Genomic DNA, 72089 nt, shown 5'->3' with positions numbered 1-72089 from the left:
TTGGCATGGAAATTGTACTCCCATAAAGACACCCATGAATGCAAATAAGAAATTGCTTTTGGCAGATGAAGATGAGTTGGCAGATGAAGATGAGAGGACTTTTAGAAGCATGGTTAGAGCTTTGATATATCTTACTCATTCAAGACCTAATATTATGTTTGCTGTGAGTATTGTTTCTAGGTTCATACATCATCCAAGCAAGCATCATTTTGGAGCAGCAAAGAGGATTTTAAGATACATTCAAGGCACTCTCAATTTTGGAATAAAATATTCCAAAGTCACTAACTTTAAACTAATTTCTTTCACTAACAGTGGTTGGGTAGGTTGTATAGATGACATGAAAAGCACTACAGGCTACGTCTTTAGCCTTGGCCCTGGAGTTATATCATGGGCATCAAAGAAGCAGACTACTACGGCTCTTTCCAACACTAAAGTAGAGTATATTGCTGCCACTGCTACAGCTTGCCATGCAATTTGGCTGTGAAGGATCCTCTGTGATTTAAAGGAGAAACAAAGTAGTCCAATATGTTTGTTTTGTGACAACAAGTCTACTATCGCTATGACAAAGAATCTTGTGCATATCGAAATAGGCAATCACTTCATTAGAGAAATTGTGGCCAAAGAAGAAGTGGAGATAGAACATTGTAATAACGAAGATCAAATGGAAGATGTATTCACAAAAGCTTTGTCAAAGGAAATATTCAAGAAGTTTCGTACCATGATGGGTGCACAACCATGTTTGAATTAAGGGGGCATGTTGAGAATCTAATTCAAACATGTCCAGATTTATTTTAGTGAGTCCATTTTATGTTTGAGTTCAAGTTAGTGGTCTTTGACTTATTCAAATTAGTGGTATGTAGTTTCAGCTTATGTAGGGATTGTGTCAAGTGGTGTCATAGTTTTTAAGGTAGTTGGTTTAGTGGATAGTGTTAGTTGTTGTTCATGGGTCTATTGCTATTTTTCATGTAGTGGAGTTAGTGGATAGTTCTCTATTTAAAGAGCATTGTAGAGTCCAAGTTTGTATGGAAAAATAATTTAAAAAATTCAGTGTTTTCTTCTTCAATCTCTGTGTCTAGCATATATTATTTTTTGTTTCAGAAAACTACAAATCAAACAATGAATAAAAATAATAATGAACAAAATATTTATTGATTAGAAATCATACAGATGCGTGGGTGAAGGTTCTGTAGATCAATAAAAGACACTCCTATCTCAAGATATTCATCCATCCATCTAATCAAAACCAAGTAATGAAAACTAATTTTGGTATTTGATCAATAGTTTCAAGTTTCAAGTTTCAAGAAGTAGAGCTTTGCAACTCATATATACAAGTGCATATAGAAAAACCCCAACTTTACTAGCCTTACTTGGCATATATAGTTGTGAATAAGTACTTCCCCAGAAGAACTAAAAAAATGAAATGAAAAATCTATTTCAAGATTTTTTTGAATGGTTTTTTAAAGTGGTTTGAAAGATAGACCAGCAACGGGGGGCCTGGGAGTTGCCAACGTCGCCCACTTTCGTCGTTCTTCTTTGCCGGTGATGTTGTTCCCTGTATGTGAACAAAAGGAATAAGTGTAATAAGAAATATGCTTAAGGATTTTTGAAAAGGTTTTTCAAAGTGGTGTAATTTGGAGTTTTTAATTTGTTTATTATTTGGGTGTACCATAAATTATGATTTTATCTTGAAGGGAGTTTGTAAAAAAACAATATATTGAGAATAAATTACAACACTAAATAATTTTTAAAAAAATACTAAGAAATTAGGCGTACTGAATAATTTTTTAGATGGAAATAGAATCCCCTACATCATACGCAGGCTTGGAAATGACATAAATAGGGCTCACCAGTGAAGGCTTAGAAAGGTGGGCATGTTCAATGGAACAATGGGGTCCAATGAATTAAAGGGAGAGGAAGAGATTGGATTCAAACAGGGCCTTCGATTAGTAGAGAAGAAGAAAATGAGAGAAGAAAACAAAGATAGAAAAGAGAAAATTTCATTTTTACCCTTATACTTTGCCTCAATTTTCAATTACACTCCTAGACTTTGAATAATTTCGATTTTACTCTTAAAGTTTTTGAAATCGTATCAATTTAGCCTCTACTGCCAAATTTGAAGTGGAAAACATTAAAAAAAATTACATTTTGGTCTCAAATTTCAAAAGAAAGATGCAAACTCATCCTCTCCTACCCAAACTGACCCTTTCTGGCAACTCACCCCAACAACCATTGCAACCCCCACTCTTCGGCGCAACTCTCTCACCCCCACAACACCATATGTTTTCTTTGGGTTTCTTTAAAAATTGTGTTGATTCTAGAAATTAACGGAGCTGCTTTGGAGAGAGATTAATTGTAATTTGTGAGTCATGAAATTCTAGACATTTTCAATTCTGTTTTTTATGCTTTTGGAGATGGGTTTTTTGATTTTACTCTAATAAAATCATATTTTGGGAATCTTATGTTGTTTCTGCTTCTAGGATTCTAGGGTTTTGAGCACTAGGAGTTTTTTTTTTTTTTTTTTTTTTTTTGAAAGGGGTGGATAAACATGGAGATGGAGGTTGTTGAAGAAGCCAACAAATCAACAGTAGCCATTTACGGCGTCGCCCAATGCCACCGTGTCCTCTCCACACTGACTGTCTCCTCTGCTACGCTGTCAGTCGCACCAGGCTCTCTCACTGCCTCCCCGCCGTCTTCACCAGAATTTACCTTAATGGTTGCTTCTTAAGATATGATACATACAATTTTTCAATGAAAGTGTCGACCTAGTTCAAGATAAGGTGAATTATAGCAGTTCTTAATCGATTGTTAAAGCGAAGTGGGTTGAATTCAAGAGCAGTGTGAGTGAATTGGCTGGGAAGTTAACGAGTATTGAAGTAGAGAATAGTGGGTGTGCTATTGGGAAAGTGAAGTGTGTGTTTGGTTTGATGCAATGTTGGAATACTGTGAGTGGAGATGGGTATAGAGAGTGTTTGGAGAAGGCGGCGAACGTGGTTAGAGCCCTGGCTCCAGTTCTAGCATATATGCTCCGACGAGATGATCCAGACCACCGATGATATCAGAGACCGTACGTGACCAATCGCTGGAAAGCCATTGACAGAGCTAGAGTTTCATGAGACATAGATTGGCACAAAGATCAAGTCAGCCCCATTCAGGTCGAGCATTTGAACTGTAAGAATAGTTGCTAGAGAGAGAGAGAGAATAAATTGGGTGTATTGATATATTGAATGTGTGTTTACAGTGTGTATACAATGTTCAGAGAGACTCTCTTTTATAGAGGAGGAGAAAAGAGAGTGTTCAAAGAGGCTTTGGCCGAAAAAACCGAAAGCAGAAGCACAAACCAAACAACATTATTAAAGGTACATTATTAAAGGTTTGACAACTAATATATACAATATACTAATATATACTAGCATCCCCCCGTAAACTCAAAGAGGGTAAGCATCAACCAACTTGAGTTTAGAAACGAGATCACTAAAGCGACCAGGAGGATGAGCCTTGGTGAAAATATCAGCAGGTTGATCTGCAGAAGCAATAGGGAGAAGAAGAACAGTGCCACATGTAATATGCTGGCGAATGAAGTGACAATCAATCTCAATATGCTTGGTGCGATCATGGAAAACATCATTGTGAACAATCTGAATAGCACTTTGATTGTCACAATAGAAAGAGCTAGCATCAGAAGAAAAAACACCCATGTCAGCAAGGAGCCATCGAAGCCAAAGAAGTTCCTGAGTAGTATCAGCAAGAGCTCGGTATTCAGCTTCGGTACTAGAGCGAGCAGTGAGGGATTGTTTCTTGCTGCGCCAAGTAAGAACAGAATCCCCTAAGAGCAGAATCCCCTAATCGGTGGCGAAGCGTTGATCTGTAGGATCCCTAGCCCAATCAGCATCAAAAAAGGCACATGGTTCAAGAGAGGAGGAAGTAGAGTAGTGAAGTCCATGGAACAGAGTGCCTTTGAGGTAACAAAGTATGCGAAGTAGAATAGTATAATGTGGAGTGCGAGGAGCCGACATGTACTGACTAACAAGATGAACATCATAGGCAATGTCAGGACGAGTCACAATGAGATAGACGAGACTACTGACGAGTTGGTGATAAATAGTAGCATCAGAGAGAAGATCCCCATCGAGCGGAGTGAGACGAATCTAAGGATCAACTGGAGTAGAGGTAGTTTTGCAATCGGTAAGACCAATACGTGCAAGAAGATCAGATGCATATTTGGCTTGGGACAAATAGTAACCAGTGGAATCATGGGAGATTTCAAGCCCTAAAAAGTAGTTAAGAGTACCAAGGTCCTTCATCTCAAACTGACGATGGAGAAACCTTTCGAGGCAAAGAATACCCGCTGCATCATCACCAGTGATAATCATATCATCTACATAAAGAAGAAGAAGAGTGGTCCCATGAGTAATAGTCCGAACAAATAAAGCAGAGTCATAGGAGCTAGAGGTGAATCCGAAGTCATGAATGGTGAAACTGAACTTAGCAAACCAAGCGCGGGGGGCTTGCTTGAGACCACAGAGGGCACGTTGTAGTTTGCAAACCTTATAAGTTGGATAGGTTAACCCAGGGGGAGGTTGCATGTAGACCTCCTCAAGAAGATTACCATTAAGGAAAGCATTTTTGACATCCATCTGAAAGAGTTCCCAGTGGCGAGCAGTAACAATAGCAAGCAAACTGCGAATAGAGGTAAGCCGAGCAACAGGGGAGAAGGTCTTCTCATAATTAATGCCATATTCCTGGTTGAAACCCTTTGCAACAAGACGAGCTTTGTAGCGTTCAATAGAGCCATCAGAGTGAGTCTTGATTTTGTAAACCCATTTACAGCCAATCGTAGTCTTGCCAAGAGGAAGATCAACAACATCTCAAGTACGAGTTTTGTCCAAAGCCTGCAGTTCATCAGTCTTAGCTTGCTGCCAAAGAGGATTAGTACAAGCCTCACGATAGAAGGTAAGTCCATAAGTAGATAAGGTAGCAGACCCAACAATATAATCACGAAGATGAATAAGTGGTTGAGTTACCCAGTGTGGTCGACCCGCGGGAGGATTTGTAGGAGGAAGAGCTGGTGTAGAAGGAGGAGACAAACTAGGTGGCGCAATGAGAGGTGGACCATCAGGGAGAGCAATCGGGATGAGATCAGGGGTCAACAAGGGCATCTCGATGAAAGAGGAACCTATATCAAAGTCATTAGAGAAGAGATCTATGGAAGGATTAGTAAACAGGACGGTAGTGGAGTGTGCGAGTAAATGAAAGGAGGATAGGGAGGAAAACATTTTGTGCTCCCAGAAAACTACATGTTCGGAGATACGAAGACGCTTAGAGAGAGAATCCCAACAACGAAAGCCTTTATGTTCAATCCCATAACTAAGAAAGTAGTAAAGACGAGAACGAGGTTCAAGCTTAGTGTGTTCATGGGATTGAAGCAGAACAAAGCAAGCATAGCCAAAAACCCGAAGATTGGTGTATGGAGGGGGAGTACCATGCAGACGTTCAAAGGGAGTTTGATTATTGATTATAGGGGTAGGAACACAATTGATAGTGTATACAGCAGTAAGGGCAGCTTCCCCCCAAAAGTTTTCAAGGCAAGAAGAAGAGAGAAGGAGAGTACGAGTAGTGTCAAGAATATGCCGATGTTTCCGTTCAGCACGGCCATTTTGTTGGGACGTGCCAGCATAGGAACGATGAGGCTATGTACCATGACTCTGAAGAAAGGAAAGGAAAGGAAATCGGAATCCCGATATTCCATAGCATTGTCAAAGTGAAAAATTTTAATGGTCTTTGAAAAATGGGTGTGGACCATTTTGGCAAATCTTTAATAAAGGTGTTTAAGTTTCAGACCAAGTTTTCATGAGAAAAAGCCAAGTAAACCGAGAAAAATTATCATAAAAACAACAAAATAACAAGATCCCCCCATGGTAGTAGTAGGGGATGGGCCCCAAATATCCGAATGTATAAGATCAAAAGGTGCATTGGAAACAAAAGTACTTTTATTGAATGATAAAGCAGGTTGTTTTGCAAGTTGACAGGGTATACAATCAAAAGTATCTGGAAGTACATGACCCAATTGACCACTAGAAACCAAAAACTTTAAGCGACTAACAAAAATATGCCCTAAGCGACAATGCCAAAGATGAAAAGGAGACAATGAGGAAGCAAATGCAGGAGCAGCGATCTGTGGGGAGTCAGGAACATGAAGATGAATGAGTTCATAGAGACGTCTATGCTTACGGCCGATCCCACTAGTTGCCCCGTCTGAGGGTCCTACACCAAACAATCATTAGCAGAAAATGTGACAATTAGACCAAGCTCACATAATTGACCAATAGAAATAAGCTTTAAGGTTAGAGCAGGGATATGATAAACTTGAGGTAAATATAAAGGAGATGTGGAAACAGTACCAATATGACTGATTGACATGAGAGAACTATCAGCAGTATGAATGGAGGGAATATTAGTAGAGAAAGAGATGGAAGAAAATATAGTAAAACTGGAAGTCATATGATTACAACAGGCGGAGTCAAAATACCAAGAAGAGTTACCTAGAGTCACAAGCAAAGTAGTAGGAGGAGGTGTACCGGAGGGAAAGAAGCTGTTTGAACATGGTCTCTATATCAGTTTGAGAAAAAAGAGGGGTAGACGGAGCAGGAGACTTAGAGAAATCCTCAGAGGCAGCAGCAGCAGTGCGATGAGTAGGAAAAGACTGATTCCTGGGACGATAAGAGCTCCCCCTAGAAGAACCACCGCGAGAGGAGTGGCTAGTAGAAGATGACCGGGATGGATTGCAAAAACAAGCCTACTGTAGATGACCAGGACCAAGTTTGTTGCAGTATCGGCAGGATCTGACAGGGTAATGAACCAGGAGATGAGTTTAAGGAAGGCCCCGATTCTGACAATAGATGCAGGTAGTAGGGCCATGACTGAAGAATGACAAGAACAGAGTCCACATGATGAGTTTGGAGAGTACCAAAACGAGTCTCCTTAGATATTAGCTCAGAAATAGCCTGTTCAAGAGTGGGCAACGGAAGGCAATGAAGAAGAGAGGCACACATGGGCTCAAAATAAGGAGTGAGAGCCATGAGAAATTGAACCAACCGCTGTTGATTACGATATGTAGTGAATAAAATAGCATCTTCAAGGTGAGGCCATGCCGGTTTTGAGAGAGCAAGTTGGTCCCAAACAGAATACATCTGAGAAAGAAAATCATTAATTGATATAGACGTCCCCGAACGCCCCGGGAGGATGAGTCCCCCGTTCTGTTCATTTTTGCCCACTACGATTCAGGACTCTCAAATTGTCACGGTTCTTAATCTGAACCAAAGAGTCTAAATCCGGCAAATCGTTTTGAGAAAAAAAAATAGATTTTTTTTAGAAAAGAAGTGCCAAACATGGACTGCTTTGCCAGATACAGAGTCGCCACCTAAATATTTTATTTTTGGGGAAATTTAGGAAACCCTGACTCATTGCCTAAGGTCACGTGTCCGTCATCACCAAAGTTGCCTCGCTCGGGAACTTGGGTACGATTGGGGAAGGTCAGCTATGAGCACCCCCGCTCGCCCGATCAAAGATCGGCCTCTACTAACCATGATATCTTGTTTCGAAAATATTACATGCTCTTATTCCGGTTATTAGCCTAGATTTACTATGTTATGCGCACAGCATACAAGTATAGACTAGGTTGCCTGAATTGGAACAAAACATTTCATGTTTGTTTGTTTGAGAATGGTTTGATGGTGCTACCTGCAAGTAGGCTAAGACATGAATTTTGCCACCCTCAAGTGGGCTTTAGAAAATATGGTTTTGCCACTTCCAAGTGGGCTTAAAACTCGCATTTAATGCATTGTTCCAATTCAAATAACCCAACCTCCACCCATAGGCATTCAGGCAGTTATATCACATAAGCAGCTAGCCTCATGGTAATTATGCTATCATGGCAACATTCACACACATGTGGCATGCTAAAGCATAAAAAGCTTACCTAGTACTCCAAGCCAAAATAGAAACTAGTTAGTAATCATATGCATGATCCTAGTTCATGTTAAAAATGGCTTAATGCAACACATGTAAAGATGCAATCTAGACAGGCTCGACTATTCTAAACATGGTCTGTGAAATGCAACAGATAACATGTATTCAATTTGGGATTGAAATACAATGTAATTAGCATGATGCGCCGAGCCCGGTGCATGCAAGACAAATGTATGAATGCACGCATGCATAGCATAAGGTATGCTAATTTAAATATGCCCTAAATTAAAAGCAGGTAAATAAAAGGGAAGAAAGACGCGGGGTTGGAAGACATACGCACACTCACGCACACTTATAACACAATTGCCCTCATTCGGAGGGTCCGAATAAATATTACACAACCAAATGAATACTACTAAATTAATTATTACAGACCTTCTAATTAATTAACAAATGAAATGCAGAAGAAAGGTGGCCACAGCCCTGCCTCGGGATGCGTGAATGAAGCATGCTCGATCCGCCTTGCCCGGAAACCCGTACCATGCCACTGTTGCCTCTGTTTACACTGCCTCATCCCTCTGAAAGTTCTGAAAGTCTCCAGACCCCTTTTGAATCATCCTCTGAGTGCTCTGGGATGTCACCGGCCAGAATTAAAGTTCACCGGCCATAGTAATGGGCTTATTGGCCAACTGTTGTACCACCGGCCAGCCGCTGGTGGCCGACCGACCATTGCTTCCTGCAGAATCCTGCAGTTGACAACAGCGGAGGGCAAACAGTGTATGGCATGGAATTTTCAAGCAAATGTGAGCATGACCACACTCCCTATCATGCGATGGACTCAAGGAAGTATGGCCCTCGACCCTTGGGCCATCAACTACGCAATTCGATGCATGATGGCCTAAGAAGCCAAGTTAGCAACTTAATGTAGATGCATGCAACAAACAAATGAGTGCTAACACCCTATCATGTTGAGATCAAGGGTATTGGCGACCGAGGGTTGAGACGTGTTTCGTCATTTCGGGTGCGAACACACCTCTCCCCTCATGCTTGGTTTGACACCACAAACTAAGCGATGCAATGCATGTATGCCATATACGATGCAATGCATGTATGCAAAGTGATGCAACTCATGCAAGGCTACACTAATGCAATATGAACATGTCAAGCATACAACAAGACTATATAATGCAACTTAGCTAAGTAACATGCAAACATGATGCAATATAAGCATGCAACCAATGCAATGCAACATGTCAAACATGCAAAGTATGCAAGGATGGACTTATACTGAAATGAGAAGGCCTCAGCCCACCCCAAAACAGTGGCCAAAAGTGCCAAAAATGGTAGACAAGTATTCATGCAAACATGCACACCAATAAGCCAAAAACCCAAGCATGGAAGGCCACTCTCAAGGACACTCAAAGATGGTAAGCATGGACATTAAACACTCATGTTAACTCCTAAAAAAAAACATGTGAATGATGATGCCAAATCATGCTAGGGAATAGATGCAAAATGAAAGGCATTCAAGGCCACAAATAAGAGTATTACTCAACACCTACCCCAAGCAAGCATGGCATGAGCTATACAACCAAAAACAGAGTTTTAATGCACCAAAATAAGTCCCAAAACCCCCTGATATTGCAGCTAAGAGACACAAAACAAGAGGCATGCACAAAAGGCCATACATGGAGCATAGGATCATGTCTCTCCAAAGCATTGAAAGGATAACGAAATGCAAACATGCAAGCATAAAACGTGGACTGAAATGGCATAATAAGTGATTCCAAATCACTAAAATGGCCAAGATAGTGCATGCTAATGACTCACACACCCGATGCCAACATGCTAGAATGCAAAGGGGTTATACAAAACATGAAATGCATGACCAAATCAACACCCAACAGACCTCAAGCATGGCGAAATAATGCTAAAACCTTCATGAAGTTAAGCTAGAACATGCAAGCATCGTGGCCTAAATGCAAGGCACATTTCTAGGCAAAATGGGAGAATGCAAGGCAAGTACAATATGCATGTAAAGGGCCATAAATCCGACCAAAGATAGAGGCAACATATGACCAAATAATATCCAAGAACCTCTGAAATGGGGCCAAAAACAACCAAGCACATATGCTACCCTTATGGGCCAAAAACATGGACAAATGAGACACAAAGGGGAGAGGGGTGTCCCTCCCCTATGCAAGACTAGAAACCCCCTTCTTCACCACTGAAAATCCACTGGATTTCAGTGGTGAGAAGGCCAATACACCAGAGTAACCAAAGCTTAACAATGGAAGCACAAAAAGGGTCAAACAAGGCCTTAGAGGGGGAGGTCGACCCCCAACATCAAAACAACCTTAATGAAGTGTCTTAAGCATGCAAATACAAGACTTTTTTTAGTTATACACAAAGTCTAAATTAGTAAGCAAGATAGGTTAAAGACTAGTGCAAGATTGGAGAAAATAAAGCAAAAAGTGTTACCCTTGAAGGACATTTCAAGAACAGCAAGCTCAGCCTCTTCCTTATGATCAAAACCACCTCAAAACTTCAAGAACCAACCCTCAAGACCTCCCAAGTTGAAGTATGGTGTAATGGTGTGTGTTTTAGTGCAAAAGTAAGAACAAATCAACCTTTTAGGCCCTCAAACACACACAAATGAAGAGAGAGAGGGAGATATATAGAGAGAAGGTGTGTATATCAGAATATATATGTATTTTGCTCTGGTTTTGCTGAACCAAAACAAAGGAGAGGGTGGGGCTCTTATATAGACAATCAAAGGTGCTAAGCTTCCAAGAGAAGCCAATTAAAAGGATCAAGGCTTCTTCAAGAAGCCAAGGCAAAGGGGCCAAGGCTTCCTGAGGAAGCTGGGACAGGGTTCAAGCTTCTTGAGGAAGCTAAGAGAAAGGTCCAAGCTTCCTCAATAAAGTAGACCAAAAGGGTGCAAAAAGGACAAAACAGCCACAGATGTGCACGGGGGCAGGGTTTGTGCATTCCAGCTGGCACAACTGGCATACACCATGCCTGAAAAAGGCAAAAAGGTGCTACCGACCAGAAAAGGAGGCCATCGGCCAAACAGATGGTCAGTCGACCACACCAAATGCCGACCGGCCAATGGTATATTTCACCAATGGCCGGTAGCAAGAAGACACGGCCAGTGGCCTCAAGCCCGGGCCGGTGGGTGTCAGGGGTAGCTAACAAGCTACTCTCTACCCTCAGGTGAAAAAACAAACAAGTCCTTGGTGCAAAACCAAGCACAGAATAAGCAAGTTAAGAGATCCTGAGGCAAGGCACGTAGTCGAGACCTCCGAGAACTCAAAACAAACACGGACATGGATGATCACCGAGTGTTCAAGCGGTAATGTCCAAGCCTTGAGGACGGTAAAAAATGGGGTGTCAACAACTGATTGGTTGGATTCTTGGCGCATGCTGTAAAGTTGACTCTGAAGTTAATACTGATGGGCAAGACCGGTAGTCTGGTATCATTCTTTTAAAAAATCCCAAATGTCTTTAGCAGGAGTGGTAACAGAGTCAAGCTAAAAATGACCAAACTGAAGACTGATAGAGGAAACAAAGGTATTTCGAAACCAGGTAATGATCTAGTAATTCTTACTATCCCAATCTTCGAGTCGGTCTTCATATGTAGCAGCAGTTTCATCGATTTCTTTCACCAGTTGGGTCACATCCCCAGTGATAATGGGCCAGAGCTTCTTACCTTTGAGGAAGAAAGACATGGCTTGGGCCCACAGAACATAGTTGGAACCATTAAGAAGAACAGAAATCAGATGAGAGGTATCATGACGATCCATAATAATAGTTGAATAGGGCTAAATAAATAGGAACAGACCTGTAGGAGCAAAATTAGGTAAAACAGAGTGTACAAGTGAGTCCGGAGGGTCGAAAATAGCTAGGAAAGGGGTGTTGTGCAGAGATGATGTCCGCAGAGGCTAAAATGATGTCAGTAGCGCACAATAGCAGGTTGTAATGAGGAGCACAATAGCATGAAGGGTGTACGGCACACCGCAGCAGAACGACGCACGCGCGGCGTACGGGAGCAGACTGGTGCAAGCTGGTGAACAATAGCAGAACGGCGCACAGTAACAGGTGCGGCGCACGTAAGAGCAGGGCTGACATCAAATACTGACGTGAGCAGCCAACGGAGGGGCGCGTGAGGACTTGTGTGCGAGTGACTGCAGAAACTGAGACGCGCTGAACACAAAGGTGGCGCATAAAGGCGCGTGACGACGTTTCTGGTGATGGGAGTGGTGTCGTTGGAATCGTGAGGTGATTCCGAGCAGGTTGGTGTAGTGCCACTGCGTACGGGACTAAGCACCAAAAACAGAAAATGCCAGAAGTGTACAACTGCACTCTGATACCATGTAAGAATAATTGGTAGGGAGAGAGAGAGAGAGAATAAATTGAGTGTATTGATATGTTGAATGCGTGTTTACAGTGTGTATACAATGTTCAGAGAGACTCTCTTTTATGGAGGATGAGAGAGTGTTCAAAGAGGCTTTTGGCCGAAAAAACCAAAAGCAGAAGCACAAACCAAACAACATTATTAAAGGTTTGATAGCTAATATATACAATATACTAATATATACTAACATGAACATCGCTATTCAACAGAGCTCTGTGTATAGCTACCTCGGAAGCGAAAATGTGGTTGCTACACCACTTATTCGAAAGCCAATCAGTATTGTATTTCAATGGCAAATCGTATATATAGACTTTCAAATCCTTCAATAAACCCAAAGCTTGATGGGTTTTCAATTTTTGGATATGGGTTTTGTTGAGGGACTCAAACAGGGCACGAGAGGGTAAGGTGGTTTAAGAGAGAGAAACGATGGTGGTTTAAGAACGAAAGGCAGTGGGAGATTAATGGGTAATGAAGGAGGAGCTAAGGAAGTAGGAGGAGAAAGAAAACCAGAGGACCCATTTGAGGTATTTGTAGCAATGGGTCTTCTTTTTTGTTTGTTTTCCATGCTTGGTGGTGGTGTGTAATAGTTTCATTCTTACATAGAATCCTCTATTTTTGGTGCTATGGGGAGAGAGTGGGGGTCACGGTGGTCATGGTGGTGTGATATAGCGACCCCGGTCTTTTCTCTTTAAATTATTGTATCCGGACTTAGGTTCCGTGGATCCTGTCATTACTTATTGGTTGTTGTTGTCCTTTAATCTCTTTGTATTTGAAGTATAGGTTGTGTTGGACGGGTCTGGTACAGGTTGGTTGATTTTAGATGCCGATAGGTGATGCCCAGATTTTGGCCTTCACGCTCGAGCGGAAGTTTTAACGCTCGAGCGGTCCCTTCGTTGTTGCTTCTCCGCTCGAGCGGGAATTTTGACGCTCGAGCGGGATTTTCCATCTCCCAGTATTTTGCTCTGCAGTTCTTCCGCTCGAGCGGTAGTTTTTACGCTCGAGCGTGATCCCTTGTTTTTGCTCCTCCGCTCGAGCGGGGAGTTTGACGCTCGAGCGGGTGCAGCGCCTGCAAAACTTCTGGAAGGGTGCAATCGACGCTCGAGCGGCTTTCTTCACGCTCGAGCATGATTCTGTGTCTTACGCTCGAGCGGGGCTTTCTACGCTCGAGCGTAGAGTCGATTATATCAGTCCGTGATTTCACTTTTTGGATCACTTTTTGACCTACTTTTCCTTCATAACTTTTTAAAAACCGCCCCTGGAGTGTTTTTTTATCTCTTTCTCTCCCTCTACACACCTTCTCTCTTTCGATTGATCTACTTAGAGTGAGTTTCTACCTTAGATCGTTTATTAAAAAGTTAGAGTGAGTTGAGGGCTTCGTTTTAATCTGAGAAACTTGGGATTTGGAGCACGTTGGTCTTTGGTCTTCATCTCCATCTTCTCCATACGGGTTATTTTCTTCGAGGTAGGGATTTTCCTACTCCATTTTATATGCTTTGTTCTAAGTTTGGTATTTTGATAGGTTGGGGACACTTTGAAAATCTTGGGAAAAGAAAACCCTAGTTGAATTGCTAAATTGATTTGAGTAATTAATTTAAGGTAATTGGGGAATTTGGTTAAATCCATGAAATTGGGGAATTTGGTTAAATCCATGAAATTGGGGAATTTATTGATTAAATGGTGTAGTTGGATAATATAAATCACTCGCCTAATGAATTGATAGTGTATTTATTTTTCAAGTCTAGAAATAATTGTTTTGGGCTATCGGTGGAGGATAGTCGTGCTTGTTGTAGACATTGCATGCGGATTAGGGAAAATTGAAACTAATCAATTTGTTTAAGTCATAAATTTAGACTATTGAATTAATACAGAAATTACATGTATTGATTGAGCATTGCATATGCATATTGTTTGGGAGGAGATAGGGGATGTACTCCACGGTTTAGGGGAAGATAGGGGATGGACCTCTAAACCGGATTTTTGTTTGGGAGGAGATAGGGGATGGACTCCATTAGCACCATTTTTATGTGTGCTTATTATATTGAAGTGTTTTTACATGATTATTGATACAGCACTAAAATGTGTATCAAATGGGAAGTATGAAGTGTTTTGATATGAGCATGAGTCTCATTTGTTTTGTTGATATTGGAAGTAATGTGAATATGATATATAATTCACTGTTGTAAGTTTGGCCAGGTTCTGAGCCATGTTGATAATAATGGAAGGTGAAATGTGTCTTAGACATTAGTGTCATGAGACTGTTTAATGATAAAATTGATTATCTTGGTTAACCATCTATTGAATGCTATAGCTTTATTCAATGCTTATATTTGGTTTAGTATTTTTCTACTGGGCTGTGGCTCACCCTTTATGGGAACATCATTTTCAGGTTCAGGTGATAAGCTACCTCCACGGACTTAGCCTGGAAGGATTTGATGTTTGGGATTTTGAAGACTTGTCTTTAGTTATATGTTTTATTTTGTTATTTTTGAGATTTCATGTAAACATTCAAGCCTAGGGCTTAACTTGTAAATGAGTTAGTACTCATCCTTTTGTGTCCAAGTGTTAGCTTGGAAAGATGTAAGCCCTTAGGGCATTTATTTTGATGTTGCAGGATGTTACACGTGATGTCTTTCAATAAGAATACTCTGATGAATAACTCAAATGATTCGTTTTCTTTTATAAATGCATGTTAATGTTACGGTTATTATGGGTTTATTTTGAGGGCGTTACAACTTGGTATCAGAGCGTACCGGGTTTGAATACTTTGGGTACGTGGGAAGTGATTAGTATCACAATGGGTTCGTCTCGTTTGATAGAGACTTAGTGTAACGTTATATGCTTATGTGATAACATGTTTATGTGATTATGTGGGTATGGAATGTAGTTTCTAGGATGTTGATTGGACCCTTGAGTTCTAGTAGTCTTGTTGGAAAGGCACTTGATCACTGCTGCTTCCAACCGGAACTATAGTAACGCATTGGGACTATCATTATCCGGGAATGAAATTCGTAGGTGCTTATGTGATTATGTGCTTACGTGGAATGAATTATTTTTGTCCAATGCATTAGGACGCGAGTGTTTAGTTTCGGCACATTTATTAATGTGCTAACGTCTTTGTTTGTTTCCTTTATTAGGATGTCAGGGCGAGGACGAGGACGCGGTAGGCGTGGTAGGCCGGGTAGGCAGGAGGTACCGGTGCCAGAGGAGATTCCGGCAGTTCATGAGGGAATTGGCCAGGCCAATGTGGCCGAGCCAGTAGGCCAGCAGGCTATGGGCGCTTTAGCCCGAGAGATAGCAGGGGCATTCAGGGAGTCAGTAGGCATTCTTAGGGCTGAGAATCAAGCCCAGGTTGTTGTTGCGGATGCAGGACCTTCCTTTCTGAAGAGGGAGTTCTTCCGGTCTAATCCGGATGAATTTGTGGGTGATCCTAAAGAGCCGCTTAAGGCAGACGAATGGCTCGAACAGACAACGAAGACGTTTGAGATGCTTGGCATCGAAGACGAGGGGTTGAAGGTGACCTTGGCATCATTCCAGTTGAAGGGGGATGCGGGTCAGTGGTGGAAGTTCACTAAGGGGCGTATAGGAGGTACATGGGAGGCTTTTGTGAATGCTTTCCAGGAGAAGTTCTTATCTCCAGCAGTTAGGGAGAAGCTGAGAGACCAGTTCTGCCAGCTTAAGCAGTCGAGTTCTTCAGTGGCCGAGTTTGAGGCTGCATTTACTAGTTTATCCAGGTTTGCACCTGAATTGGTGGCGTCTGAGGAACGCCGCTGTATTGAGTTTGAGAGGAAGTTGAGGCGTGGCCTCAAGCTGAGAGTTGGGGGAACTATGATTCGGGATTATGGGCGTTTGGTTGATGCTGCAGCCCACATGGAAATCATGATGCAGGAGGAGGAGGAAGGACAGAAGGGCTCCAAGAGGAGTCAGGATGGTCAGAGTGATGGTAGGAGACAGAAGGGTTTTAATCCCCAACAGTCTCAGAGTAGCTTTTCTAGATCGACTTTTCCTGTGCCGAGTGCTAGTTCGGGGAAAGGCAGTCAAGGAGGCATTACCTGCTTCAAGTGTGGCCAGCTGGGCCACAAGTCTCCAGTTTGTCCTCAGAGGGGAGGAGTGCAGAGAGCAGCATCATCTTCGGCTCGATCTCAGAGCCAGAGTCAGGGTAGAGGCCAGCCACTCTCGTGTTATCAGTGTGGTCAGCCAGGGCATATGAAGAGGTATTGCCCGCAGTTGGGTGGCACACCTGGTGCATCTGGTTTGAGGCAGATTCAGGGTCAACAGCCAGCTCAGTCGGGTCAGGCCTCGAGGGCCAATCAGGGGGCTTCATCGTCTCAGTCGGTGCAACAATCTTATGCTCCTAGGGGTGAGCAGGTTGATCAGAGGTCATCTGGGCGCGTGTATGCTGTTACCGCGCAGGATCTTGTACCGGCTCCATCTGTTGTGAGAGGTACTTTCTTGTTTTGCAACTCGGTTGCTAATGTTTTGATTGATACGGGTGCATCTCATTCCTTTGTGTCCGCTGCATTTGCATCTGTTTTGGAGTTGGAGTTAGCACAGTTAGCATCTCCTATTTGTGTAGTGTCGCCTCTTGGGGGTGAATTGATTTTGAAACACGGTGTTAGGGGTTGTGATATAGAGGTTGATTACCATAGAATCCCATTTTCCTTTGTAGTTATGCCTATGAGAGGTTTCGATGTTATTTTGGGTATGGACTGGTTATCGTCATACCGGGCAGTTATTGATTGCTACCGCCAGAGAGTCACTTGTCGTACCGTGAATGGTGAGTGTTTTCATTTTCTGGGGGACCGTGTTGGTAGTGTTTTGCCACCGGGGTATGTTCCGCGAGGACGGAGTGAGCTTAGTGGTCTACTTGCTAACCTTTCGATTAGTGAGGACGGTGAGACTCAGATTGTGTTGCCAAGGGTGGTGTGTGAGTACTCGGAGGTTTTTCCCGAGGATCTTGTTGGTTTGCCACCGCATCGAGAGATTGAATTCTCTATTGACTTAGTGCCCGGCACGGCGCCGATTTCTATGGCACCCTATCGTTTTGCCCCAGCTGAGTTAGTTGAGTTGAAAATCCAACTCCAGGAGTTGCTAGATAAAGGCTTTATACGTCCTAGTGTTTCGCCTTGGGGAGCACCGGCCCTCTTTGTTAAAAAGAAAGGTGGTGCTTTGAGACTTTGTATAGATTACCGGAAATTGAATCGGGCTACGGTTAAGAATAAGTACCCTATGCCCCGTATAGATGATCTGTTCGATCAGTTGAAAGGTTCCCGTTGTTTCTCGAAGATAGACTTGAGATCAGGTTATCATCAGTTGAGAGTCAGGGAGGAGGATATTCCAAAGACGGCATTCCGTACGCGGTATGGCCACTATGAGTTTTTGGTGATGCCATTTGGGCTCACCAACGCACCGGCAGTATTTATGGATTTGATGAACCGGATATTCCGAGAATTTCTAGATCGTTTTGTAGTCGTCTTCGTGGACGACATCCTTATCTATTCACCTTCAGAGGAAGAGCACGAGGAACACTTGAGGGTGGTGCTTGATTTACTTAGAGCCCATCAGCTTTATGCTAAGTTTGGGAAGTGTGAGTTCTGGCTAGAGGAGGTGAAGTTCTTAGGCCATGTAGTTTCTTGGGAAGGGGTGTCTGTTGATACATCCAAGACAGAGGCAGTGCAAGATTGGGTACAGCCTAAGAGTGTGTTTGAGATCCGCAGTTTTCTGGGATTAGCTGGGTATTATCGCCGGTTTGTAAGAGATTTCTCCAGATTAGCTTCGCCTTTGACTAGATTGACTCGGAAGGGAGTCAAATTTGCTTGGAGTGAGACTTGTGAAAAGTCGTTCCAGGAGTTGAAAGTTAGACTGACCACTGCTCCAGTCTTGATTATTCCGGAGAGAGGGTTGGGTTATGCAGTCTATTGTGACGCCTCACGAGAGGGTCTTGGTTGTGTGTTGATGCAAGAGGGGAAAGTGGTTGCCTATGGCTCACGTCAGTTGAAAGTTCACGAGAAGAATTACCCTACGCATGATTTAGAGTTAGCAGCTGTGATATTTGCCTTGAAGATTTGGAGGCATTATCTTTACGGTGAGAGGTTCGAGGTATTCTCGGATCATAAGAGTCTGAAATATCTGTTCACACAGAAAGACTTGAACTTAAGGCAGAGGAGGTGGATGGAATTTATTGAGGATTATGACTTTGAATTGCATTATCATCCGGGAAAGGCCAATGTGGTGGCCGACGCCCTTAGCAGGAAACCTGTTGGTGACATAGCTAGTATAGCCATCCGAGAGTGGGAGATGTTAGGTGCACTTGGAGAGTTTGATTTGCTTCTGGGCGAATCCGTTGAGGCTGCGGCCTTGTTTTCTGTTGTTGCGCAACCTACACTTGTGACTCGAGTGTTAGAGGCTCAGAGGGGCGACCTTGAGGTAGAATCCCTCTGTGAGAAGATTTCTGGTGGGAAGGTTGAGAAAGGTTTGACGGTGTATCCCGACCTGAGTGTGAGATACCGAGACCGTCTGTTTGTGCCGGAGTCTCATCGAGAAGAGGTACTCCGAGATTTTTCATCATTCACGCCTTGCGGTGCATCCGGGAGGCACTAAGATGTATCGGGATTTGGGTCGCCAGTTCTGGTGGCGGGGTATGAAGAGGGATGTGGCAGCTTTCGTATCTAAGTGCCTTACTTGTCAGCAAGTGAAGGCTGAACATCAGAGGCCAGCGGGTTTGTTGCAACCCTTGCCTATTGCTGAGTGGAAGTGGGAGCACGTCACTATGGACTTCGTTGTGGGTCTTCCGAGGACTCAGCGGGGTAGTGATGCTATTTGGGTGGTTGTAGACCGGTTAACTAAGTCGGCGCATTTTATTCCTATGCGCGTGAGAGATACGGTAGATCATCTTGCCGACTTGTATATTCGGGACATAGTGAGATTGCACGGGGTTCCAGTGACGATCGTCTCGGATAGAGATCCTCGTTTTACTGCCAGATTATGGCAGAGCTTGCAGAGCGCCTTAGGTACTAAGTTGACCTTTAGCACAGCCTATCATCCTCAGACTGATGGGCAGTCCGAGCGTACTATTCAGATCCTTGAAGATATGCTTCGGGGTTGTGTTCTTGACTTTAGCGGGTCATGGGAGAGGCACTTGACATTAGTGGAGTTTGCCTACAACAACAGCTTCCAATCTAGTATCGGTATGGCACCGTTTGAGGCCTTATACGGCCGACCGTGTAGGTCTCCTGTTTGTTGGGCCGAGGTGGGTGATGCACCTCTGTTGGGTCCAGAGTTAGTGAGGGAAACGACGGAGAAGGTTGAGCTTATCCGTAAGAGGCTTGTTACAGCCCAGAGTCGTCAGAAATCTTATGCCGACCGTAGGAGGAGACCTTTGGTGTTTGAGGTGAGTGATCATGTCTTTTTGAAGATATCACCAAGACGGGGATTGATGAGGTTTGGGAAGAGCGGGAAGTTGTCCCCTCGATTCATTGGTCCTTTTGAGATCCTTGAGAGGATTGGCGAGACTGCTTATCGTTTAGCTTTGCCGCCGCAGTTGTCCGGAGTACATGACGTGTTTCATGTGAGTATGCTTCGGAAGTATGAGCCGGATCCATCACATGTATTGGATTGGACCGATTTAGTAGTTGATAAGGATGTCTCGTATGAGGAGAGACCGGTTCGAGTCTTGGATAAACGGGATCAAGTCTTGCGAGGCAAGACCATTCCTTTGGTGAAAGTTTTGTGGAAACATCACGGGGTGGAGGAAGCCACATGGGAACGTGAGTTGGAAGTCCGCGAGAAATATCCGGACATGTTTATTGATTTGTAATCTTGTAGTTAGATTTTGTAATATTGTCAAACTTTAAAGCTTTTTATATATGTCTTAAGCTGTAAAACATTTAGAATGTTTTGGTTAATGGAAATATTTTGGAACTTGCCTCGAAATGGAAGTTTAATGGAACATTGTATATATTGAATATATTGAAAATTGTTGAAATTGAAAGAAAATTGCATAGTGTTAATGCAGGTTGAAATATATGGTTGTTTTGCATATTGTGGCATATCTCTTTGTTAAGAGATGGAATGGCCGGTGTTGGGTCAAGTTGTTTATTAGTGAGTTATCATATTGTTGGAATTTGAGAAAAACTTGTTTTCGAAACCTTGTGCTAAATTTCGGGGACGAAATTCTTTTAAGGAGGGGAGGTTATAGCGACCCCGGTCTTTTCTCTTTAAATTATTGTATCCGGACTTAGGTTCCGTGGATCCTGTCATTACTTATTGGTTGTTGTTGTCCTTTAATCTCTTTGTATTTGAAGTATAGGTTGTGTTGGACGGGTCTGGTACAGGTTGGTTGATTTTAGATGCCGATAGGTGATGCCCAGATTTTGGCCTTCACGCTCGAGCGGAAGTTTTAACGCTCGAGCGGTCCCTTCGTTGTTGCTTCTCCGCTCGAGCGGGAATTTTGACGCTCGAGCGGGATTTTCCATCTCCCAGTATTTTGCTCTGCAGTTCTTCCGCTCGAGCGGTAGTTTTTACGCTCGAGCGTGATCCCTTGTTTTTGCTCCTCCGCTCGAGCGGGGAGTTTGACGCTCGAGCGGGTGCAGCGCCTGCAAAACTTCTGGAAGGGTGCAATCGACGCTCGAGCGGCTTTCTTCACGCTCGAGCATGATTCTGTGTCTTACGCTCGAGCGGGGCTTTCTACGCTCGAGCGTAGAGTCGATTATATCAGTCCGTGATTTCACTTTTTGGATCACTTTTTGACCTACTTTTCCTTCATAACTTTTTAAAAACCGCCCCTGGAGTGTTTTTTTATCTCTTTCTCTCCCTCTACACACCTTCTCTCTTTCGATTGATCTACTTAGAGTGAGTTTCTACCTTAGATCGTTTATTAAAAAGTTAGAGTGAGTTGAGGGCTTCGTTTTAATCTGAGAAACTTGGGATTTGGAGCACGTTGGTCTTTGGTCTTCATCTCCATCTTCTCCATACGGGTTATTTTCTTCGAGGTAGGGATTTTCCTACTCCATTTTATATGCTTTGTTCTAAGTTTGGTATTTTGATAGGTTGGGGACACTTTGAAAATCTTGGGAAAAGAAAACCCTAGTTGAATTGCTAAATTGATTTGAGTAATTAATTTAAGGTAATTGGGGAATTTGGTTAAATCCATGAAATTGGGGAATTTGGTTAAATCCATGAAATTGGGGAATTTATTGATTAAATGGTGTAGTTGGATAATATAAATCACTCGCCTAATGAATTGATAGTGTATTTATTTTTCAAGTCTAGAAATAATTGTTTTGGGCTATCGGTGGAGGATAGTCGTGCTTGTTGTAGACATTGCATGCGGATTAGGGAAAATTGAAACTAATCAATTTGTTTAAGTCATAAATTTAGACTATTGAATTAATACAGAAATTACATGTATTGATTGAGCATTGCATATGCATATTGTTTGGGAGGAGATAGGGGATGTACTCCACGGTTTAGGGGAAGATAGGGGATGGACCTCTAAACCGGATTTTTGTTTGGGAGGAGATAGGGGATGGACTCCATTAGCACCATTTTTATGTGTGCTTATTATATTGAAGTGTTTTTACATGATTATTGATACAGCACTAAAATGTGTATCAAATGGGAAGTATGAAGTGTTTTGATATGAGCATGAGTCTCATTTGTTTTGTTGATATTGGAAGTAATGTGAATATGATATATAATTCACTGTTGTAAGTTTGGCCAGGTTCTGAGCCATGTTGATAATAATGGAAGGTGAAATGTGTCTTAGACATTAGTGTCATGAGACTGTTTAATGATAAAATTGATTATCTTGGTTAACCATCTATTGAATGCTATAGCTTTATTCAATGCTTATATTTGGTTTAGTATTTTTCTACTGGGCTGTGGCTCACCCTTTATGGGAACATCATTTTCAGGTTCAGGTGATAAGCTACCTCCACGGACTTAGCTTGGAAGGATTTGATGTTTGGGATTTTGAAGACTTGTCTTTAGTTATATGTTTTATTTTGTTATTTTTGAGATTTCATGTAAACATTCAAGCCTAGGGCTTAACTTGTAAATGAGTTAGTACTCATCCTTTTGTGTCCAAGTGTTAGCTTGGAAAGATGTAAGCCCTTAGGGCATTTATTTTGATGTTGCAGGATGTTACACGTGATGTCTTTCAATAAGAATACTCTGATGAATAACTCAAATGATTCGTTTTCTTTTATAAATGCATGTTAATGTTACGGTTATTATGGGTTTATTTTGAGGGCGTTACATGTGAGTTGCTGGAGAGTGTGCCGAAGAGGGTGAGTTTGGGTAGGAGATGATGAGTTTGTATCTTTCTTTTGAAATTTGGGGCAAAATGTAATTTTTTTTCAACTTTTTCCATTTCAATTTTGATGGTAGGGGCTAAATTGATATGATTTCAAAAACTTTAGGGATAAAATTGAAATTATTCAAAATCTAAGGGTGTAATTAAAAATCGAGGCAAAGTATAGGGGTAAAAATGAAATTTTGTCAATAGAAAATGAGAAAGGAGGACTATACTGAAATATATAGTTAAATTACTGAATAGATTATATAATTAGATTTTGAAAATCTATACTTAAAAGTTCCTGAATAACCAAATATAAATTTCTGAAGAACTTACTGCTCTCTAAATTTTGTATTCAAAATATTACTCTTTGCTTTTTCTTCATTTTTATAACACCTTCTTGTTTTTTCTTTTTCCTTTTTTCCAATGGGTAAGAAATAATTTGCACCAAAAATATAAGTACTCAAAAATTATGTCTAGAATTTTAACTCTTATATGATTAGATTTACATTAATAATGAATTGGATCACACTTTAATTTTTGTAAATAAAAATTTAGAATATCTATTATTGTTGAATAAATATCAATATTATGACAAACTAGACTAAACTGAAATTTAATTATGTAAAAAAGTTTAACAATATATATCCAATTTATGTATGCAACAAATTTGGCAATAAAGTCATGGCTTCAACAAGTGAAATAGTATATTGTGGAAAAGGGGGTTTGCGGAGACCACAACAAGATATAAGAATTCTAAACGTGTAATTTTATTGTTGTTGAAGACTTTCATGTCAAGATCACAAGACTGACTTAAAGTTTCTAATCATGAATATTATAGGAAAGACTATCTATGCCAGCTTTATTAAAACTAGTGACAAAATCAAAGGCATGTAAAGTATGTTTTTAAATACTGAAAAGTTCATTTCACAAAAGAAAAATGATTGACTCACACAATTTTTACCCTCACAATCTCCTAAATAACGTGACAATCAAAATTTAAAAAGTTAGCCTACATTTAAATATTTCTTTAAATTCTCTTTACATGCATTTTGTCTTGCCACCTTATTAAAGGGATCGTAGAAAGAAAATTTGTGTGAATATAATACTATTGCTCACAAAAATTCCAATTTCTAAGCTTCCAATTAAATTCAAATTTTTATAACTCAGTCATGCTTTTGTGTTTCCACATATTGGAATTTCGTCTGCAAAACCCCCTCTAATTCGCATGAAGCTAAAAGACTTGTAAATAGGTCTAAAGACTCCGATTTGGAAAATATTTTTTTTAGTTTTTTTTTTCTTTTAAGTCAAAAAAAACAATTTTATAACTTTTTTAGGATAAATTACAAATAAACGCCCTGAAATTTGTTTAAAATATGAATTATTCCTTATAATTTCAAAAATCACAAATACCTTCTCTGTCATAATTCCTTATTGGATAAACTACACTTTGCCTATTTTATATTTGGTCATTTTCTCAATTTGACTCTTAAAGTTTTTCTTTTCTTTTCCTTTTGACCCTTCGTGTTTCAAGTTTTTTCCAATTTATTCGTAAAGCTAACTTCTATTCAAAATTAGACAAAAAATGCCACGATAACTGTTACATAATATAAAAAAAAATATTATTATATTAGGATTTAAGTTTGTATTTGAGGTGTGAATTATGTAATAAAATATTTTATACTATGTGACTGTCAATATATTATTTTCTGTCTAATTTTATACAAAAATTTGTTTTAGGAATAAACTAGGCAAAACTTGAAACATGAAGGGCCAAAATAGAAAAAAAATAAATTTTAAGGGCCAAAGTGAGAAAGTGATCAAACATAAAAAGGAGCAAAGTGGAATTTATCGTTCGTCATTTAAAAGAGTTAACAAAAAAATAAAATTTTGAACTTTCTTGCTTTACAACAATAAAATTATCATAATTATTAATTAAAATATATTTGTGATATCATTAAAAAATTTTAATTTTCTTAATAGTTAATTAATGAGATGAATCATTTTTTATACAATTAAAAAATTTAAAGAACATGATATAATTTTTATAATCACAAGAGAAAATTTGTATTTCAGTAAATTTTAGAAATGTATTTACAATTTATTCTTTTTTTTATAAACACCCAAAAAAAAAAAAAAAAAAACCCAATAACGGGCATTTTTTTATTTATTTATTTAGTTATGAAAAGAACTGTTTGGCAAGGGTCTCCCCCCCTAAAAGTCGAACAATAAAAAGAATAATAATAATTACCAAACCTCATCAATTTATCACCATTTAAGACTTGAGTCCATAATCTCATAGGATTTGAATCTGCAATCTCATAGAATTTATCAACAATAATTTTTTTTTTCATCGACTTAAATCCACAACCTCATAACATAGTCATGCTACACAACTATTAGGCCAAGGGGCCTGTTAACTGTTAGTAAAGTTTACCAAAAGCGTAATAAGAGTTCTAGTTAATTTTATCATCATCATATTAGAGAGAGAAAGAGAGGTGAGAGAAATTACCTCTGAAAAAAATGGTGGAGAGAGAGAAAGGGGAAGTATAAATCACCAAATAATCCTCTGGAGATGGAGACCTGAGGGGAAGTACATATTTTTTCAATTACCCCTTTAAAATTATGAAAAATATTATTTTAAAAATTATTTTTCCATTATTGATTTTTATCTTCATAGTTATATAATTTTGATTGAAGAAAATCAAACTAATAACTTATGAGGTGCACAAGAAGGGCCTACTGATTAGTCAGTTGAACATCTATACAATAATACACTAATAATTGGAGAAATAAAAGCTAGACTAGGTCATTACGAACAATATTCGTGGACCAAATCATCCACAAAAGCTCCCACGTGGATCCTTTATTTAAGCTATATGTCAGGAAATTTCCAAGAACCAAGCATCATTAGTTGAAAATTCTAAGATTAATACATTGACAAGAGTTTCAATTTTTCTTTTGGTTGCTTTTTCATTTGGCTAATAGTTATGTAGTGATTTAAGGTTATGGATTCAAATCTTATAGAAAAAAAATTAACATATTTTATTTTTCTCTCATTATAAGAGTTGTATTATGTGATTGTTGAGTTAGGTGTTGTTACTATGTAGTGGTTACAAGAGCTTTCAATTTTCTTTTGGTAACTTTTCATTTGGCCTATGTATTTTGTAACGTGACACTTTTCTTTATTTACAAAAAGCCTAGGTTACAGAATAATGTTTATAACTTAAAAAAAATAATAATTCCAAATAATTTAAGTAATTATTTGCTAAATAGTAGTTTACTTGAAAAATTATGCTTTTATAAACATTACATTATGCGCCATTTAAAAAAAATAAATCTTGTAATCAAGATCACAAAAGACTTATCAAATAGTTTTAGTGGAGGGTTAATTATTGATGTAGAACAAGTAATTAAAGAATTTTTGGAACAATTTGACGAGTAAAAAGTAAATAAAAAGTTAAATTGAGAGTAAAAACGTAATTTTTGTGATGAGTTTGGAATCCTCCCAAATTTTGTATCTTGCTTGTGGATTTAAAGTGTTTTTTGTTACTAAAACAATATGTAGCCTTATGTAATATTTTTCGGTGTGTACATAATACATTTGCACTTAGTTCATTCACTTTAAATTGTAACAAGCAAATTCTTAAATTTTAATTTAAGTTTCAATGTTACTCTTCCACCCACTGACATTAATAAAATTGACAAAAAATTGACATATGAGCCACACAAGATATTTTTCTTGTCAAACGTCTACACTTTCACCAAAAACTTATTTTGAACATTTCACTTTTAATTGTGTCCTAATGTTACATGTAAGTTAATTATAATATGTCTCATCAATGGATGGAAAAATATATAGAAACCTAATGAGGTTGAATGCATAAAAAAATGCATGAAAAACGTAATTTGTAATTTCAATTCATTCCCCTACAATATAAAAATTGAATTTAAATTACAAATTTAAAAAAAATATATAAAAATTCCAAATGCATTATTTATTGTCATTGAGAATTTCAAGTCAAAATTACAGAAGATTTGCTTAAAACTCCTAATCAATATTTGAGAAGACTTTCTATGCAAACTTTTATGAAAGTTGGTGACAAATCTAAGCATGTGGGGATGATTTTTTAAATATTGAAAGACATATGTCACAAAAAGGGAAATTTAGCTATAAATCCCCTTTACCTTCCTTTCATTGTTAAAAGGACTAAGAAAAAAATTATACTTTCTAAACCCTCTCATAATTATAAAGTCTTGCATAAAGGACAAAATTTATTATTTAAATATTTTATATGACTATTATTCCCTCAACTAATTCTTCCCATTCTTTTCCTTTCTAAATCCACTGTCACACCCCAAATCCAGGCATGACCGGCCGTGGCCCACAGGGACTTAGCCCAAGGCACACGTAAGCCTAAACACGAATCCAATCACATTGAACAACTGAACAATAGTCCAATAATAAATAACCAAAACTCAATCCAGACACATGTCACAATTATAAACGGCAAAATCAACCGTTATCAAAAACCATCCAAACTTAGGGGATATAAACAACCCACATATCAAAAATAATCCTAAATGAACTTCGATAAGAATAAATATAAGTATGCACAAACTTGACATAACACTCTAAACTAAAGGAATGCCCTAGAGGTCCATGCAATTGAGTCCCCGCTACGCCATGAGTCCACTCTAAATCCTTCTAACACCTGGAAATGGTAAACAACTAAGTCAGCTGATAGCTTAGTGAGTAGCAACATGGATAGTAAATACAGTTTTGAAAACAGGGTTCAATTCCAAAATAAGATATATATCACAGAAATTAGATTGGCATACAGTTTGGTAAATACAATCTGTTTCAAAAAGAAGGTTGCACAATTCAACACCTAAAATACTCATGTCTCGCAAGAACATGATAAACGACATTTTTCACTTAAAACAGATTACAACATGAACATCAATAATTTTCTGGGTACCAATAAAAACAAATAATCTGCCACACAGTTCTCAAGGCTATAAGCCCCGTTGGATCCAAAATCGAACTAAGAGTCATCCTTAGGGTGGCACCTGGGCCTTTTCTCAAAGACGATCCGATTGAAGGTCACCTAGTTGTTTTTAAAGGTCTGTTCCTTACAATCGTTGAGCACTGGAGTCATCACGGCCCAACCCGGATCTATTCCTTAGTGGCCAGAGTCACCACACACAGTGGAATAATTTCCCTGGACTAAATACACACATGGTCCCAATAATCAATACACATCAGTTTCGCAAAACATGGTAGTTCATCATTATAAACATGAGACCAAAACAAATAGTTTACAGTATGCCAAGTTCACACATGTTTCAGAAATAATTTGATTCAATTGATAATATAATAATTTATCAAAACAGTTTAATCATGAAACAACAATTTAATTTTTCCAACAGTTCAGGGTAGGGGAACATTTATAAAAATACGTAGCATGAAACTACTCACCTGAAACGCAATAATATAATCCTCGAATAGAGTGTAAAAGTCCAACTAGTGCCCTGAACGAAGTATATAAAAAAAAAAACTACACGTCACAACTAATTTAAAATACTACAAAATAGGAACTAAGTAACCTCAACTAAAGCGCACTAACACGGCTCAACCCAACTCACCGTTATTCTTAAATATTACCTAAGTTCATATTCTTCAAGGTCTAAAATCACCCAAGACATAGATTCCAATCGAAACTTAACTAAAAATAACTTTAAGATGAAACAGTGTTTTAAACAAGTTTTCCCAATCTATTCGCTAACTTTGAAAATTACAAAACCCACTCCACGCTATTCGAAAAATTCCAATAACCTCCAGATATAATATAATATATCCTAAGTTTCAAACCCAATTGGTTTCACTTGATTTGCTTATCAAAATAATTTTCTACAATTTATTATATCCAAACAGGTTGTTTTCTGCAGCACTTTAAAGAAATTGACTGTTCTCTTAATATACACGAACAATCAATGCAAGGCCAAAAACGTACGAAACTAGACTCGTAACCGGTTCTAATGACTCTAATTTGATAATTTTTGGATTTATACCCAAAGAGAACAACACTCCCGAATTTACTGTTTCGGACTGGTTTCCTGGACAGATTTGAATACCTCAATTTATATGGATTTCGACTCCCAAAAATTATGAAAAAAATCAGATATGCAATTCAATATGTAATTGATCTACTGTAAAAATTTCAGTTCAAAATTCCTCCGTTTGATATGATTCCTCAAAATTTAAAGTTTATGTTTTTAGGATCAAGAATTTCCATCCACCATTGCAACCCAAAACTTCCCAGCAACCCATTTACACAAGAAAATTCATTATTAAATACTAATACCTCTCTCTTTAACTCCTTCACAGCATAACCAAACCACCAATTAAATATAAAGAAATAATAAAACACACACCTGCATACCCAACAATTTCTTTGCCACAGATGACCACTCTTACGCACAAACCAACCGAGATACCCATGTGATATATTTGACTACCCAATTAACTCTATTGTTACATTAGTATAAGTATGTATGTAGGTATATCTATATAGAATAATCCCAAAACAAACCAGCCACACAACCCTCACAACGGCACAAGGAATTAAATAAAGAGAATAAGAACAAAAAGGAAGATAGTGAGGAAGATTACCTTGCTAAAGACACCACCAAACTGAAACAAGCTGTCTCTTTCCCTCTCCCTTTTCTCTATAACTCACGGCTGCTACTAGGGTAGTTAAGAAAAGGATTGATATCTCACCATTAGGGTTTTATCCACCTATAATAAATTTTCAAAATGACCCCTTACTAACTAGTTTATTATTATTATTATCATTGTTATTATCATTAAGATTATTATCAATAGTCTTAAAAATTGTGGACTTCCATAAAAAAAATTATTTATAGTTTAAAAATTAATTAAAGATCCCCCAAATATTTAATTTGCACTTTAGGATTTACCATCAAAATATTTGAAATTGTAAAATTATTATTATTATTTAATTATTTACTTTTTTTTTTTTTTTTTTTATATTCGGGTTCTCACATTCTCCCCCACTTAAAAAAAGTTTCGTCCTCGAAACTAACCTGAGTAAATCATGAGAATAGATGTGGGTACTTCTCGCGCATCTCGTCCTCGCATTCCCAAGTCGCCTCTTCAACTAGATGATTACGCCACAGTACCTTAACCAATTTAATGACTTTTGTACGCAACCTTTTCTCTTTCGAATCCAAAATCTGAACAGGTATCTCCTCGTACGAAAAATCTTCTCTAATCTGAAGCGGCTCATAATCTATCACATGCGACGGACTGTGCACATATTTCCTCAGCATAGACACGTGAAACACATTATGCACTCCTGCCAACCTAGGGGGTAGAGCAACACGATACGCAACCTCACCAACCTTCTCCAATACCTCAAATGGACCAATGTATCTAGGACTCAACTTTCCTTTCTTTCCAAACCTGATCACTCCTTTCCATGGTGATACTTTCAAGAATACCATATCCCCCTCATGAAACTCTAAGTCTCTCCTACGATGATCAGCATAACTTTTTTGTCTACTCTGGGCAGTCAATAATCTCTCTCTGATGGTGATAATTTTTTGTGTAGCATCCTCCACCAAATCAGGTCCCAACATTTGCCTTTCACCAACCTCATACCAACACAAAGGAGACCTACACTTCCTTCCATACAAAGCCTCATAAGGGGCTACTCCCAAACTAGAATGACAACTATTATTATGTGCAAACTCCATAAGCGGCAAATAATCATCCCAATTACCTCTCCACTCCAAAGCATAAGCCCTCAACATATCCTCAAGGGTTTGAATAGTCCTCTTTGATTGCCCATCTGTCTGAGGGTGAAATTTAACCGAGTACCTATAGCTGACTGTAACGCACCCCAAAACTTAGACACAAACGAGGGTACCAATCTGACACTATTGACACTGGTGCACCATGCAATCTAATAATCTCCTTCACATACAACTGTGCAAATCAAGCTAGAGAATAGGTCATCCGTACTGCAATAAAATGTGCTGACTTGGTTAATCTATCAACATCTACCCAAACTGCATCGTGATTACTACTAGTACGAGGTAATCTGCACACGAAGTTCATGGTAACATGATCCCACTTCCACTCTAGTATAGTTAAGGTTTGTAGTTTCTCCGCAGGTTTCTAATGTTCTACTTTAACCTGTTCACACACCAAATACTGAGCCACAAATTTTGCAATATCTCCCTTCATACCATTCCACCAAAAGTGTTCATAAAGATCCCGATACATCTTAGTACTTCCAAGATGAATGCTATAACTATAACTAGAACTATGTGCCTCCATCATAATCTCCTTCCGCAAATCACCACTAGCAGGAACACAAATTCGGCTATGGAATCTAAGTAACCCATCATCACTAACCACAAAGTCTACATGCTTACCCTCTGTCATCTCTCTTTTAATACGCTCACACTGGGGGTCAATCTCCTGAGCTAAATGAATCCGTTCTCTCAAGGTCAGCTGAACTTTCAATTGACTACAATAAGCCCTATCACCAGGCGTAACAACCCCAAGCCTCAAACGTCTCATGTCTTCCACCAAACAACTCTCAATAGACAAAGCAGCTACATTTCCAACTATAACCTTCCTACTCAAGGCATCTGCAACCACATTTGCCTTCCCCGGATGACATAATATATTCACATCGTAATCTTTTAACAACTCATGCCATATATATATATATATATATTTTTTTTTTTTTGCCTCAAATTTAATTCCTTCTGTGTGAAAATATACTTCAAACTCTTATGATCAATGTAAATCTCACATGACTCTCCATACAAATAATGTCGCCAGATCTTAAGAGCGAAAATCACTATTGCTAACTCCAAGTCGTGCGTAGGATAATTTCTCTCATGTACTTTCAACTTTCATGACGCATAAGCAATCACCTTCCTATGCTGTATGAGCACACATCCTAAACCCTATCATGAAACATCACTATAAATCACAAAACCACCACCATCAATAGATAAGGCAAGGATTGGAGTTGATGTTAACCTCTGTTTAAGCTCTTTGAAGTTACACTCACAATCATCATTCCACTCAAACTTTACCCCTTTCCTAGTGAGATTGGTAAGTAGCAAGCAATACAAAAGAATCCTTCCACAAACTGTTTGTAATATCCAGCAAACCCTAGAAAGCTACGTACCTCTATCACAGAAGTAGGTCGTGGCCAATCAACGATTTTCTACCACCTTTGTGCTATCCACAAATACCCCATCTTTACTTACCACATGACCCAAAATTGATACAATGCTCAACCAAAATTCACACTTCTTAAATTTTGCATACAGTCTCTTCTCCCTAAGGATCTGCAGTACTACCCTCAAATGCTGCTCATGCTCCTCCTTACTCCTCGAATAAATTAGGATGTCATCAATAATCACTACCACAAATTTATGCAGTTGGGTCTTAAATACTCTATTCATTAAATCCATGAATGCGGCGGTACATTTGTGAGACCAAAAGGCATCACCAAGAACTCATAATGCCCATAACGGAATCTAAAAGCTGTCTTAGGAACATCCTCATCCTTTACTTTCAACTGGTGATAGCCTAACCTCAAGTCAATCTTAGAGAATACTTGAACTCCCTACAATTGGTCAAATAGGTCAACAATACGTGGCAAAGGATACATATTCTTCGCTGTGACTTTGTTCGGTTCTCAATTATCAATACACAACCTCATAGACCCATCATTCTTCTTCACAAACAACACATGTGCTCCCCAAGTTGAAACACTAGGCTTAATAAAACATTTCTCTAACAACTTCTATAACTAAGTTTGAAACTCCCTCAACTCCAATGGTGCCATTATATAGGGGACTTTAGAAATAAGTGTTGTGTTGGGACCAAGTTAATGAAAAATTCTACCTCGCGATCTAGAGGAAGTCCAGGTAGATCCTTTGGAAAAACATCAACACAATCACTCACTACAGGCAACTCCTCTAACTTCTATTCCGACAGTTCAATACTCACCACACAAGCTAAATAATCATTACACCCTTTACTTAACATTCGATTAGCCTAAAAGGAAGAAGTAAAACAGATAGAAGACCCTTTCCTATCCCCCTGGAAGAAAAACTCAAGTTGTCCCAGCATAGCAAAAACTACTCCCATTCTAAAACAATCAATAGAAGCATGATGCTTCGTCAACAAATCCATCTCCAAAATCACATCAAAATCCTTCATCTCTAAAGAAATCAAATCCACTAGAAAAATCCTACCATCCATCTTTATCTGACAAGATCTACAGACATCTCCCAATATTACTATTTCTCCAAATGGATTACACACAATAATACAAACATCAAAGGCTCTTAAAGAATAGACAATCCGTGTAAATATCTAGGTGTCAACTATTAACCATCAAAACGAAATCAAGAACGATTCAACACAAGTTTAAATAAAACTAACTTAACCAAACACTACTAAGTACTATAGGGACTCGGACCTCGTCTAAATGATGAAATGTAAGGTATGTAACTTGATAAATCTATAGCTCTGATACCACAATTGTCACACCCCAAATCCGGGCATGACCGGCCGTGGCCCACAGGGACTTAGCCCAAGGCACACGTAAGCCTAAACACGAATCCAATCACATTGAACAACTGAACAATAGTCCAATAATAAATAACCAAAACTCAATCCAGACACATGTCACAATTATAAACGGCAAAATCAACCGTAATCAAAAACCATCCAAACTTAGGGGATATAAACAACCCACATATCAAAAATAATCCTAAATGAACTTCGATAAGAATAAATATAAGTATGCACAAACTTGACATAACACTCTAAACTAAAGGAATGCCCTAGAGGTCCATGCAATTGAGTCCCCGCTACGCCATGAGTCCACTCTAAGTCCTTCTAACACCTGGAAATGGTAAACAACTAAGTCAGCTGATAGCTTAGTGAGTAGCAACATGGATAGTAAATACAGTTTTGAAAACAGGGTTCAATTCCAAAATAAGATATATATCACAGAAATTAGATTGGCATACAATTTGGTAAATACAATCTGTTTCAAAAAGAAGGTTCCACAATTCAACACCTAAAATACTCATGTCTCGCAAGAACATGATAAACGACATTTTTCACTTAAAACAGATTACAACATGAACATCAATAATTTTCTGGGTACCAATAAAAACAAATAATCTGCCACACAGTTCTCAAGGCTATAAGCCCCGTTGGATCCAAAATCGAACTAAGAGTCATCCTCAGGGTGGCACCTGGGCCTTTTCTCAAAGACGATCCGATTGAAGGTCACCTAGTTGTTTTTAAAGGTCTGTTCCTTACAATCGTTGAGCACTGGAGTCATCACGGCCCAACCCGGATCTGTTCCTTAGTGGCCAGAGTCACCACACACAGTGGAATAATTTCCCTGGACTAAATACACACATGGTCCCAATAATCAATACACATCAGTTTCGCAAAACATGGTAGTTCATCATTATAAACATGAGACCAAAACAAATAGTTTACAGTATGCCAAGTTCACACATGTTTCAGAAATAATTTGATTCAATTGATAATATAATAATTTATCAAAACAGTTTAATCATGAAACAACAATTTAATTTTTCCAACAGTTCAGGGTAGGGGAACATTTATAAAAATACGTAGCATGAAACTACTCACCTGAAACGCAATAATATAATCCTCGAATAGAGTGTAAAAGTCCAACTAGTGCCCTGAACGAAGTATATAAAAAAAAAAACTACACGTCACAACTAATTTAAAATACTACAAAATAGGAACTAAGTAACCTCAACTAAAGCGCACTAACACGGCTCAACCCAACTCACCGTTATTCTTAAATATTACCTAAGTTCATATTCTTCAAGGTCTAAAATCACCCAAGACATAGATTCCAATCGAAACTTAACTAAAAATAACTTTAAGATGAAACAGTGTTTTAAACAAGTTTTCCCAATCTATTCGCTAACTTTGAAAATTACAAAACCCACTCCACGCTATTCGAAAAATTCCAATAACCTCCAGATATAATATAATATATCCTAAGTTTCAAACCCAATTGGTTTCACTTGATTTGCTTATCAAAATAATTTTCTACAATTTATTATATCCAAACAGGTTGTTTTCTGCAGCACTTTAAAGAAATTGACTGTTCTCTTAATATACACGAACAATCAATGCAAGGCCAAAAACGTACGAAACTAGACTCGTAACCGGTTCTAATGACTCTAATTTGATAATTTTTGGATTTATACCCAAAGAGAACAACACTCCCGAATTTACTGTTTCGGACTGGTTTCCTGGACAGATTTGAATACCTCAATTTATATGGATTTCGACTCCCAAAAATTATGAAAAAAATCAGATATGCAATTCAATATGTAATTGATCTACTGTAAAAATTTCAGTTCAAAATTCCTCCGTTTGATATGATTCCTCAAAATTTAAAGTTTATGTTTTTAGGATCAAGAATTTCCATCCACCATTGCAACCCAAAACTTCCCAGCAACCCATTTACACAAGAAAATTCATTATTAAATACTAATACCTCTCTCTTTAACTCCTTCACAGCATAACCAAACCACCAATTAAATATAAAGAAATAATAAAACACACACCTGCATACCCAACAATTTCTTTGCCACAGATGACCACTCTTACGCACAAACCAACCGAGATACACATGTGATATATTTGACTACCCAATTAACTCTATTGTTACATTAGTATAAGTATGTATGTAGGTATATCTATATAGAATAATCCCAAAACAAACCAGCCACACAACCCTCACAACGGCACAAGGAATTAAATAAAGAGAATAAGAACAAAAAGGAAGATAGTGAGGAAGATTACCTTGCTAAAGACACCACCAAACTGAAACAAGCTGTCTCTTTCCCTCTCCCTTTTCTCTATAACTCACGGCTGCTACTAGGGTAGTTAAGAAAAGGATTGATATCTCACCATTAGGGTTTTATCCACCTATAATAAATTTTCAAAATGACCCCTTACTAACTAGTTTATTATTATTATTATCATTGTTATTATCATTAAGATTATTATCAATAGTCTTAAAAATTGTGGACTTCCATAAAAAAAATTATTTATAGTTTAAAAATTAATTAAAGATCCCCCAAATATTTAATTTGCACTTTAGGATTTACCATCAAAATATTTGAAATTGTAAAATTATTATTATTATTTAATTATTTACTTTTTTTTTTTTTTTTTTATATTCGGGTTCTCACATCCACAGACAGCTTCTGCATATATAATCAAGGAGTGTCAGATTTTTGATCAATTTGCAATCAATTTTTTGTTGGTAAAGGTTAAGAGATTCGGATTAGAGAGATGATCAAAACTGGTGCTGTTTCGCGGCGAAAGAGATCGTCGGAGATGATCGGAGAAAGCTTCGACGACGACGACGTATCGCCTTCCGATTCTCTGGTGCTGTTTCGTGGCGGAAGAGATCGTCAGAGATGATCGGAGAAAGCTTCGACGACGACGACGTATCGCCTTCCAATTCTCATGAAGTTCATGTTCTTGCCGTTGATGATAGCCTCGTCGATCGAAAAGTCATTGAATGATTGCTCAAAATCACCTCCTGCAAAGTTACAAATCAATTCTCTCTCTCTCTCTCTCTTTCCCCCCTCTCTCCCTTCTAAGAGGCGACAAAGGTATGTTTGGTGGAGTTGTTTGGTTATACATATTTTTTTAAACACAGATTTGAGTTTTGAATATATATATATATATTTGTTTGTATGAATGTTGTTGAACACATGTATTCTTTTCATTCAGATTTGTGATTGTTGATCGACTTTTAGAAGTTTTTCTTCTCAATTAGATACGTTGATTTGTTGATTAATTTGTTTTTTTTTTTTGATTTATTTTTGTTGTTTTTTTATCTAATTTCATTTGACAGAACCAGAGTAAAATTTTACTCTGGTTCTATTGTTCTGTTTTTTTATTCAGATAATGAGAGTAAAATTTTACTCTGATTTTATTGCTATGTTTTCTGTTTCAGATAATGAGAGTAAAATTTTACTCTGGTTCTATTGCTCTGTTTTTCGTTTGAGAGAATTAGAGTAAAATTTTACTCTGGTGTTAGAATGACAGTAAAATTTTACTGTCAAGAGGTGGTCATTGCCAAACACTTCAGCAACCACAAACACTGCTTTTGCTTTTTTACTTTTGTGCAGAGTAACATTTTACTTTTAGCTTCAGAGTCTAACATTTTACTCATTTTTCAGAGTAAAATTTTACTTTTGTGTAGAGTCTAACATTTTACGAGTTTTTGAATTGATCTGTTCATGCTCAGCTTGTTCAATGGATGATCTATTCAATTTCTCTCTCTTTCTCTCTCTCTAATAAGAATCTCACACAGAAATTTTACTCTGAATTAGAGTAAAATTTTACTCTGGTTAAAAACATGTTGATTTGCTTGAAAATATAAAATTTTTCTTTAAATCATAGTAAACTTTACTCTGAAATTTTACTTTGGTTAAAAATATGTTAATTTGCTTAACAATATAAAATTTTATTTTAAATCATAGTAAACTTTACTCTGATTCAGAATAAAATTTTACTCTGAATTAGAATAAAGTTTACTATGATTCAAAGTAAAACTTTACTCTGAAATTTTACTTTGGTTAAAAACATGTTGATTTGCTTAACAATATAAAATTTTACTTTAAATCATAATAAACTTTGCTCTGATTCAGAGTAAAATTTTACTCTGAATCAGAGTAAAGTTTACTGTGATTCAAAATAAAATTTTACTCTAAAATACACTGTGAAGATGGCTTAATAAGAGAGCTGATTGATATGCGGGTAATATAGTAAAAGAAACAAGTTTTAAAATATTAAGAAATTTTGAAAGTACTTATATAATTCTTGTTATTTTGAAAGACAAATTAGATAGTGAGGGGTCTATCACCAAATCCCCCTCACAAAAATTCTAATTTTTAGATGCTTCCAACTAAATTCCAAAATTTCTATCACTCTAAAAGTCATGCATTTCTTTTTCCACATAATTTAATTTTGTTTACAAAAATCCCTCTAAAGACTTTTCAACAATCCATTTTTTTCCACATAAAAGACTTTTTAGGGTCACAAAATATTCTTATTTGGCGCAATGAAAAAAATATAATAATAATAATAATAATAATAATAGTGTTGCTTGGTACAATATATTATAAATTAAAAGCTGATAATTTAAAAATAGAAGTCAAAAGAATGATGTCACCAAGTTTTTAAAAAATTACTTTTTAAACTTATTTAAGTTATTTTTACCTAATAAAAAAAACAGAAATTGAACCAAACATAAGCAAAAGCTGTACCAACAATATGTGCCTACAAAAATTATAAGCGACTTAGATAGGCTGCACCAAATAGGCAAAAAAGAAATTTACCCAAAGCATCTTCAGCAAAAAAAAAGAAAAAAAGAAAAAAAAAAACAACAACAGCAATAATAACAACAAAAATAAAACATTTACCAAACCTCATCAATTTATAACCATTCAAAGCTAATAGTCCAGTTTAATAATAGTGTAACAAAAGGATTATTAAAGACTTACGTAAGCATTATAGTAAACTTCTAAATTAATTTTACTGAAAAATCAAACTTATAAGAAAAACAAAAGGGCAAATTATATTGATAGTCCTTGTATTTTGATCCTTACGTCATTTTAGTCTCCGTAATTTTAATTGATTAGATTTTGACTATGAATTTATGATTTTGTCTCAATTTAGTCCAATTGATACAATTATTAGCATATTTTTAATAAAAAATGAACACATGAGTGGCATGTGTCATGATTTAAAGGGAAAATTTTTAAGTTTACTTAACTTAGTGAGTTAACATCAATTAATTCGGTGATAATATTTTGTCAAAAGCACTAACGGTATTATTAATTTGACCAAATTGATATAAAATCTAAAATTGAGCCAATTAAAAGTATAGGGACCAAAATGACACAACTGACAAAACATAAAAACTACCAGTGTAATTTATCCAAAACATAATTTTATAGTTATCCAATCAGAATTATTAAAGATTTACTTAAACAAGCTTATTATGAAATTTATTAATAAAATCAAGCTAGTGACATTGAAGAAAGACTTGCATGCCATATGTTCTAATACTTAAAGATTTATGACAAAAATTTTAATTTGTGAAGCTTCCAATTAAATTCCAATATATTTCCACTAATTTGTGGAGTGAAAGCTAGATCAATACAAACAATATTCGAGGACTAAACCATTCACTAGTATGTGAAGAAATTTCAAAGGACCAAGCGTTAGTTGAAAATTATAAGATTAATACAGTGACAAGAGGTTTCAATTTTTCTTTGGATTTCTTTTCAATTATTAATTTACGGCTAGTTTGAATTTTCTTAGGTTAGTCATCTAACTTGATAGAACAATTTGGGTTTGGGGGATCCGTTTTGGGATCGATCTTGATAATTCAAACTATTCACTTTTTAAGATTCACTACAAGAATTAACACTTTTGGCAACAAAAAAATTGGTCGCTAAAAGTCAATTTTTGGTCGGCAAAAGTTATCCGCGACCAATTTTTTTGGTCGCTACTTTGGTCGCCAATTGATGGTCGGCAAAAGTAATTCGCGACCAAAATTGTGGTTGGTCGGCAAAAGTTGGATTTCGCGACTAAATTTTTAGTCGCTAAATGTTTAATTACCGCGACTAATTTATTTTGTCGCCAAAATACTTTGGTCGCGAAAAGTAATATTTTCCCGACCAAAAAGTTTGGTCGCTAATCGTGACATTCTGCGACCAAAAAATTTGGTCGCCAATTGTGACATTCCGCGACCAAAATTTGTTTGGTCGCCAATTGTGACATTTTGCGACCAAAAAATTTGGTCGCCAATTGTGACATTCTGCGACCAATCTTTTTTTGGTCGCCAATTGTGACATTCTGCGACCAATATTTTTTTGGTCACCAATTGTGACATTTCGCGACTAATCAATTGGTCGCCAATTGTAACATTCTGCGACGAAAATTTGTTTGGTCGCCAATTGGAACATTTCGCGACCAAAAAATTATGGTCGCCAATTGTGACATTCTGCGACCAAAATTTTTTTGGTCACCAATTGTGACATTTTGCGACCAATCAATTGGTCGCCAAAACTATAAAAACAAAACCAAATTTTGGTCGCCAATACCCAACAAAATAAACCTGTAATTTATAATAATTCATCCAATTTATTCAATATAATCTGTAAAAATAAGAAATCATTCAAACCAACAAATAAATTGAATCATCAACATTCAACAAAATACATATATCAACAATTTCTGAACCTGTTTAATTAAAATCAGCAACTACTATAAATTTACATCCGCAAATAATTCGAAACTACATATTTCATCTAGCATAAAAATTAAACACATAACAAGTACTTGTTATTATGTTTTAAATTTTTATCCATGTACATCAACCCAAAAATATAACTAGTAGTCTACCAAATATTTTCTATACACACCCATCCAAAAATATAACTAGTAGTGTATCCAAAAATATAACTACTAGTCTACCCTAATATTTTCCATATACATCTATACAAAAATATATAATCCTTCCAAAAATACAAAAAGTGCCAATTTGTCCTGTACAATTTAGCTTTGTGCACGAGTTCATCCATCTGTACCAAAGAAAAAGAGAAATAATGTCAGTTAAAATTGGACAAATAATGAAAAATGTCCATGAAAAGCAAAGGTCACATTAGCAAATTAAAATGACTACCATTATCAAATTGTAAATAAAACAATAGCATTCTTATGTCTATAGAATAAATTGGATGAGCCACAATTCCAGATCCAATATGGTGCCACACAGCAGAAACCAAACATGGCAACTGAAATTGATCCATCTTGTCATAACAAAATATACTTGAGAGAATTATATTTCTCATCCGGCGCTCGAAAATCAAAATTGATTCTTGCACTTCTCATCAGAAGGCAAAGCTCGACAATTAAATGTCTCACAGGATCAAACTTGCTTGATCCCCCATGCAAAGATGTAATCTCTCTCGCTGGATGAATTACATTTTTTTTTGAGCTGGTTTTCCCTTAACAGAGATACAAGCAACTTTCATTACCAAATGCATTATTGTCCTAGAAGCAACTCAATCAATAACTAATCCTGTGGCAAGGAAGGATTTTCAACCATACAGAACAATAGCCCACACTTATTCAGGTTTGATGCTTGAGTGACAATAATTGCCAAGCATGCTGAAGTATTTCTTCTCTATTTCTATGTTACAACCATATCAATGAACTGCTGTGTTAGACTTCCTGCTTATGTAGAAACTTTGTTCTACCTTAGAATATAAATAAGAGAAAATATGAATGTCTTTACCAAACATTGCCTCAAATTATGGGACATCTTGATTCAAATCCATACCTGAAATGCATGCCAAAGTCCAAATATAAAATTGGTGGTCAACCTCAAACAACCCAGTCTGCTGCACTAGTTTAGAGTATTTAATCCACATAAGCTTAGTTTGAGAGCCCAAGACGAAGTGCACGATAAGCCCTAAAGAATGAGGAGAGGGGGTATTTCTATAGAAGGTAGGTGAGTAAACACCTGTCTTGCACTCATTGCAAAACAGTTCCAAGGCCCAATGTCAAGAACACTAAATGTTTATCTTCACATGCTACTAATGATATTCCACATCAACCAAGCACTCATTGCAAAACATTTTTTGGTCTATTATTTATAAATTATGATTGTTCAATTTAATATAATTATCTTCATAAATATAAAAAATCACCTGCCAATTGAAAAAAAAAAAGAAAAAAACCACCATCAAAGTTGCTACCCTATATGGAAAAATGCACACACTAGTGTAAAAGGAGAGATTGTGAAATGATCAACTTCTCATGATTGAAAATTTTGTAAAATAATCAACTGGTACATGACAACTGAATGAATAAAAAGTGTTGGAGCTAATTCAGATCTTTGATATCCATAAGACACTAAGTAAAAATTAGGAATTTTAGAACTTGCTAACAATTTCATGCTATTTTAAGGCAATTAGGTACGTTTATCATCGACTAGAGAAACAATTTCTTCACACATGACTGCAAATTTGGTACAACTGAGTTATGGTTGATGGGGAGGCCCCTACCAGAGTGTAATGCTGTTCGAGATAAGTCTGCCAAATGAAAATGGAGTCAGATTTTGTACTAGATTTGTACTAGACAGTTCATCCTCAGAGAGTATGTCTTGGTTTGATGACTAAGAAAATGATACATGAATATTTACCCCCCTTTCTTTTTACCTCCTACGTATGAACCATATGTATAAATATAGGACCTATCATATCTATAAAATAATAAGATCCACTATTATTTTTCAACGGATCATGCTAATGACAACTTCTGGTCTGTCTTTAAGGGGAGGTAATACCAAAATAGTTAGAATACTAAGCACTTTTTACATATTTTGATACATATTTAGCACGTATATCAATACTAATACTAATCATTGGGTGATCATTAGCATACATTTTTTTAAATATGGTGTGTACATGGTGTTTGTTGTGCCGATCCGCATAATAGGCAAAAAAATAAAAAAATTATCCAGTGATAAATCAAATCTAGGTCGAGATAACATGTGTAGCATATTATAGGAAATATTAGTGTGTAATAAGCAAGGAAGCTTGGAACTTCCATGCATCTTCTGGTGACTTTAAGTATTATGATTTTTTGATAGTATCTTCTGTTGGTAATGGTATTGGGGTCTGTAGGGGCCTGGGAAGGTTAGGTTTTGTGTGGGAAAGAGGCTTAGAGGAACGGTAGGGAAGTGGACATAGAGATGGCAGTTTGAATGGGGGAAACACTAAAAAAAATGTAACGCCCTCAAAAAAAGTAACAATAAACCCATCTAATAAGACTTATAAACTAACCACATTCTTTCATTCATTAGAGTTCCATTACATAAGTATTACATGTTAACCTCATAACAAAATTCCCTACGGGCTTACAGCTTTCCAAGTTAACACTTGGTTACAACAAAGAGTTCTAACTCGTTTACACATTAAGCCCTTGGCTTGAAATTACATGTAATACATCAAAAGTAAAACAACAAAACTATGCCCGCCACTAGCCTCCCAGCTATGTCCTTGGAGGTGGCATGCTTCCTGCACCTGAAAATGATATTCCCATATAGGGTGAGCCACAGCCCAGTAGAAATACACTAAACCAACCATGGATAATGACTAAAACATTAGCAATTGATAGTTGGTCAACACTGATTCAATCACATAAATTACATATTTATGTCAACGACTTACAAGTCCCAATTACTTTTCATTTTCCCTTTTTCAACAGATAAGCATGCTAGCTCTATCATCATTTCCACAGATATGTATAAAAACTATATCTCACATTCAGATAAGCATAAAAGCTATATCCACATTCTACAACAGATATGTATATCAACAATATCCACAGATAAGCATACAAGCTGTATCCACACTTCACAACAGATATGTATATCAACAATATCCACAGATAAGCATACAAGCTGTATCCACACTTCACAAAGATAAGCATATGAGCTCTATCTTCACTTCTCTAGACAAGCATATGAGCTCTGTCTACGGAGTACATCCCCTATCTCCTCCAAATACCTATCCGGTTTAGAGGTCCATCCCCTATCTTCCCCTAAACCGCGGAGTACATCCCCTATCTCCTCCTCTACACATAACGTATATAAACACATTGGTTCTATATACAATCACACAATACAAACAATTAATGTATTCTAGCAACTGTCAAGTTTCATAACACATTCCATTGATTAGTTTCAGTTTGCCTAATCAACATACATTGTCTACAACAATCACGACTATCCTCCACCGATAGCCCAAAGCAGTTATTTCTAAAACAGAAAATAAATGCACAAATGGATATTCAATCAACATTTCATTTCCTCATTTCTCATCAATTAATTATCCCAATTAATTAAACAATGTAATTAGGCCATTTTCCATAATTACCATTTCAACCCTTAGGTCCCATTTTCATCAATGATTCAACAATCATTCCATTTTTCTATGCCAAACATGCATTTAGGTTTATTATGAATAAAACCCCAACTTTTGTATAATTGCACAAAAGTCCCAAACTTTCACAAAATTACCAAACCAAGCCCAACATCTCAAAATACCAAAATTTAAAGACAAAACCCATAGAGAGGAGTAGGTTATCCCTACCTCAAATTCGGAGTCCCAAAGGAGAAGACGACAAAACCCAACGTGCTCCAAAACCCGAGATTTTCAGATTAAAATGAAGCCCTCGACGATCAACAACTTTTTTGTAAAGGCCAAAGGTGAGTAAATCACTCCTACTAGATCAAAACCTAGAGAGAAGGTAGTATCTAGAGTGAGAGGCTCAACAATGGTGATTTTGGAAAAGTAAGAGAGAGAAGAGAAAGCAAAAAGTGATTTAAAGAGTCACAAATTCGGGACTTTAACCCAGGTCTCCGCTCGAGCGTAAAACACCCCGCTCGAGCGGCCACTCACAGACTTACGCTCGAGCGGCCAACCTCCCGCTCGAGCGCAGAATGCACTCGCTCAGCACTTTTGCAGAACCAGGCCTCCGCTCGAGCTTTCAACCCTACGCTCGAGCTCACAACACTGCACAACAAGATACTGGATGGATGTATCCCCCGCTCGAGCGCCAACACCTCCGCTCGAGCGTATAGGCCAAAATCTGGGCAACTAGTTTTGGCTTCTAAACTCAACCAACCTGAAACAAGACCGCCCAACACATCCTATAACTCAAATATGTAGTAAAAAGGATGTAAACAAGATAATAATCAACTACCAACATCCACAGACACATGTTCGGATCACTATACAACAAGGGTAAACCCGGGATCGCTATAAAAAAAGTCTAACCTATCAACTAGATTGACTTTGGAGTCTTAGATCCCAGCACTGGGACAACCCTAAATGATGCTCTCTCTCTCTCTCTCTCTCTCTCTCTCTCTCTGTGTAATATTTTTTAATATGAGATAACTTTTTTGTGCCAAACAACCTACTATTGTGGAAATCATTACCCCATTTGATTTTGTTTTTCGAGCACTTGATGAGCACCCATTTGAATTCAGCAGCTAAATTTGAAAATTACATCATCACAGCAAAAATAGCTTCGAACAGTAGGCCAAACAGAACAACTTCAAAGCAGAACAGAAACAACTTCAGCAACACAAAACAACCAAACAGTCCATGTTCAACTAAATTTAATATGGTCAGCTGTATAACTATGGGCCAACACAATGAAAATAAATTAATTACTAGTTCTTTCATTTCAGCAAATAGTCATAGACATGCTCATACTCACTTATGCACGTGTCATGTTCTCGCATGTATAATAAATTGCTGCCGCAGCGGCACTCATAACTACCCCAGGTATTCTTGCATTTGCACTGCGGGCATTGGCAGGCTGACCTTTCTTTGCATTCGTCAATATCTGGAAGACAGAATGGTCAATAGAAAGAGACTGAAATCTACAGGGTATCAGCCTACAAACCTACTAAATGTTTAAAGACAGTATGCTTGAAAAGAGTCATCGCCTAATTTGATATAGCCATAGCAAAATAATGGGCCCAACAAGCCTTGTAAATCCCAGTCATCTTTGTAATGTTCCACGACATTAATCAGTAAAACCAAGAAGTGGAAATACATTACCTTCACAAGTGTGCACTCCATCACCCTCAAATCCTGGTGGACACTTGCAGCCTTTTGTATGGTTATCCTAAAAGTTCGTCAAGAACCGCTCAATAGTCTGTGGGCAGTTAAAAAGAACTGAGAAAGTGTCATAATAATCAACTCTAACAGATGAGTTGAGTTTGAACCACTTACAATGCAAGCAGAATAGGTCCTGCCTTCCTGGGTCTTCTTCCAACTGCCTCCATTATTTAATTCACACCTTAAAGCACCTGAAGCTGTTAAACCAAATATGCCAAAATATGATGTAAATATAAATTTCTGAATACTGTGTGTATAAGTTCAACAGCTTGTTCAAAGTGTAAGATGCCCGCTTGATCAGAGTTAACATCATCTTTCTAAGCTAATGGCACTTTGTGTGCGGCTGCAGGATATTAGTTAAACATGTCTATTGGAAGAGACCATTAGGTTGTGTTAGGATCATGGAATGGGTAAGAATTTGGAAAGGGAAAGGAAAAGGAAAAAGCGGGGGAAATGGAGAACAAATTTAGCTTATATTTCCATTCACATTTCCTTCACCTTCTTCCTTTCCCTTTCCAAATCCCTATTCAAATCCATAATCCAAACACAGCCTTAAGGTTCCAATACAATAAAGGAAGATGAACACCTAGTTACAATATTTCAAAGTAAGACTATGAATCATGCTGGAGACGGTATCTTATCTATTTTATACTTATTTTAGATATAAAAATAGAAAAACTACGCATTTAAAGAATTCGACCAAGTCCTTGTATCTTATGATTTCAATATCCTATGGGTACACCCCTGCAGCCAGCATACTATTTACTGGCTGTAAGTGTAAGTTGAGATTTCAATTTAATCAAAAAAGGAAAAAAAAAAAAAGAAGGTTGCCACAAAAATTTAAGAGTTACATTGTTATTAATGACATCACAACCACAATGAATCAAACTGATGTTACGAGATCTGTTTGTAACAGCACAATCACAAAAATCAGCAACTTAACAATCAAATCTATTTTGCTAGAAATTTTCAGCCAAATATTCTCTTGTTTCATCAAAAGTGAGAAGACATGAAAATCAAAATTCCTTAATGGAGTATCTTGTGAGATATCAGGCATGGTGATAATTTTTTTATGCTGATGGCACTGAAAAAAAAAAGGGTGAAACTAAAAAGGGGGCATTTTTACTTGATTTAACTAAAAAAAGGGGGAAACTACTGCCACAACTTTTCAAGAAATGATTTTCCTAGCTAGATTTGTTGGTCTATTGTCTCTTGAGCAATATACCAAAAGGAGCAAAACTTACACTCATAATTTGAATAAACACATACCTTCACAATGAGTATAACCATCACCAACAAAGTTTAAACCTTGCACAATAGGACATTCACACACTCTTCCGCGAAAAGTATCCTACAAGAAGTCTCTTAAAATCAGAGAAAAAAACTAGAAGAGATCCAACCATATTCAACTCTGAAATAAAGGCTGATGGACTTCCATTAATTTATTTTGCAGAAAATTTTAATGAGTTTCGATCATATGTAAGTCAACATTTTAAAAATAGAATGCATTACATAACCACGTGTGAGAAGCTTAAGCATGCATGTGGAACACTGTAAAATACCTAGTATGCAAAATTACCCAAAGGTAAAAGAAGCCAAGACTGCAAAAACTGCCCAATTAATAGATTTCAATGCAATTAGATAATGAGGCAGAAAAAAAATTAATGTGTAGTCTAGATTTTTTTTCTGTGTTTTGGTATATAACTAGTCAATAGTCTTTCTACACCAAGAGTGATCGATGGGGCGGCCCCTACCGCCTTGCAACCAAGTTTCTATTTTGTCTTGGGTACTTGATGTTCTTGCTATTTTAAGGCAATTAGGTACGTTTATCATCGACTAGAGAAACAATTTCTTCACACATGACTGCAAATTTGGTACAACTGAGTTATGGTTGATGGGGAGGCCCCTACCAGAGTGTAATGCTGTTCGAGCTAAGGCTGCCAAATGAAAATGGAGTCAGATTTTGTACTAGACAGTTCATCCTCAGAGAGTATGTCTTGGTTTGATGACTAAGAAAACGATACATGAATATTTACCCCCCTTTCTTTTTACCTCCTACGTACGAACCATATGTATAAATATAGGACCTATCATATCTATAAAATAATAAGATCCACTATTATTTTTCAACGGATCATGCTAATGACAACTTATGGTCTGTCTTTAAGGGGAGGTAATACCAAAATAGTTAGAATACTATGCACTTTTTACATATTTTGATACATATTTAGCACGTATATCAATCCTAATACTAATCATTGGGTGATCATTAGCATATATTTTTTTAAATATGGTGTGTACATGGTGTTTGTTGTGCCGATCTGCATAATAGGCAAAAAAAAAAATTATCCAGTGATAAATCAAATCTAGGTGGAGGTAACATGTGTAGCATATTATAGGAAATATTAGTGTGTAATAAGCAAGGAAGCTTGGAACTTCCATGCATCTTCTGGTGACTTTAAGTATTATGATTGCTGTAAGTCGAGATATGGACAAATAACAACACATCAACTGAGATCAGCCAATGTAACTTGGAAAAGCTGCAGTTAATTGCTGTAAGTCAAAAGGTCGTTTGGATCATAATCAAAGATAAATGCATTAACACATGGCATTTCACCACTTTAAGAAATGTGAAAAAGATGATCATTATGATGATTTGATGATGATGATGATGATGACGATGACGACAAAAATGAAAGGAGAAATGAGGGAACAGGATGCTAAACAAACATGGGTTATGGCTGTGAGAAAGGAAGACAACAGATGAGAGCACTTCAATTAGAGTTGACTGTATAATTTGTTTTATGACCATTATACCAATTAGTGTGAATTCAATTAATATAGAGCTAACTAGGAGGAGAGAGCAAATTGAATGGAGGCAGTAAGAAGCTGTCAGTTATGCTGTTTAACCCAGAGCCTCCCATCAAACCATCAATAAAATCGTTTGGCCTCCAACTCAATCAACCTTGTTGCTAGATCTTATATATTTCAATTCTCCAGTCTGAAACTAGGGAAAGTGGGGCCGGTTTAAGTTGGGAAAACCACCTGTAATATTGCTCATACTCTGAACCTAGTCTAAAGCCCTTCAATAAATGGATCACCGCGGCCAAAACCCATACGGGAAAGGCTACCATGTGCACCCCAGAAAGGGTGCATATGGTATGCGCCTGATGTAAAAAGTGCAACTTTTATCATAAAATGTATAACTTTTATCACAAAAAGTATAACTTTTTTCTCCACAAAAATTGTAACTTTTTGCTTCTCACAAAAAGTAGAACTTAAATCACAAAAACATAACTTTAACTTTTAGGGTGCACATCATAACTTCACCATTTATAGCTTTCATTACAAAAATCATAACTTCCATCACAAAAATTCATGACTTCTATCACAAAATCGTAATTTTTCTTACAATGTGCAAGTGCACATTGTAGCATTTCCTGCCTACTTAGAAATGAGTTGGAATGGGCTTAATCAAACAAACCCATTTATAACATGAAAAAGAAACCCAACCAAACTCAAACCCTTAAAATCACTGTCTGATCAAAACAACCATTAAAATCAATGGAAGATTCCACAGGCCAGGTCAATAAATTGCGAACTCTATCCGTTACATTAGTGTGTCAGATCTCAATGCTCAATACTTTTTTAGCAATGTAACATAAATCATGGCCTAGGTAAGTACAAACTACAAAGGATGAACTAGTCACAATGAAATGAGCTAATGCTAAGTAAGAAGGCCAGTGGAGCACGAAAAGTCTGCCCAGGGTTTTCAAGATGAAGCATTGTTTAGCAATTACAGTTTAAAGAACAATTACGAAGAATAATCTCCACATCTGATGATAAAACACAACAGTCAACAATTTATGTATCTAGTGATTGGTAGGTTGAGCAAGCTATTGATGGGAGAGCCACTTTAGCATGATTCTCTAACCAGAAGGAACCTCTCACATTAATGATCAACTTGAAGGAGACAAAGATGTTAAGGCAGTGCTTTGTTTTTTTTTTTTTTTTTCCGTTACCATATTACTAAATGCAGTGATATTCAAAAGCAAGATTTTGAGTAACAAAATAGAATTACAGAGAAATCAATAATTCCTAACAAGAATGCAAACAAACCGTATCACAGCATGAAAATGATTACTTTTTAGTGAGCAAAAATACTCATTTGTTGGATATATTTCTATGTGGATCATTCTATCAAAATACAGCCATAAGCATGCATACATAGTACATAAAAAATATTCAATCAAAGATATCATCCAAACTTTTCAAAAAAAATTACCCAAAAGCATCTTGAGCAAGAAGAAGCCCATAAGCAGCAATTGCTGCAACCAACTTTTCCTGATATTTCCCAACTGACTTATCAATGCATCGATTCAGAACACAACATCCATGCTGATGAGTTGCAATATCAACACAGAACTTTGCAGCAGCATCAAATATAAACTGCCAAAGATTAAAAAACAGAGAAGACAAAGCAGGTAATGAGAATCAAATTAAAGGAATAATTACGTAATCACAGTACAGACTAAAATTAAACCATTTAGGAATGAAGACATATCTGGTCGAAGGCTTTCCACAGGCTCACGCAAATTACAGTTTAAAGGTTAGAGCATGTGAAAGAAACCATGTTGTTAACACAAATTACCTAGAATGAAATATTCTGTTTTGCTGGATTACTATCAAACTTATATGTTCTCAATTAATATTCCAACTCAGACATAGTAATCCAGTTTATACCACACAACTTTGGCACTGGGGGGCAATTCAATAATAAAAATTAAAAAATTAAAAAAGACAGCAGTCCTTACCTGAAAAATCTTGAGAGTAACAGAAAAAATGGTTGTATGAGTAGAGACGACAACAGAATGAGTCAATTGTTTCATCCTCCAGCCCTTGGGATATGTTTGAGCCTTACATAACCAGGTGCAAGTTTATTTTATCCTCATTTATTTGCCTGATATTAATTATATATGTTTGTCTCCATATTAGGTACAGAACAATACTTATTTCATTATCTCATCCAATCCCACCCCATGCCAATGCATCATTTTGGGGAAATATTTAAACCTAAATTGGTATTGGATTGGAACAAAAGGGGAAAACCAGCGGGTTTGGCCTGTATTGTTCCAAATCTCTACATTGCCATTACTGAATATAACTAACTATATGCTATAGACGAGATGCAATATCTAAGAGTTCATGCTTCGGTCAAGCATCATTATCCATTCAAGCATCAGATTGCAAATACATTCAAGTTCTTCTCTGATTTTCTTTAATTTTCTTTAATTTTCTTCAAATAGTGAGCAAAATGAAGAAAATAATTAGCCCCAAATCGAAGGAGACATAGAGAGGAAGACAGAGACACACACCCACACACACAGAGAGAAAGAGAGAGAGGGTGAAATAAAGGACATACCTACCCGAGACAAAGCGATGGTAGTGCTAACCCTTACGGTGTGCTCGTCTAACCCTTGCGGTGATGCTCCAGTAACAGAGAGGAGGGCAGCGTGAGGCGTGAGAGAGAAGAGACACAGAGGCGTGAGGCGTGAGAGAAGAGAAAGGGGGAGGTGATCACCATGTAGATCCAAGAGAGACTCCGAATGATTGATTCAATGTGCCTAGGGTTCGAATCGAACGCAAAGACACGAGAGAGAGAGTGGTTCGGTGTTGTTTGTTCGCTTGTCTCGCACCTATTTCAAAGAGAGATGAAAGAGGAGAAAATGAGAAAGTGTGACCAAAATACCCGCCCCACGTTTCAAAATTCCCTCCCAAATTTTTGGCGACCAAAATATCAGATTAGTCGCAGAAAATGTACCCTTTGCCGACAAATTTTTTTAGTTGCCAAATCTCAATCAACGGCGACTAAAATATTAGTCGCTAAAAGTACTAATTTGGCGACTAATTTTTTTTGGTTGCTGAAAATAAGTTTTTGGCGACCAAAATTTTGGTCGCCAAAAAAAATGTGACCTTTCGCGACCAAATTTATAGTTGGTCGGCAAAAGCATACCACTTTCTACGACCAACTTATTTTTTGGTCGCCAAAATATATTCTTTTGCGACCAATAATATTTGGTCGCCAAAAATAATGATCATTCGTGACTAATTAATATTTGGTCGCTAAATGCCATTTTTTTGCAACCAAAATTTTTTTGGTCGGCAAAAGTGGTCGCCAAATGTGTAAATCCTTGTAGTGATTCATTGAACAGAAAATTCATATAAAATATTAAGGTGATTGTAAATCAATAATTATATGTTTGAATAACATTTATATTACAAAAAAAGTAGATGTTATTCTTGAATATATATTTATCGTTCATTTTTTTTTTAAAACAAATGTGATTAAAACATATAGTTACCGATATTCAATGATCTTGATTTTTTACATTAATATTCTACTTAACAAATTCTAAAAAGTGAACAGTTTAGATTACTGAGGTTGACTCCAAAATGAGCTTACTAAGCCTAATTATATATTCTCTTAAGTTGAATGACCAACTTGAGAGAATCCAATCCAATTAATTTATTTATTATATTGATTGAGAAGGGAGGGTTTGCACCAATGAAACATCTTATAAGAAACTTCCTTCTTAAATTCTCTCATTACTCATCTGTCCGTCCCTTTCTTCAATAATGATGTACAATATTTTGAAAGATTTTCACAAAGAATAATGTTATATATATATATATATATTTATATAATTTTTGTAGAAAGAATTCATACGAAATGATGATGTCATTTTGTAGTCCTTTTGCTTCAAGCAAAAACACCTAATGGTGGTTTACAATTAGAAAAAAATATCATATTATATTATTTTTTAGTTTTATCTATAAAAATTAAGTTTTTATATCATTTTTGTTTTTAATAATATAGTTAAAGCTTATATAGTTTATTATTTTTTTGTCTGAAGAAGGCCCAATCTGTTAAGAAATCTGATCCAAAGTATCATTTTGCCAATGTGTTATTATGGGTAATAATATTAAATCTACTAATTTTAGAAAATCAAAAAATCCTATACAAAATAAATGGAAAATGAGGAATCACTCATGATGAGTAAGAATGATTTACTAGGACTTGAAATATTTAAAACCCTTAATAGTATATTAAACTATTAAGTATTTTTTATGCATTAGATTATTTCTTCATTTCACAATTTTTCAAAATAAAAATAATTTTATAACATTTTCTTACTACTAATCTAATCCTACCTTTCATCGCTAAAGGCAAACAAGACATTATATATGTTAATCAAATAGGGCCTTAGTTAGTCATTTCACTCTCTAATGTTAGTATACTGACATAATTAATGAAAGAAAAAAAAAATGTAGGGATATAAATAGGACAATCTAATAATTTTAAGTTCAAAGTACCGGTTTTGGATCACCTGTACTCATTTCCTATACCCATCTTCAATCCCATTTATTGACGACATGGCAACCTGAGACGAATGAGACAGAAGATGGGTACAAAAAAATAGATACAAGAGATCCGAAGCCCATAGTACCAAAGAATCAACACCAATTTTTTTATTTAGTCAAGCTTGCTATTGACATAAAGCACCAAATAAGAATAATATTGTGGGTCCTTTATTCAGGCATTGTTTGGAAAATGGTCAAATCATTTATAAATTTTTTTTTAAAAAAATATCTTTTTAAATCATATTTGATTATGAATTTATATAGTGATTTGAAAAAGAAAACGAAAATGTGAGAAAGTGGATAAAAAATTTAGCTTATATTTTATTTATATTTGTCTTTCTTTTTCAAATTCCTTTACCAATTCATGATTCAAATACAATTTTATTCATAATATAATGATAATTACATTTATTTACTAAAAATTCTACATCACCTCAAATGTTAGCATTATATTATTAGTAATAAAAATGAGCCAATGTTGGGACTCATTACTTTTAATAATACTTTGCTAAATACTAATTAGATTTATTTACTAAAAGTAATTTATCATCTTATATATTATCTTTATATTAGTAATAAAATTGACCAAGTGATGGAGTCCATTAAATTAATACAATGATAATATCTGAGACTATCGTTCTCAAAAAAAAAAAAAATCAATGTGTTTGGTTTGAGTTTTTTGGATTAAATTTTTTGAAAACTGAGTTTTTTGATTTTCGTGTTTTTTTTGTTTTTAGTGAATATTTTTAAAATTTTAAACATTTTTTTTTACTTTTTTAGATGCACCTTACTTAAATATATCTAAAAAGTAAAAAAATTGTGAAAAAAAATTTTTAAAAAAATTAAAAATGCATAAAAATACAAAAAATGTACTGAATTCTCGTTTTTTTTTTTTGTTTGTATTTTTGGTATTTAGTGAATTTTTAAAAGGTTTTTTTTTTTTTATAAATTTTTTACTTTTTAGGTATATTTATGTTAGCTATGTCTAAAAAGTAAAAAAAAATTGCTTAAAATATTAAAAAAAATTAGTAAAAACAAAAAAACACAAAAAACAGAAAGTAGAATTTTCTGAAAAGTATTTTTTGAGAATATACAATGACAATTTTCAGTTTATATTTTTTGATTATTGAATTATTTATTAAGTTATAAATAGGAGAGTGCATATAGAAGAAGCATCATATCCAATTCCCTCTCTACCACCCCACCCAATACTGGTGTAAGAATGGGTTTCTTACTATCCAATTATCAACTCACAATATGTATCCTGTATTCCCTAATTTTCTGCTTCTCTTCTTCTTCTGCACATCTTTGCCATAATGACGAGAGCACTGCTTTGCTCCAATTTAAGCAATCCTTTTCCTTCAATTGCTCTGTTTCTGTTGGTTGCTACAGAACTTCTGGTTCACATAATACTGATAGTTGGAAAGAGGGTACAGATTGTTGTGCATGGGATGGGGTCACATGTGATAACACCACTTCTCATGTCATTGGCCTCGACCTCCATTGTAACTGCCTATATGGTACCATCCATCCAAACAGCAGCCTCTTCAATCTTGTTCACCTTCAAGACCTCGACCTTTCTGGAAACAACTTCAATCACTCTCAAATTTTACCTTCATTTGGCCGTTTCACAAATTTGACCCATCTTCACCTCTATTGCTCCCGTCTTTCTGGCCCAATACAATCATCAGAAGAACAAGTCTGGCAAGGGAATAACTCCAATAGCATTTTCCACTTACAGAAATTGCAGGACCTGTAGTTAGGCGGTAACACAGAACTCACAGGTAAACTTCCAAGTTTTATTAATGGAACTGTCCGGCATCTTAGGCACCTTAGGTCGTTGGGTCTCTCTGAAATAGATTTCACCGGAGAGCTACCTAATTCCATCGGCCAACTTGAGTACTTGGAGGAGCTATTCCTCTTTGACTGCAATATCTTTGGTACCATTCCGAGATCGCTTACAAACCTCACGCGATTAATTTCGCTTGATCTTAGCTGGAATAAATTGATCAATGGTCAATTCCCATCTTCAATCGGCCATCTTAAAAACTTGGAGCTGTTAGACCTCAATCACTGCAATTTCTCTGGTACGATTCCGAGATCGCTTACAAACCTCACGCGATTAATTTGGCTTGATCTTTCATACAACAATTTTGAAGGCCCAATTCCTCAACTTTTTACCAACTTCCCGCAACTTTGTTTTATAGATTTCTCAAACAATCAACTAACAGGTCCCATTCCATCATCAATAACTGGCCTTCCAAATCTACAGTCTCTAATATTAGGCAGTAACTCAATCAATGGGACAATACCTCCTTCCTTGTTTCATCTTGTGAACCTTACCTCTCTTGATCTTTCGTCAAATAATTTAAGCTTGAATATTTGGATTCTTTGGATCTTTCAAACAGTGGTCTATCATTGACCACCACCAACTCCACTCCCTCCTCTTTCCGAAACATTGGGCTATTACGATTGTCGTCTTGCAACATAAATAAAATTCCTGAATTTCTGAAAACCCGAATGGCATTGTTGGACAAGCTAGACCTTTTGAACAACCACCTAAATGAAGAACTCAATCCACTCTGCAATCTTCATTCTCTTACATATCTCGATCTGTCCAATAACCAATTTTTCGGATTAATCCCTACCTGTTTGGGGAACTTAATTGGAAATTTAACTTTGTTAATAAATTTGCAAAGAAACAATTTCCATGGTAGCATCCCTCAAATATTTGGATACGCAAGCATGTTACGGGAACTTGACATTAGCCACAATGGATTGCAAGGGGTGCTTCCAAGATCATTGGCGAATTGCACGAACCTAGAAATTTTTAATGTGGGTCATAATTTCATAGAAGATGCTTTTCCATTTTGGTTGGAGAACCTGCCCCAATTGAAGATTATTGTCTTGCAAGATAATAAATTCCATGGTACCATAGAGCAACCAAGGAAGAGATTAGCCTTCACCAATTTACATATCATTGACATGTCTCACAATGAATTTACAGGCACTTTGCCATCAGAATACTTTGAGAGCATGCATTCAATGATGATGGATGATGAAGACAAATCCTCCTTAAATTATATGGGCACTAGTTATGGTAATGGTTATCGTTATTATTCGGTAACCATAATGAATAAATGACTGGAAATGACACTCGTAAGGATCATCACCATCTTCAAAGCTGTTGATTTCTCACACAACAAGTTTGATGGAAAGATTCCCATATCTATTGGAAGACTCAAAGCCCTCCCTGTCCTAAATTTTTCTAGAAATGGCTTCACAGGTTCGATTCCATTGTCCTTGGTGAATCTAACTGAGCTTGAGTCCTTGGATCTATCCCAAAATAAGCTCTCTGGTGAGATACCTCAACAACTAACAAGCTTGACATTCCTTGAAGTTTTTGATGTCAAGCAAAATAATTTAACTGGGATTATACCACGAGGCCAGCAGTTTGAAACATTTTCAAAGACTTCATATGAGGGAAATCTAGGCTTGTGCGGGTTTCCATTGTCAATGAATTGTGGGAATGTCCAGATAGCGGAATCACCAACTTTACCATCCTCATTTAGTCACAATTTTAAGTTCAAATTTGATGGCTTTGGTTGGGAAGCAGTGTTGATGGGATATGGAAGTGGAGCAGTATTTGGTTTGGTGATAGGAAGTTGCATCATTCAAAGGAAAGAAGAATGGCTTGCGAGAATTTTTAGAGTGAAAATGCGTCATCAGAAGAACATATCGAATGAGGTTAGGTACCAACATGGAGCAAGATGACATGTTAAGAACTAAGTGGAGCTTGTTTGAAGTAAAGGTACTACCATGTTTTCCTATTCATTAAAGCTGTTTGTTTTTAATTTGATTGTGAACCATGATATCCCTTTCCATTTCCTACTTCTGTGTTTCAAATTTGACACTCACGATTGACTGCTAGAATATATAGTTAGTTACATGCATGTATGCAAGTAGAAAGATAATATATTGCATGAAAAAAAAAAAAACCCTCTTTTGGAGAAACTGAATTCACAACTTTGTAATTCCAATCGCCTAAAATAACAAATTTAGATCCAAGCCGATGAGAAGAAAACAAAATGGTAAAATAATTCATGCCGACATTAGAAATTATGAACAACATGTTTTCAAAACGAATTTATATACATGTTTTCAAGTCAAGTTAAATTTTCACAAATAGGTGTTCATTTTTTCTTTGTTGATTTTAGTTTTTCTTTGATTTATATACAGGTTTTTTTTTTTTTTCAAAAATTTAAATCTTTCTAGATTAGAAGCACTTGAAAATAATTTTTTTTTAAAGATTCACTAAAAATAAAATTTCAAAAAATTTTATTTTTTAGCATTTGCCAAATATGGATGGATTTTTTTTTTAATATTTATTGTCAGCTAAATAAGTTGTAACTAGGGTGGGCATCGTGTAGTGTTAGGTCGTAATTGTGTCATGTTATTTCGAGTTTGTGTCAAAATTAACTCAACACTAACACATTCCAGCTGTTTGTCATATAATAGTAAGGTTTTCTTTTATTTTTTATTTTTGGGTCAAATTCTAAGTAGTTAGATTTATAATTTGTTAATAAAATTTTAGTGTACTACTTAAAGGGTCACCCATAGAAAATATTAAGCAGGCCTACACTTCAATTATCTGACTTTTCTATTTTGCCATATCCCTATCTTTCCTGGCCAAAATGATGAGAAAACTTCCATAGCAATTTCTTATCACAAATTTTGTTCCTTACTTTTCAATTTCTTATTCTTACTTAAAAAATTGAAAGTTTGAACAAAATTATTTTTGTTACTTTATTAATTTTAAGTTATTACTACTCCACATCACCTAATTAATAATAATTTTTACATTATTTATTCCTAAAAAAATATTATTTGTTCCTAAAAAAAATTATATAACATTATTTATAAATTTTAACTTATCATAAATTTCTTAACCCCTAATTTCTGACATAACCCTCATTTTTGATTTCACAATTTAAAACCGTTAATTGAAAAATGATTTCACATTCATCAATTCAAAACCCTAATTGAAAACAAAAACCCTCATTTCTGATTTCACATTCAATAGAAAACCATAACCCTCATTTTCTTATTTCAAACATAATATTTAAATTTTGCTAAACAGATGCAACATTCAACAGATTTCACATTGAACAGAAATCTGATTTCACATTCAATACAAATCTGATTTCACATTCAACAAATTTCACAATTATAAACAGATTTAAGATAAATATAAACCATTCAACATTCACATTCAACAGATTTCTAAACAGATTTCACAAATATAAACCCTAACCCTAACCCTAACCCTAACCCTAATTTAAAATTTAAGATTTCACATTGAACAGATTATCTATAATTAAAATTCAACATATTATCTATAATTAAACACATTCAACAAATTCAACAATAAATTATCTATAGCAAAAGATTTCACATTCAACAGATTCAAGTATTTTTATCTGCTATGCATATGAAGATAATTTTAGGGTACCGAGATATGAAAGGCATTGATGTATTTGGATGTATTTTTATTTCCCCTCTTTTTCTTTTTACTTACCAAAAAAAAAAAAAAAAGCAATGAGAAAAACTGGTACGCTAGGTGGCATGCTTGTTTCTTGTCGGTGTCTAACATGTGTTGGACACGGTACCTATATTGGAGTGTCCATGCTTACTAGCTTGAGTCTTATTTGTATGGACTTTTTTGAGTTTGAATGTTGTTGGATTGATTTGTGTTTTATTATGTTTTAAGAGTCCAGGATAGTTTGGTAATATTACTTACAAAAAAAGAGAGTTTGGTTAATAATTTGTTTTGCTGGATGTGGGTTTTAGAATGAGTCCATGGGTTGTATTATTGGTGAATATTGTTATTGGGTCTTATATATGATGTCTTTATTAGGTGTAGAATATTTTTAGTTAGTCAAAGTTTTTAGTTTATTAATTTTAGTCATAGTTCTTGTAGAATTAGGAGGTATATCAATCTGGGAAAATGGGTCAGCCACTTTAGTTATCTTAACAGTCATAGGTAGGATTAAAACATGATTTGGGTTTCGGGCTAAACAGGTTGGTTCAAATCATGGCTCACGCCTGGGTATAAGGGCCGAATCAAATGAAAATCGGTTAGGTCACTTACTGGAAAAATTTTACTATAAAAAAAGTACTAATAGAGTTAGGAGAGTCCACCAACCTATATATACTTGTATAATCTTGTTATTCATTAGAATTGAGAGTTTGAGAATTTGTGTGAAGCTTTTGAAACTTTAGGGGTCAAACCTTTTTAAAAAAAAAAGACCTACCTTAGGGGTAATTCTTATGGAAGTTTAGGTAGAATTTGTAAATTTTTGTCTTTTCTTAGTTAAAATTACTGTTGCTGGGGTACTGTCAGAGCCGTAAAAAGTCCCATTTTCAGACTCCAAAACATTATGTCTTGATTAACAATCAACCTTAATCTATTCCCATACTTTTGGCCCTTTTAATTACTAACACATAAAACATCCCAAAACAGCAGCTGTCCAGAGGATCCAGCAACCTGCCTTCTAGAAATGAATTCTAATTCTAGCCTTATTCCTCTCCAAAAATTGGATTCTTTCTTCATCTTAGAACCCTAAAACCTAACAAACCTTTCATAGCCAAAACCCACCACAAATGAATTCTAATTCTAGCCTTATTCCTCTCCACAAACCTTTCAACAAATTATCCATAATTAAACAAATTCAACAAATTACCTATAATTAAAATTCAACACATTCAACAAATTATCTAACCCTAACCCCAATTTATTATTTCACAAATATAAACCGTAACCCTAATTTATTATAAACCGTAATAAATTCATTATTTCTGATTTATTATAAACCGTAACCCTAATTTATTATAAACCATAAACAAATTCAACAAATTTATTATTTCACACATTGAACAAAAATTTCACAAATATAAACCGTAAACCCTAAACTTTATTATTTCTGAACAAAAATTTCACACATTTTATTTCTGATTTCAATAAATTTCTGATTTCAATAAATTTCACACATTGAACAAAAATTTATTATTTCTGATTTCACAACATTTTATTCACGAACATAAACCCTAAACCTAACCCCACATTCATGAACCCTAACCCTAATTTATTCACAAATATAAACCCTAACCCTAACCCCACATTCAAGAACCCTAACCCTAATTTATTCACATTTTCACAAACATAAATATATTCACAAATTTAAACTCTAATCCTAATTTATTCACAGTAAAGTAGATGATAGAAGCCATACCAACGAGAGAGAGAGACAGTACTGAATCAATCAAAGAGCTCCAGAGAGAGAGAGAGAGCAGCGAGCTCCAGAGAGAGAGAACAGAGAGTGAAGAGCGAGAGAGAACAGAGAGTGAAGAGCGAGAGAGAACAGAGAGTACAGAGCGAGAGAGAGACAGCAGCGAGAGAAATGAAATCGTGAATGGAAAACACGGGACTGGGAGGGTTTATATAGAAGTTCTAAAATCGTGGTTGTGAACCACGATTTCACTTAAAGAAAAAATATTTGGTCTAAACTCGTGGTTATGAACAGCGATTTCAGAAGAATTCTATTTTTTGATGAACTCGCGTTTTGTAAAGGCGATTTCAGCATGAAATCATGCTTGTAAACAGCGATTTCAAAACAAGCTTAATAAAACTCGCGTTTTCTAACAGCGAGTTCTTAATCAAACTCGCTTTTCCTAACAGCGAGTTTCAACCTTTACAGGTTTCAGACGACGGTGGTGCAAAAATCTTAAACTCGCGATTGTGAACCGCGAGTTAGCTTATTCTGGGAAATCTTTCAAAACTAGGCTTAGTTTGGGAATTCCTTTATTATTTTGGCTTATTTAGCGAAATGGCCCGGATTATTCAGCGTTGAATGATAATTGATATAGCGATCCCGGGTTTACCCTTGTTATACCCTGATCCGGACATGTGTCCGTGGATATTGGTAGTTGTCTATCATCTTGTTTGCATCCTTTTTACTTAGTATTTGAGTTATGGGATGTGTTGGGCAGGTTTGTTTCAGGTTGGTTGAGTTTAGAAACCAAAACTAGTTGCCCAGATTTTTGGCCTGTCCGCTCGAGCTGAGGTGTTGGCGCTCGAGCGGGGAATACATCCATCCAGTATCTTGTTGTGCAGTGTTGTGAGCTCGAGCGTAGGGTTGGGAGCTCGAGCGTAGGCCTGGTTCTGCAAAAGTGCTGGGCGAGTGCATTCTGCGCTCGAGCGGAAGTCTGTGAGTGGCCGCTCGAGCGGGGTGTTTTACGCTCGAGCGGAGACCTGGGTTAAAGTCCCGAAATTGTGACTTTTCAAATCACTTTTTGCTTTCTCTTCTCTCTCTTACTTTTCCAAAATCACCATTGTTGAGCCTCTCACTCTAGATACTACCTTCTCTCTAGGTTTTGATCTAGTAGGAGTGATTTACTCACCTTTGGCCTTTACAAAAAAGTTGTTGATCGTCGAGGGCTTCATTTTAATCTGAAAATCTCGGGTTTTGGAGCACGTTGAGTTTTGTCTTCTTCTCCCTTGGAGCTCCGAATTTGAGGTAGGGATAACCTACTCCTCTCTATGGGTTTTGTCTTTAAATTTTGGTATTTTGAGATGTTGGGCTTGGTTTGGTAATCTTGTAAAGGTTTGGGGCTTTTGTGTAATTTTACAAAGGTTGGGGTTTTATTCATAATAAACCTAGATGCATGTTTGGCATAGAAAAATGGAATGATTGTTGAATCATTGATGAAAATGGGACCTAAGGGTTGAAATGGTAATTATGGAAAATGGCCTAATTACATTGTTTAATTAATTGGGATAATTAATTGATGAGAAATGAGGAAATGAAATGTTGATTGAATATCCATTTGTGCATTTATTTTCTGTTTTAGAAATAACTGCCTTGGGCTATCGGTGGAGGATAGTCGTGATTGTTGTAGACAATGTATGTTGATTAGGCAAACTGTAACTAATCAATGGAATGTGTTATGAAACTTGACAGTTGCTAGAATACATTAATTGTTTGTATTGTGTGATTGTATATAGAACCAATGTGTTTATATACGTTGTGTGTAGAGGAGGAGATAGGGGATGTACTCCGCGGTTTAGGGGAAGATAGGGGATGGACCTCTAAACCGGATAGGTATTTGGAGGAGATAGGGGATGTACTCCGTAGACAGAGCTCATATGCTTGTCTAGAGAAGTGAAGATAGAGCTCATATGCTTATCTTTGTGAAGTGTGGATACAGCTTGTATGCTTATCTGTGGATATTGTTGATATACATATCTGTTGTGAAGTGTGGATACAGCTTGTATGCTTATCTGTGGATATTGTTGATATACATATCTGTTGTAGAATGTGGATATAGCTTTTATGCTTATCTGAATGTGAGATATAGTTTTTATACATATCTGTGGAAATGATGATAGAGCTAGCATGCTTATCTGTTAAAAAGGGAAAATGAAAAGTAATTGGGACTTGTAAGTCGTTGACATAAATATGTAATTTATGTGATTGTATCAGTGTAGACCAACTATCAATTGCTAATGTTTTAGTCATTGTCCATGGTTGGTTTAGTGTATTTCTACTGGGCTGTGGCTCACCCTATATGGGAATATCATTTTCAGGTACAGGAAGCATGCCACCTCCAAGGACATAGCTGGGAGGCTAGTGGCGGGCATAGTTTTGTTGTTTTACTTTTGATGTATTACATGTAATTTCAAGCCAAGGGCTTAATGTGTAAACGAGTTAGAACTCTTTGTTGTAACCAAGTGTTAACTTGGAAAGCTGTAAGCCCGTAGGGCATTTTGTTATGAGGTTAACATGTAATACTTATGTAATGGAACTCTAATGAATGAAAGGATGTGGTTAGTTTACATGTAAATGTATGTCTTATTAGATGGGTTTATTGTTGTTATTTTGAGGGCGTTACAATTGAAAATTGAGAGTTGTTTTTGAGTATTTTAAGGTTTGTTTTGTTTTCTGTGTAGTTTATTCTCTGTCTTCGCTATTACTATTCTTCTTTTCCGGTTGTTCTACATCAATTAGCCCCAAATAACTGGCTTCAGGTATATGAATTTGTTTTCTCCCATCCACTCTATTCCAATCCATATTCTTAATTAAGTCTGAAGCAATCATGTAATTTGTTTTTGATAATTCCCATCCTATGCCACTCTTGTCCTTCCTCTCTTCGTTTTGGCACCGTGGACCCAGATCAGATCCCTCCTTACAGGAACATTAATTGGTCAAAGTTAAACAACTATTACTCATTGTATCTTCAAGAAGTGCCGCTCTAAATTATGCAATACAAAGACAAGAAGACTTTTCCATCCTCTTCATCATTTAATTCTAAAGCTGGAGAAGGACAAAAATCTGAGCCCTATTTAATTCAAGATTTCTGTACAACTAAACAGGCCAACAACATTGATTTTTGTTATGTGATAGAAGTTGAAACCTTACAAAGAATAGTAGGCACCACATGAGAATACAGAGCAAAATAAAAGGCAACAGATTTTTTTTTTTTCTTTAAAAAAAAAAGAGACTACTATATAATGCACATCAAATCCAAATACCTGAAAAAGAAGGATAATAATGACAAGAAAAACTCCAATAGCCATTGAACTGCTGCTGGCCACTGGTGCCAACAGCAATAAAACAAAACCAAAAGCAAGACAAAAGAGACGCCATCTTTGAAACTCTGAACAAACCACAAAAATAGATAAATTAAACCCAATCACCAGGAGACCTCATCATCGTCGCCGTTCGTCATCTCCGTCTTCTGTAATAGTTTGCTGCATTTGGGCTTATTTAGGATACACTTTGCTCTGTTAATAAAATGGGCCTTGTAATAAATAATGCTATTGGGCTGGCTGGCTTTTACATGAGCTTCACATGTTTTGGCCTAATACTAATTAAGGAGATGGAATTTAACTAATATCCATGAAAAATAAATTACTCATTTTTTTAAGAGAGTTTTTTTTTTTTTTTTTTGATAAATCTTCTTTCTAAGAGTTTTATTCCATTTAACTCATATTGTTTTTGACTATTCTATTAGGTCCTATTTAAGGTAAGAAGACCAAAACACCATCAATCTCTCCTACCACTATTAATGTTGATTGTCATTATGTTTTGGTAGTTCTCATGCATTAAGATGTTGACTATCATTATATACATATTAATTTGAAATGAATTTTTGTCATTGTGTTGTCAAGTACATGATGTGAATATTCACATCATGTAATTGAAATGAATATTCACATCGTTATATTCACATTAATTTGAAATGAATTTTTGTCATTGTGTTGTTAATTATATGATGTGAATATTCATATTAAAACATACGAATGTGAACGTTCACATCACTATGTTAGATGAGAGAGAATGTTCACATGTTGTGAATATTTATATCACTACATGTTGTGATTAAGAATGTGTTGTCAATTAAAAATATAATGAACGTTATTTTAATGTGTTGTCAATTAAAAAAAAGAAGGTTCACATGTTGTGAATGTTCACATCACTACATTAGATAAGAAAATTTTTCGGAAAGGTGTTGTGAACGTTCACATTAGATGAGAGAGAATGTTCACATCATTTTTAATGTGTTGTTAATTAAAAATATATTCACATTAGATGAGAGAGAATGTTCACATTATTTTTAATGTATTTTTGATGTGTTGTCAATTAAAAATATATTCACATTATATAATAATATAAAATAATAACATCAATATTATTAATTTGTATATGAAATTTTTTATACCTTGATCAATTTCCTTCTCTCTCCTCCCCCAACATTAAATATCAACATTAAATATCAATATTAAATATAAGGGTATAAGAGTCTAAGAAAATAATATAAATCAAGAAAAAGGACTTTATAGAATAAAAGTATAAATACATGGGACTAAGTGGGTTAAAAAATTTCTTCATAAACTTCTTGGGTTAGAACACTTCTAAATAAGATTTATCAATAAAATGACCTTTTTTTTAATAATGTTAAATATTTTTTTTATTCAATATTTTTTAACTACAAATGTGTAGCATTATCATAAAAATATGTAATCATTTTAAGCCATAAATTATTGTAACTTTATTAGAAAAATATATAATATTTTTTTTGACATATCTATATTCAGCCGGATCCACATAGTCGTTTCCTCATTTAGAGATTTGCCGAATTTAACCTTTAGATACATATCGGCAACTGACACTCGTACCTAAGTCCATGTAATGTAAAGTATCAAAAAGAGTAGGGCTGAGTAAGAAATTTGTAATATCCGTAATCCGATCTGATTCGGTCCAATCTGATAGGTTTAGATTGGCTTTTTGAATTCGTGGTTCAGTTCTAGATTGAAAAATCAAAATTTCGTAGTCCACGGATTGGTTCAGGATTGAACCTCACAGTTTCAAATTGGAACCGATCCGAACTATATACAAATAGCCTATATTTATATTATACACTCTCCCACATAGTATCTTTTCTTATTCCATATAAAACCTAAACCCAAACCTAAACCCGCATAGTATCTTTTTTTTATTGCTTTTGTTTGTTAGTTTTTAGTTTTAATTTGTAATGACCTAAATACTTATAATGGAACCAGTTTTCTTATGGTTGTTTAAATTCTAAAATAATATGTCACTATTGATGAAAGATATGTTGTATTATGGAACCAATATGATGCTATGTTTATGTTTTTATGAAATTAAAATGTTTCTTTCTTTTTTTTTGTTATTTAATTATGTGAATCTGTAGTCCTAAACCGATCCAATCCGTATTTAAATGGATTAGTTCGGATTGATTCCACAATTTAAACGGATTAGATTGGTTCTAATTTTTCAAAAAACGTGACTAACGAATTGGACTTGGTTTTATCCTAATCTGGCCCAATTCAGACCATGCTCACCCCTAAAAGAGAGAAAGAGAGAGGGAACTAAAGAGTCAAAATTCAACGACATTTCACTTACTGGTGAAAACAAATCTAAATTTTGTTATGCAGTCTCTCAAGAATTACTGCAGATGGGACCAATTTAACCTAGCATTCCAATCTTAAGTAACCAGTAACTGGAGCGCATTCACACAATAAAACATCTTTGGAACCATGAGAAGATGATGTATAACCAATGAGGGGAAATGGGAGTGATGACATCAATAACTGGATTTTCTAAATTAATGCTTGTATTATTAACATTTAGAGATAATTAATTATCAAAAAGAAATATATTACCAACAAGAAAAAAGGAAACATTCGAAGTAAGTAGCAAAAATTGAGACAGAAAATAAATGACGTATTCTAAGATTTCCACAATAGACATCATGTAACACATTCCTTAAATTAGTATTTCCCGCACCACATTACTCGAATGAACCACAAATTCAGCCTTTGAAGTGACATATTCTGAAAATGTCATTCTAGTTGGACAAGTCCAACGATCGAGATTTGTTCATGATCATTTTCATGAAGCATTTTTCATGATGCCTAGCATTTTCTGTTAACAAGTGTGAAATTTTCAAGAGTTGATGTTGGATAAACAATTTATAATAAATAAAACATTGTTGAATTTATAAAAGACGAACACCATAGTATAATAATTAAAAGAAAACATTAGAAAAGAAAATATATCACAAACAGAATACAGAAAGAGACAAGAAGTACTGCTTTTACATATGAGGCCGAATTATATTTTAGAAATAAAGTCATTTTGATATCTATAATCAAGAATAACAACGAATATATTCTAAACCATCATAAGCAAACTTCATCAATTCTCCTAAACATACAAATTAATGATTTTCCTAAAGAACAACTACAAAAAGTGCATATCATGGATTGTTTGGATTTAACCACCAAGGACTAACTTAGTTGGGCCACCATAACTTTTTTAAGGGCTTAGTCCTAAGAGAGAAGTCATGGATTCAATTCTCCCTAAGGGGAAGTTGAATAAGGAGGAAATCACTTGGTTGCAAGGGTAGGAAGGTTAACTTTTATAGATGTTAATCTAATAACTAACAACTGACTTTTGTCGATAAAAAAAAAATATCCACAGTTTGTGCTTATTTATTGTGATTTCATTTTTTGTTTTCATTTTTCTAAAGACAAATAAATTTATTTTCCGATTTTTTTTTAAAATTTTGATTTAGAGAAAATTTTCTAAAAATAACCAACTTATTAGAAAACATAAAAATGTAATTTTTAAATTTGTAAAAATTATTTTCATGGAAATCACAAACTACATGAATGTCGTTTTGCAATGTTTACAACTTATTATTTTTTATTTCCAGAAAATATTAAATATATTTATATTTATTTTTAGTATTAAAAAATTCAAAAGTATATTTGGTACACATTTATTAAAGATTTTCCTAAAGAACAATTAAAAGAAGTGAATGGTCTGGATTGTTTGAATCTAACTAAATCTACTGTTTGTGCCTATTTAGTTGTGATTTCATTTTTTATTTTTAGTTTTAGTTTTAGTTTTTATTTGAATACAAAAATGTATTTGCTGAATCAAATATATAATAGATTTTTTCTAAAAATAACCAACTTATTAGAACACATCAAAATGTGATTTTTGAATTTGTAAAAATTATTTTCACGGAAAACGCAAACTACATGAATGCAATTTGCAATGTTTACAATTTATTATTTTTGATTGATAGAGAATATTATATATATTTATATTTATTTTTAGCATGAAAAAATTCAAAAATATATTTGGTATGCATATTTATTAAAGATTTTCCTAAAAAACAATTAAAAGAAGTGAATGGTCTGGATTATTTGGATCTAACTAACTCTCCTGTTTGTGCCTATTTAGTTGTGATTTCATTTTTTATTTAAACACAAAAATGTATTTGGTGAATCAAATATATACTAGATTTTTTAATTTTTTAAACTTTTTCCTTTTTTTTTTTTTTTGGCTTTCCAACTTTGAGAGTTTATTTGTATTTATTATATGTTGTATTTGATTTTCATTACCGTTGTAATTACTTCGGCATCATTGTAATAACATATAAATAAATAAATAAAATTTAAAATTTGTTTATGTTTCTAACTCATTAAAATCAATTAAGTCTATTTAATAATTATAACTCTTATCATTTAATATTTTAATTGAATCATAAAATCTTGGTTAAAAAAATTTAAACTAGCAACATTCTTATTTAATATTCACTAAATTTATAGTTACTTATGTACTACTGCCAAAGTGTACCATTATGACATAACCACACCCGCCACAACCACCACCACTATTATTAAGCCAACCATTATCTCCACCACCAATGCCATTGTCACCAAAGATATGGGTGATTACTCAGTACTCCCGGAGTATGGACACGTGGTGCCCCATAAGGTTTTGATTGGTGGAGAGACACAAGGGCCCACGATTTATGTTGGAAATGGGGGGACAACATGGGGCTAACTAATTGGTGATTGGTTTGGAGTATGGACACGTGGTGCTCCGGGAGTATTGAATAATTTCCCCCAAAGGTACTATCATTATTTCATTACCACCACCATGTTTGCTTTGGCACTGCCACCACATTTCCACCACTGCCAAATAACCACCAATAATTATTTTTTCTTAAAAATTCAAAATATATAAATATAAAATACAATATAATGTGATGCTAAACTTTTATTCATGTTCATTTAAACATGGTTTTTTTTTTTAATTTCTATAGAAAAATATAAATTACAAATAAAATCATTTACAATTTGTAAAAAAAATAAAAATAAAACTTTAAATTTGCTGTTGAAGTTTCAAATCAAACGTTATTTGATTAACAGACACTATTTTAAATTGAATATGTGTCTATTTAAATTTAAATTTAAAAAGTTTTGAATTCAAACCGAACCAATGGATCAATTACAAAAGCATAAAGAGTCTTATCCTATAAAAACAAACTCTCTCTACAATTTGAAGACACAGAAGTGATAGTTCTTTTTCTTCTTAATTTTCTCTCTTTCCATAGTGTTGTATACATATTATATTACTATTTTCTTTAAATTATGGGCATCCAATAAAACTTGACATTCGGTCTGCTGTAATTATTCATTGTGAATTCAACCATTATGAATATTCTGAGTTGAATCTTAGAGTTGTATGAATTCATTCAAACTTGTATGGAATGAGGCATGAAATTTTAAGATAGTCATGGTGCCTCTCCAAATTTCATAGGCTACTTTCATGCTCTCTATCTCTTTGTTTTGATTTTTTGTATGTCAATATTGTATTATTTTGATTTTTTTTGTTTCATATCCAAAAGAAAAATCTATTATATATAGAAATTTTACACTTAAAAGTCAATATGAAATTATAAAATTCATCGAGATGAAAAAATGGTGCAATGCATGTGCACCACAACTAGTACCCTATGAAGCACCAACACTCCAAAATATGTGTCATAGCGATGTCAGAGATGGGGACACTGAGGGGACTCGTGTCCCTTTATTTAGTTACTTTTCTTCAAGGAACATCCCAACTAGTTTTTTTATCTCCTTTTCTTAGTTATTTTTATACATGTTGGATGTTGAATGATTATTACGGGGTGTGCAGAGTAAGGGAGGAAGTCTTGGTGTGTGTGGGGAGTGGGGAGGTGTCAGGAGCAAAAGGTGTTTTCTCGATTTCGTTGTTCTACTGGACTTTGTCTAGTGGTGTGAATGGGGAGTTTCCTTGGCATCGTGTTTGGGTTATAGATGTTTCATCTAAGGTGGCGTTTTTCGTATGGACGGCAGCTTTTGATCAAATTCTAACTATTGATAATTTTGTTCGCCATCGTCATATTCTAGTAAGCTGGTGTTATATATGTTATGGTAATGCGAAGTCTGTGAATCACTTACTTATCCATTGCCATGTGGCTTATTATTTGTGGGTGCTTATCTTCTCTACTTCTAGAGTCACTTGTGCTTACAAAAGGGGGGTGAAGGCGGTCCTCTGTAGTTGGGGAGAGGGTCGGATTGGGAGGCAGCGAAAGGCTTGAGCCATGGCCCCATTGTGTTTAATGCGGTTGGTTTGGTTAGAATATAATCATCGTATTTTTCAGGGGGTGGCTCAATCTGTCTTGTGGTCAGAGAATAGGTTTTTTGTAGTTTTGTATAGCTGGGTTATAGAGAGGGTGGATTTGGATTTTATTTATTTATTTATTTTTTTGGATTTCCTGGATGATTTGATTGGTTAGGTAGTCTTTCTCATTTTCGGGGCTCTTTTAGTATTTTTTTTTTTTTTTTTTTTTTTTTTGCATCATCTTGATGCTATAAGCAATAAACTTTATTGTAACGATGAGGAAAAATATGAACTTTAATTTAATATAATTGAGTTCTAATTAAGTTTAATTAATTGTAATTAAGTCCATGAGCTTCCCTAATCATTTTAGTTTAGAACTTGTTTATTAATTTTCTGCGCATTTATGTGCCTCATTTTGCGTGCACTCAGGCACGAGATTCGAGACATGGACTCACTAAATCTGGTGTTAGATGTCCTCATGCTTGTGCAATATTACTAATTAATTTAGAGATATCTTAGTGAATGGGGAATCCCAATGCATCAATGGCCTCGTTTTGCGCGCACGCGAGCCTAATCCAATTTGAAATTTGATAAATGGCTCTCCAGTCCTAGAAAATTTTATTTATGTGTTAAATATGTGTGTTTTATTATTATTAGCTGACCCCATGAATTTCATGAAAAATCTGATTTTGAATCTAGGGTGAGGATTTGAGGGGTTTTCAAGATTCAATCTTAGCCATTAGTTATAACTTTGGTTAGGGGTTAACCTATGGTTAGTTTAGGGTTGTTGGGGGTTGAGTTAGAGAGGGAGAAGCCCTCATTTCAGCCACTTCATCCCCAAAAACGTGGCTTTCTCTCACTCTCTCTTCTCTCTCTAAATTTCACTCCCTTTTCTCTCTAGAATTCTCATACAAAACCCTTGGCTTGATCCTTGTTTGTCAATGTGAGTGTGTTTGTGCTTTTAGCCTTAGAACCTTACTTTAAGGAGTGATTAGAAGACTTGGAAGTGGTTTTTAGTGTGTTTTGAAGATCAAAGTTAAAACACAAAGCTTGTTCTTGGAACATCTCTCCCTTTCCTACCTCATTTCCTCAACAACAACAGAAACACACACAAAAAAAAAAAAAAAAAAAAAAAAAATTGTTTGAAAGCTTCAAGTAAAGGTAGATGTTTTCTCATCTCTTACTTAGAAAGCATGCTTATAGCGATTCTGGTTTAGACCCGACTCATTTGATATTCTGAATTCGGGTTTCATTGTCTTATATAGTTGTTCATGTCTTATTTCTCTTTATTTCTCATTGAGTTTAGTTATTGGAGTGTCTTAGTTGCATTTGGAACAGGTTGGTAGCTTGTTTGCAGAACTGTCATTGCCAGATTTTGGCTTCTTTGGAAACTCTCAATACTTTTGCAGGCTTGCAGAGATACTGGGAGGTAGCATTCTTCGCTCAAACGATCTTTTTTGCGCTCGAGCAGTGTAGGCACCTCATGCTTCCTAGGTCTACCACCACTATGTCCTGACATCCTAATAAAGGTAACAAAGAGATTAACACATTTACAAATGTGCCGAAGCTAACTCACTCACGTCCTAATATGGTGGACAACAGTAATTCACTCCACGTAAGCACGTATTCACATAAATATATACGAATTTCTTTTCTAGATAATGACCGTCCTGCGGCATAGCCAGCGTTCCAATTAGAAACAGCAGTGATCAAAGCTAACTCACTCACGTCCTAATACAGTGAACAATCGTAATTCACTCCACGTAAGCACGTATTCACATAAATACATACGAATTTCTTTCTTAGATAATGACTGTCCTGCTGCATAGCCAGAGTTCCAATTAGAAATAACAGTGATCTAGTGCTCTTCTAATAGGATTTCTAGAAACCCATAGACCCAATCAATATCTTAGAAACTAAATCTCATACCCATCTAATCATATAATCATATAAGCATGTTATCACATAGCATACCATACATTCTAATGTCTCTATCAAGCGAGGGAAACCCATTGTGGTAATAACCACTTCCCACATACCCAAAGTATTCAAACCCGGTACACTCTGATACCAATTTGTCACGCCCCCCCTCCAAAAAAAAAAAGCA

The 72089-nt window shown here is 35.9% G+C and overlaps 1 protein-coding gene, 2 long non-coding RNA genes and 1 pseudogene across 3 annotated transcripts; 2 read left to right on the top strand and 2 right to left on the bottom strand.

Moving 5' to 3' along the window:
* The first annotated feature begins 34 nt into the window (after nt 1-34).
* Nucleotides 35-484, top strand: LOC145803647 (secreted RxLR effector protein 161 pseudogene; annotated as a pseudogene).
* A 32885-nt stretch (nt 485-33369) lies between these two features.
* On the bottom strand, nt 33370-34472 carry LOC145804554 (uncharacterized). The gene is made up of 2 exons (XR_014346545.1): nt 34414-34472; nt 33370-33646 (listed from the first exon to the last, which is right to left on the bottom strand). It is a non-coding gene; the product is annotated as an uncharacterized LOC145804554 (long non-coding RNA).
* Nucleotides 34473-40111: 5639 nt separating this feature from the next.
* On the bottom strand, nt 40112-51089 carry LOC145804553 (uncharacterized). Its single transcript, XR_014346544.1, has 7 exons — nt 50956-51089; nt 49819-49982; nt 46803-46884; nt 45648-45730; nt 45474-45540; nt 45127-45255; nt 40112-40415 (listed from the first exon to the last, which is right to left on the bottom strand). It is a non-coding gene; the product is annotated as an uncharacterized LOC145804553 (long non-coding RNA).
* Nucleotides 51090-54177: 3088 nt separating this feature from the next.
* On the top strand, nt 54178-56099 carry LOC145803646 (uncharacterized). The gene is made up of 3 exons (XM_082896970.1): nt 54178-54710; nt 54783-55277; nt 55364-56099. The coding sequence occupies exons 1-3, from the start codon at nt 54178-54180 to the stop codon at nt 56097-56099; spliced, it is 1764 nt and encodes a 587-aa protein (XP_082753096.1).
* Nucleotides 56100-72089: the final 15990 nt, after the last annotated feature.

The sequence above is a fragment of the Camellia sinensis genome, chromosome 12 (assembly GCF_055761805.1).
Source record: "Camellia sinensis isolate YWXY chromosome 12, ASM5576180v1, whole genome shotgun sequence".
Taxonomy (NCBI): Eukaryota; Viridiplantae; Streptophyta; class Magnoliopsida; order Ericales; family Theaceae; genus Camellia; species Camellia sinensis.
Note: the sequence above shows the minus strand (reverse complement) of the source record. Positions and strands in the feature narration are given on the sequence as shown.

What these genes read in the sequence shown, in the direction of transcription:
- LOC145803646 (XM_082896970.1), top strand. Translation starts at nt 54,178, where the DNA reads ATGGGTTTCTTACTATCCAATTATCAACTCACAATATGTATCCTGTAT. An exon ending in TTACAGAAATTGCAGGACCT is followed by an intron (nt 54,711 to 54,782) that starts GTAGTTAGGCGG and finishes CCGGCATCTTAG; the next exon opens with GCACCTTAGGTCGTTGGGTC. An exon ending in GGGACAATACCTCCTTCCTT is followed by an intron (nt 55,278 to 55,363) that starts GTTTCATCTTGT and finishes TCTTTCAAACAG; the next exon opens with TGGTCTATCATTGACCACCA.